Raw genomic sequence first — 72089 nt, 5'->3', positions numbered from 1 at the left:
CTATAGAACATTCAGTTTAGTGCTGGTACACTTGTCAACCTATAGAACATTAGATGTATGTAAGTGTACTTGTCAACGTATAGAATATTAGCTTTGTGTAAGTACACTTGTCAACCTATGGAACATTAGATTTGTGAAAGTACACTTGTCAACCTATGGAACATTAAACTTATGTAAGTACACTTGTCAACGTATGGAACATTCAGGTTTGTGTAAGTGCACTTGTTAACCTATAGAACATTAGATGTATGTAAATACACTTGTCAACCTATAGAATATTAGCTTTGTATAAGAACACTTGTCAACCTATGGAACATTAGATTTGTTAAAGTACACTTGTCAACCTATAGAACATTAGATTTATGTAAGTACACTTGTCAACCTATAGAACATTCAGGTTTTTGTAAGTACACGTGTTAACCTACAGAACATTAGATGTATGTAAGTACACTTGTCAATCTATGGAACATTAGATTTGTGAAAGTACACTTGCTAACCTATAGATCATTAGATTTATGTAAGTACACTTGTCAACGTATAGAACATTCAGGTTTGTGTAAGTACACTTGTTAACCTATAGAGCATTAGATGTATGTAAGTACACTTGTCAACCTATAGAATATTAAATTTGTGTAAGTACACTTGTCAACCTAAAGAACAATTAGGTCACCTAAACCCTTTGACACCTAATTCCATGTCAGTGAGAGTAGAGGTAATCTACAGATCTGAACCCAGACCATATGTGTGCAAGTTATGGAAAGGCAAGTACGTTACGTACTAAGCCCGTTCTCTATTTTCAAGAAACAGCAGCCAGTTGTATTATGAAATTGAAAATGGAGGTAAATATTGTGTACGGAGCTCTTGACATGTCGATGAGGTTGGTCTTATTATTGCAAACAAAAAGCAGTTAATATATTATTTTTGTCTGGTATATGTCAGTATGTATACGGACGGTATAGGCTTTGTACAAAGCTCAAGAATTGCCCTCTAGTATAGAGTGTGCGGTATAGAACCCGCTGGTATAGAATGTGCGGTATAGAGCCCGCTGGAATAGAATGTGTGGTATAGAGCCCGATGGTATAGAGTGTGTGGTATAGAGCCCGCTGGTATAGAGTGTGTGGTATAATAAATTAAAACGCCAACACTCTGTAAGCAACTGGCAATTCGTATTTGCATCAGATGAACATCTAAATTAACCACCAATTGCTTACCAGGCGAAACTGTTTTTGTTACCTCAAAGACGAGGGAGTGTAAATACCATCAACCTGAGGCTATTGATTATGACTACTAGCGATAGAAGAATAAAGGGCCCTTATTTATTCCTTTGCAGTTGTTGTGTGTTAACTGTGACGACATGACAGTATTCTGAGTAATTCTACACCAGGAAAGTGTGACGAATTGCAATCCTAGCCAAGATCTGCTTGAGCCATTGTGCTCGGAGCGTGTAATTTGCTACAATTCAAGCCTTTACCTGAACAGTTGGAATAAAATCCTAACTGAGCTAATCGACAAGATGGCAGACTTCACTGATTATAGGTGTGACCCTTTGCCAGCTATCACACCATTGTCGCTGCCCTGGTTTTATCCGCTGTGCTGTACGCCATTAATCATATTTAAGTGCTCATAAGTTATCAGCTTGTTACTATTTCTTTAGAATTAGTAAGCAAATCTTATCTGGATATGAACTTTAATACAAACTATTGACGATTCTCTTTTTGATACTTAACGATTAATTTATGGATGGCAATATCCCAAAGACCTGGCTAAGGTGAATACAAATCTTGCCTTTTTGAACCTTTTAAGTCAAGGCTTTAATATACAGCGCCTCTACTCAAAGTCTCCAAAGTTGTTAGTTCAAAGACTAGTTTTTGAAGGATACTCCATCAAACGCCTTCATTCTAAGTTTCTCAAATTTTACCATGGGTATAACACGCTCGTTGGCAGGTATGGACAGAGCGTTCAGAATCTCTGGCGATCTGCCTTATGATCAACCACATAGACGGCGCTGTTATCCTTATGTACATATCTAGTGCGTACATGGTATTTACAAAATAGATGGCTCTGGTTCCTCCCTTGGCGTTCAGCATGAAAGGGATAGTGCGTATCAGTATAATGGCTCGGGCAGGGTAACTTACTTGCCTTCGGTAAGTCGTCTCAGTGAAGCAACACTAGATAAAAGAGCGGTGGAAATCCGTCCTGCGACAAGGAGGTACATTACATACACCCTATGGATTCCTTCGTCGTCATATGACTGAAAAATTGTTGAGCACGACGTTAAATCCCAAGCACTCATTCACTCACTCCGTTGCTGCGGGAGTTATCACGCCAGCACGGTGCGATGACCCAGGAGACTCTCACCAATGCGGTTGCTGTGGGTTCAAGCCCACCTCATGCTGGCATTCTGTCCATGGGAAGGTCTGCCAGCAGCCTGCTAATGGTCGTGGGTCTTCCCCGAGCTCTGCCAGGTTTCACCGCACCATATTGCTGGCCGTCGTCGTATAAGTGAAATACAAATTTATTGATCTGTTTATTCCTAATGAAGGACTTCCTTCCCCACTCCTCATTTTAAAGTACAGGTCATATGTAACATGACCGCCTGTCATGTTCGCACCTCATGCAATCTATAGATGGATCTGTATAAAGTATTTTAAAGCTTTAAAATATCCCAAATATTGCTTTAGTAATCCTTGATTAATATTCAAGTTATAGAACATGTAACGTAACACTTCACGGTGATTTTTTCATGTGAAAACAGGAGGCTTTGTTAATGTTCGGGTTACCGCTCACAGGAACGCAGTGGGAACCAGACTATTTTAAGATGCAAAAGGTAGATACACAAAATTATCGTAGTAGATGAAAAGTTATGGTAATTTGGTTATATATCGATACGGCGTTTGCCTGATGCTACATTGCCTTGAATGTATTTTGACAACAGATTGAAGAAGCCATGTTTCATCGGATTCTACTTAATCCAAAGAATCAAATAAGTATTTTGCAGTGTTCTTTTATTAAGAGTATCATGCCCCCTTCTCTTTTGTAAAATAAAGAAAGATTTGTTTTAAGCGATAAAAGAAATGTGATCTATATATATTTAATATGTTATTTTGGCTTAACAATAAATGAAAAACTGTAAAGCCTTTTCTTTGTTAGATGTGTGAATGTGATTTTTCAGGTTAATCTACTATCGTTTTCATCATAATTTCACTGATACCGTGTAGCAAGGTAATTTTTTGTATTGCATTAGTGCACCTGCATAAACCAGGATTACGTAGTTGGTGCCTTTCCTTTGTAATTATGTCGATGTTAAATAAACGTGATGTCAAGACAGTATTAAAGACGTAATCGTCCGTTACTTTTGAATTACAATATGTTCGGTTAAGGTCCGTAACGCTCGTCATTTTCGAACTGTATCTAATACCGCTTAACCTGGGGCTAGGGGCCGTAAAGACAAGCATGCTCATTACATCTGCATGATGCCTTTATAAACAGTTGCAATCAAAACGAGACTGAGATACCTTGATTAATTGTTATTTGACCTGGAACTCATTCATGGACTACGAATTTGAACTTTGATATGGAATTCATGCCTGGAATATCCATTGTCTGCTCGGCATCATTGAAAACTGATGACCGCTTCTCTCTTGTGTGTTACCGGCTTTATTTCCTATTTGTATAATTTCTTTCATACCTTTGTCTTTGGGAGCTAGTGTTAAACGTTGTTTTGGAAATGGATCTTGCAATTATCGACTTGGAATGCCCTTTACGGACCACGAATGGTATACAAATGTCGGATATGACGCATATATCTTAGATTTTGCCAAACGTAGCCGAAATTAATTACAATCATAGCGTAGATGATTTATGACGCTGCGTTTGTAAATATTACCAAATTTCGTTTAACTCTGGGCAAGAGCAGTTTTAGTGTAACCGAGATACTTTTGAAGTTTTTTTTGGTTTAAAGCGAGACATTGTGTAGAATACAAGTATGGACGTTTCAGGTGTTGCGGATTACCTACTGGATTTGACTTATCCCATATTACACACGTATGTCTTCCCGACATCACTGGGAATGGCTGACTACTTCTACTTCTGGATATCTGTCACCAGGTAAAATTTTATATTGGCCAATATATTGAAGACATTGTGGTTTTAATTTTGTTAATGAAGCTAGTTTCTGATAGTTTCACTGTGAAGGCTGGTTTATCGTTTGATGATCTAGTCTGTAATTTGGATACATTACATACAATACACGGTGTTTATGGGCAGCAAGTGACATTCCGTCGGACCAAGTGCAATTTGCTAATTTTAACTTTTCACTTATATGCATTTATCTGTAAAATCATAAGGAATTGCATTTCGTCTGTGATGTGTAACACCACAGGCTCTATACATCGCTATTTTAATTCAAAGAAAACGCAGTTGTTTTTGCTAATTCATATTGATAGGAGGTACACGTGGTTGTGAAATAAACAAGGATTTGACAAGATGGGTGGAAAGACCACTCGTACATGTATGTAATCGTGCGTGCAGTGCCTTCATACTACCAATCGTAGTGGCCGGCGACCGCCCTCAGCCAATCACAACTTGTGTCAGCCAGTCGGGCGATTGATCACCCCATCAAATATAAATCTATGTGTCGAAACAAATAATGCTATACCAGCCGTCAAGTAGAATCGACGTTCCAGGTCAATAATCACAAGGCCAATCCAAAAACCACGGCGAATATAAACCCCAAAGAACTAATAAGGTATAAAATGTACGAAATGAAGATTCTCGAAGAAAAGCAGGCAACAGTTTTCATTGAGTTGCAAACATGCAAGGTATGTTCTACGTGACAGAATAAAATCAGTCTAAATCATGTACCATAGTAGAATAAAAGCTGTTGATAATAAAATATGTATATCAGTTCTGCTTTGATTGCAGCTGTTTATATATCCAACGTGGCGATCTAATTCAATACGAAGTTTATAAAACCACTAACCTCGGGTTAAGCGGTGTTAGACACAATTATGAAGCGGAATGATGGATTCTCTGTCCATATTTACTTACAATAGAAGTATAGTCATTGTAAGAAACTTAACGGTCAGGCCGTTTGAGACAGTAAACCTTGGCACACTAGTTTTTGCAGTGATATCTTGTGGCCTTGACTGAAATCGTCACATCACACAGTATCTGACAAATGCAGCTAGGAGAGATATATACATGCCACAAGCAAGACCCTTCGGTATCTTGGTATTCAAGGAATGCTAATTATGTAACTATTGAAACTGCATGTATCTCTCTTGTGGTAAACTCTGCTAGACAAGAAACTGTTTCTATCTTTGTATAAACACCAACAAGATGTAAAATCTAGAGAGTCTGTGGTCTCCTTTAAACCCAGCGGACATTGATATATGTCGTGCACAGTATTTGGTTTGCAGGTTGTTTAAAGCTAGCATATCGTTTAGTGAATAAGAAACACTCGGGCCTGGTGAAGAGCACTCCAAATAAGTTCTACATGAAGTCGTATTTACACGAGAACAAGTATAGATATGCCAATCGGGGGCACGATTTGTTTATTTATTTATTTGATTGGTGTGTCACTCCGTACTCGAGAACATTTCACTTGTGCGACGGCGGCCAGCTTTATGGTGGGAGGAAACCGGGCAAAGCACCCGACCATCCGCAGGTTGCTGCAGGCCTTCCCATGTACGGCCGGAGTGGAAGCCAGCATGAGCTGGGCTTGAACTCACTGCAACCACATTGGTGTGAGGCTCCGGCGTCATTACGGTGCGCTAGCGCGCTAACCAACTGATCTACGGAGGCCCTCTTTTAAGACATAAAATATGGTTCAAACACGAAATTTTGTTTTTCATATTGATTGCGTTAACTTTTCTCTTTTTTCCTTAAGGAAGTACATTGTTTCTTTTCGTGTGTCTTTAAAATCCCATAGTGCATATATAGCAAGCCATGGTGTCGTTCTACATGTACAAATAACAACTTCACCCCAATACATATACTGGTTAGGTGGAAGTTAAATTTATAAGCTTAAAACTTTGGACTGGTTGTTAAGAAATACTAGTGTCATTTCCTCATTACTAAAATCTCTTGCTGACAAATATTTTTATTTGAAAAAAAGAAAAATAAACAAAATATATTTTCTTCAATTTAACTTTGTCTCATTTTCGGGAGATTTGTTCTGCATAGAAAACGTAGGTGCTAGCTGTGGCGAGAAAAGACGCGCCGATTTTCGAGGCCTTCTTTCACATGAATACGATTTTGTTTTCTTGAAAGGTCCAAGGAGGAGAATGTTCAGACGTCATTAAAACACAAGAAATATCAAAAATAATTTTTGGGCAAAAGGGCGCCTAATGAACGACTGGAGTTAACTCTCTAAAAACTTATCCCCTTTCCTGTTTACGTTGCACGTAAGGACAGAAGAAATAAAAAGTACAGCTAAAAGTTATATGATTAAGCTGTCAACATTGCTCCATGAAGATAATACACCATTTCAGCAGAATGGATCCAGTGAAATGACATTATCCTAGAACGTGCTTTGAAACTATTGTAAAATTGGAAACTGGCAATCGATACAAAACAGTTCAAAGGTAGCTTACTTTTTCAAATGGAACAGTCTGCCAAGGTCAATTATACACCGATATTGTAAAACCAGCAGAGCTCGTTTTTGTACCTACCTGTGTCTAACTGGCCTCGGGAATTGGCCTGAGTTTACCGGAACCTGTGCCTCTTAGTTCTTCATGGTAACTGCTATGATGTAATATAACGAAGCTTAAAGACCAACGGAGTTTTTTTGTTGGAAGAATATCATTCAGATTTTAGGGAAAGCGGTGTATTAAAACGTGAAAAGGAGCCCGCCCAAAATGGAATGGAAGTAAGAAAATGTCAGATCGGTTTGGTAATGTTTACTCACTAATTCAGTCGGCAAAGGAATATAAAAAAGTAACAGGATAAAAGGATAAAGCTTGAGCAGCGAAGACAATGTGATAACAAAGAAATCGTCATATATAACGGGCAATATCTGGTATCTTGTCCATTTGTCACAGATACGTTTTTATTTTTACTGTTCATGTAAATGTTTAAAAGTTGCAACTTATACCCGCGCTAAAACCTGTGTTTCAGAGGAATTGCACTGCTGTTAAAAGCAGTTTATTGGACTACACTAATCTAGAATCACTTATATTGCTGTCTTGACATCACCTTTATTTAACATTGACATAATTACAAAGGCACCAACTACGTAATCCTGGTTTATGCAGGTGCACTAATGCAATACAAAAAATTACCTTGCTACACGGTATCAGTAAAATTATGATGAAAACGACAGTAGATTAACCTGAAAAATCATATTCACACATCTAACATAGACAAGGCTTTACAGTTTTTTCATTTATAGTCAAGCCAAAATAACATATCAAATATATATAGATCACATTTCTTTTATCGCTAAAACAAATCTTTTTTTATTTTACAAAAGAGAAGGGGGCATGATACTCTTAATAAAAGAACACTGCAAAATACTTATTTGATTCTTTGGATTAAGTAGAATCCGATGAAACATGGCTTCTTCAATCTGTTGTCAAAATACATTCAAGGCAATGTAGCATCAGGCAAACGCCGTAGCGATATATAACCAAATTACCATAAACTTTTCATCTACTACGATAATTTTGTGTATCTACCTTTTGCATCTTAAAATAGTCTGGTTCCCACTGCGTTCCTGTGAGCGGTAACCGAACATTAACAAAGCCTCCTGTTTTCACATGAAAAAATCACCGTGAAGTGTTACGTTACATGTTCTATAACTTGAATATTAATCAAGGATTACTAAAGCAATATTTGGGATATTTTAAAGCTTTAAAATACTTTATACAGATCCATCTATAGATTGCAGGAGGTGCGAACATGACAGGCGGTCATGTTACCTATCACCTGTACTATGAAATGAGGAGTGGACAAGGAAGTCCAGTCTTCCTTCATTAAGAATAAACAGATCAATAAATTTGTATTTCACTTATACGACGACGGCCAACAATAGGGTGCGAGAAAACCGGGCAAAAAAAAAACCACGACCATCCGCAGGTTGCTGGGAGACCTTCCATGTTCAGGGTGCCAGCTGGAGTGACGCGGGCATGGAGGCCCCTTGGTTAATGTAAAGAAATATTAATGAAGTAGAGAAAGCTATGGATACATCGCACTGGTTAAACGTACAGTGCACTTCACTATACCTCTATTTAAGTAAGGATAATTAACAATGTCAAAATTCAAATTATCGCTCTTGTAAAGTCGGCACAACAGAAAGCGTTGTGGTCTGTGTATAAATACAATTCCAGGTAGATCTGGAGGGCCAAATAATTAGCATCTAATCATACATGACTAAATGACACAAAAAATTACTATTGCTAGATAAAATTAATTCACTTTTTTGATCCCATTCCGTAGTGAGTTTTAACTCAAATTGTGTATAATTCTGTTCATCTCGCGGCTAAGACCTTCCCTTTATCTTGTTGAATTAGATCGCCACGTTGTATAATATGAACGGTTGCAATCAATGCGCAGCTGCGGTACAGTTTTTTGATTAACAATAATTTATATACAACACTATTTTAGCATGGTACAAGATTTCTATACTGATTTAATTCATTTGGAACATTAATTACGTCTTTTTATCAATCTTTTGGCTTCTTCCCTTTCCATGATTCCATCCTAATTTCGATTTTAATATACCTTCGTTAGTTCTTTTGGTGGTGTGTGTTAAAGGTCGTTTTGGGGAACTTGAGGTAATCGACTAAGAATATCCATTTTGGTTGAAGTCTGTTTCAACGCGTAGTTTCGTATTATTTCTTGTACTTCAGTTTCTTATAAATGTAAACTCCTCCAAGATGACCTGTGTAGGCAATGATCAATAAAGTCAACTAAATTAAACTAATAATATTGTTTTCTTCCCTTGTACACAAGTTTTCAAACGCTGATTACAGGGACTACCTATGGATATATCTGGACAACCCGCAGAACCTCAGATTCAGGTCCGTCGATATTTTAACATCAAAAGAATGTAACATCAAAAATGAACCTTAGCACCAACAGGAAAGCGCGATTTGTTTACTACGGAACGCCCAAATGATACGTGTATAAAAGCCGTGAAGTGGTTCTGACAACTACCACTGACTCACTGATTCACCTTACCGCCTGGGTTTGCCAAAGGCTGTCTTGACGCTATTCAGGTGAGTATAAGATCCAGTTTCACTCAGCTACAACCTTTTAACTGTATACAGAAAGAGCATTCGCTTTATATAGTCAGCTGTACTAGGCTTGTGTAAATAATCGGTTAACAAAAGTTAAAGAAACGTCGGACATGCATCTAAAAACATACGGCGTATGTAACTTTATAGTCTTTTTCCAAGTTCTGGCCACAAATTTATACATTTTGCTATCAAACTCTAACGCACAGGCGTTTTTACTCTATACTGATGGTCTTAAATTTTAATTATTTACAGATTTCTTGTAAAGTCTAAAATGCGTCGTAGTCGGACATTTCAGTGACTATATTTGTATTTTGTAGTAAATATGTAATTCCTTTAACTCGAATGCACAATTTGCCATCTTCATTGTTTACTATAAACACCAAACTACATGTAAATCACTGATAAAGGTACTCTTATACTTAGAAAACGATGTATCTGTGATGCCTCGAAGTCAAATGGAACATATGGAAGATTGATGCGACAATATACTCGCGTTCTCTAGCCGCGTCGTTTGACAAAACCGCTAATCTAGGTTTTTATGGCGGACGCACAAGTCAACAGATCAAGAATTAATGTAAGTGAAATCACGCGATATTATTGTTAATCTGCCCTGTTCGTCGAAAAGCGGACGAGAATAACTAAATTATCACGCGGTTTTTGTAAATCTTCACCGCCCGATTTTATGACGGGACGCGCGAAGTGAGAACGGAGATTAGTCAAACCACGCGATTATTTTGGTATTGTCGCGATTCTCGTCATAAAAACTATCCCGTAGAGATCAACAAATAAATGCACGATTATTTAGTTATTCTATTTTTATTTTTAACAAACAGCGCGAGACAGCGCAGCACGTCAGACTCCGTGCATACAGGTGGCGAAATGTACTGTATACGGACGAATCACGTTTCCACCTTTCTCATTCAGCATGAACGCGTGTATCGCCTGTGATGTAGAAAGAAACCGTTTTGGGGTCGGGTCAGTGATGGCATGGGGAGGTTTCACATTTTGCCACCGTACTCCTATTATTGTTGTTGACTGTAACTTGAACGCTGGTTACCGAGACTAGATCCTTCAGCTCATTGACGTCCCTTTCCTGCAGCGTGAAGGCCCCGCCATCACATTTCTGCAGGACAATACTCGTCCCCATAACGCTCGGATGAGAAGAGCATTCATGGCTGCAAACAACTTTCATGTACCCTTGGCCTTCAAATTCACCTGATTTATAGCAGCTATTGAGCACGTTTTGGACTAAATTGACCAACGCTTGAGACGACAACGATGTCAGCTCTAAAACTTTGACACAAAGGCTACAGACATAACCAGGGCCCAGTTTCACACAGATGTCGTACATGTACGATAATCGCACAGTACAGGAATATAGTACTGTAACAGTTACATACAATATGTCATACGACAAATCTACGATACAAAAGGTTGTCGTAGGCAGCTTTGTCACACTGGGCCCAGCATTACGTGCTTGTCTGGTGACTTCAGTGAGAGGGAGATGCACAGAAAACATCCTCGCTCCTGGTTGACACACCCATTACTAATGTTATCTTTTAAGGTACAGAGAATATGAATACGATCATCACAATAGTCAAGATATATACCGCGCAAAAAAGAAACTTCACATTTGGAGAAATGAATTATACTGAAAATGGGTAGCACAGGTAGTTAATATGGGCGAATAATGTCCAGACGCATCCGCGTAGTGCAGTTGTGCATGTAGCACGCCGTTTTGTGGAAACGAGACCGTGCGCTTGTGCGATTTCACATGACCATTTTACACCACTGCCATTCACACAAGCGTTAACATCAATTTGTATATAGTTTAAAACCATACCTGAAATGTCACAATGGGAAGCAACATAGATTTTCATGGATGAATGTTGAGCCTTTCGATTTTAATCTACCAACACACTCCATCAGATACATTCACCGGGAATTTTGTAGACACATAAAAAGAAAGGAGGCAGGTAGGAGGTCATGAATATCGAGCAAATTCGTGTCAAATTCAGAATCCAAAAGAGATGGTGAGAGGAACCCCTATTTAATCCAGAATGAAGTAAAATGCCTTCCCGCAATCAGTTCCTGCAGCTTTCATAGGCATTTAAGTTCTTTTTGAGTTCAACTATGCAGATCAATCTCCGGTATTTGTAACCTTTGGGTCATGCATTCTCTGTCAAATTGACAGATAATAGTTTTTTGTGTCGAGTGATTGACCGTTTTTCAAAGTCTGAATAATCTGACTAGCATTTCATTTTCTACATTATTGGCCTACAGTTTTTCCTCTGAAACGTATGCTGTGGAAAATTGTAATTGTTCTGAAGTTATCGTGTATTGGAAGAAACAAAGGAGTTCGTAGAACATATTCAAATAGCTGAGGTTCAGCATACTTTATTTAAGGTAAACATAAAACCCTTACAAAACTGTTTGTCTCAAAAACAGGGTTTAGACTAAAGCTGACCACAGTTTAAGTAACAGGTGTCGCTCTCCAATCAAAGCATACGGACTCAAGATCCAGCGCGACACGTGTCTATTTAAAAAAAATATGATGCCACCAGAGGCAAACCGTTCATCTCGAAACTCAAAATTTATGTTGTATAACCTTATGAATAAAAGTATTTTAACTGCATTTCCATTGCAATAATATGGACGTCCAAGGCAATGATATGGGGATTTTGGGGTCTTACGTATGTATTTTTGGTAGTGAATATGGGTGGTTTCACAGAGGGCTGAACATAGGCGACAGGTTTTTAAAAAAGCAGACTATAGTTTCAAAGCTGATAATCAGCGGAACCGCAGTCTTCAACTCGTGGTCCAGTCAAACTGAAGAAACACAAAGTACACAAAATGTCTAGATGCCAAGACAACTTTGAAATAGCCGTTTTTATGTTGTATAATCTTTGTTATATTTTTCAGATGACCACGCAGGAATGCTTGGCATTAAATGCCTCAAAGTCAAACTGTAGTAACGCTACGATCGAACTGAACTTCTTCAGTACGGACGGGCATGAAAATCCGGAGGGAACGAGGAAGTTGTCTTCTTTAGCCGAGGTGTTCCGGAACAATATGGCGACCTTGCCTATTGAAACATTTGCCTTGGTTATTCTGGCGCTGGGCGTCCTAATTAACGGGTTCGTGTTGACGGCAATAGTCAAAGTGCCCTCGAGGGCACTGCAAGCAAAGTTTCTGCTTATAAGCGGTCTAATCGCCAATGTTGCCTATCCTCTCTCCTCGAAGGTTCCGATAATCATAATCTGGATTTGCATGGCCTATGGATTGAAAGATCCGGTAACGTTTGCTTGCATGGAGTTAATAAATTGGATTGTTCCCCCACTTGCTCATATCGCCCAAGGCTTCTTTACGATTTCTTTAGCATGCGATCGAATGTACGCCGTTTGCTTTCCCCTGATCTACAAAACTAAGGGTTACAGCAAGCATATCAAGTGTATGGTTATATTCGCTCACTTGTTTCTCTCTATTGGTTTATTACTACCCGCTATCATTCTACCATTTCGCATGAACAGAAAAAGTGCGGATTTGTGCACCACCCTTATACCCGGATATTATTTGTACACCAGCCAACTGCGGTCGATTTCCTTGATAGTCTTCACCCTCGTAACATTCACCTTATATACTTTCATTTTTGTTTATTTTAAATGTAAAACATTAGTTAAAGAGGCGGAAAGACACGGTAAAATTTCCAAAAAGGCGATTTCCTTGACCCTAGTCTACTTTCTCGTGCATCTGACAACGGTACTCCTCTCAGTGCCATCGTTGCTGTATATGGCTTATATCCACCGTGCTGTTAATGGGCCTTCGACTGGGAATACCCGAGTGGTGTTCCAGCTATTAGTTTTTTTACTATTATTCAATCCTGTCATAGACCCGATGATTTTGACGTGGAAAATTCCAGCCATACGAAAGAAATTGCCCTTCCGTTTAAGTATTTGTGTCCGCCGATCGCGGGACACATCGAGTAATCCGTCCTCTTCAGCAGGGATAAGCACTGATAAACCAAAGGGCTGAGACATCAGGCTCTCATCATTAAATGACTGTTGTTCATTTTCTGACAAACATTTATTTCCATATGATTGTTCAAATATGTGTTGTGCACGTAACATATGTGTAATCTTGTATATGTCTTGAAAAACTACACGTATTGTCCAGGATCGTACAGTTATAATGCGTATGGAAGGTGTATGTATACGTATAAATATAGAAAAAACTTTCGAGACGTTCGCATGTTGTAAATTAAATTACGCACATTTATTATTGTGTGTATTGTTACATCAGTGAAGCATTGTTATATATCCGAAAATTAACCTGTGAGCCTCTCGCCTTACTAAATAGATTAACCCAAAGAGATACTAAACGTCTAGGCTGTATGCTTCCTGGTAAGAATGGTTTTGAACACTAATGTTCTGATTCCTGTTGTGTCTAGTAATTTACATCCATGCATTTTTTCTAATTCTGCTACTTGCTTAACATATAAAAGTTTAAAGAAAGCCACAACTGTTGTACATTGGCAAGAGCCCGGATATATCTGGTGATATATGTGACCATTTTCGACATTGTCGTCACTGCACTGGTGTTACTTTTATGCTCCAGGCTTATACACAGAAAAGTTATCAGTGGGTTACATGGGAGTATAGGCATCGCTGTTTTATACAATTACGAAGCTCATGTGAGCACTTACATTTACGATGACCACCATCACGCTCTCTTTAATGTGATGTATGTTCTTTTAAGTAAAACAATTTAAATCTGAGGGTCTGTCATGATCGTATTGTGTGAGCGTTCACTTGTAGGTACATTGTACATGTAGGTTTTATCCTTGCAATGGTGCTATTTTTTTACGATGTCTCCTGGCATTTAGCCAGCCACTCAAAAGCAATTTTGTGTAAGCCGGCGGCGTCACTTGGAAACTGATCCCGAAATTTTATGAAAAGAGATATACAGTTGAATTTCTTTAAAACTTCCTTACTTGTTGTGCTTACACTGATGCAGGAAAGAAAGTCGATTTTCTAAGCTTGAAATCTAATTCAAAGTTCAAACTCGTTGACCGTGAATAGTTTCCAGATAAAATACAAATACAGCTATCTCAGTCCCGCATATCGATGTAATAAACATCAATGGTTATACATCCCTTAGCCCTGGGTAGGCGGAATTAGATACACTTGTGATAGTATGACGGCAAACAGGTGTCTTACACTCTTTGTAAAATTGTAGAAACTTAGAGCAAAGGCGTTTGATGGAGTGCCATTGACACACTAGTTGTTCTTAATGCATGACTTGTGACATAAATTGAAATCATCACACTGCCATACTTCATGCTACAAAATACAGATAGTGAACTCTGAAGGATGGGATATCAGGAATTGTCAACGCGGGAGGAGCGATATTCAACGAGTGGGAAGCAGGAGTTGTGTATTATTTGTCGAGCGATGACAATTCCTGATACCGGTACACAATTCCCAGCATGGGTTATATGCTTTATTATACAGACAGGGTGCTTACTCAACTGGTGCTTTGAGACCATAGCAAAGTGCACAAATTTTCCAGCCCTCCCATTTTGAGAGGGGTCTAAATCAGAGAAATAAAAGGAACCAGGCCACATTTACCAACAACACTAGTTGCCTTATCCACGATGGTCATGAAATATATTGGGATAAACATTGGGATAAAAATTCATAACGTTTGAATGCAATCACCTACCATATAGATGTAAAATTGGCTAGCCACCACGCAACTTTCTTAATAGTTAGCTATTATAAATCACCTCAGAACTTTCTTTGAATGCTAGTCTCTGTGATAGGTGAGCTACTCTTTTATATAGGCATCTAGAAGTAAAGCATTTTGAAAATATTTATAAATATTTTGAAAACACCATGTGCACATCTGAATGTCATTATGTTACACAAAAGCATGGCAGCTAATTTACCGGAAAGTGGAACCGTGTAATCCCATTGCAACTATTCCAGCAGTCACGAATATAACATTCACGACATTTTCTTTTACTGCCTCATAAAATCAAACTACATTTCGTTGTAGCTCGTATTTTTTGACAGTTAGTGTTAGTTCAGGTTTTTATGTTATCTGGGCCCTCTACTTGGTAGGACCTAGACTCGAGTGAGTGGTGGATGTATTGGAAATAGGAAAACAATGCTGCTAACTGCTTTGAGACTAAAGTTTGATGTTGTAGGTTGTGGACCTTCAGAATAGGCACAGTGTTGTTGTTAGTTTCTTATCTTTTAGTTGTGTGTCTTCTTAATTTGAGTCAAAGTGAATAACTGGTAACAAGATCAGCCTCGAGTGATGAGGCTGTTGTTGTTCCACATGTTGTTATGTGAACAACTGCCGTCAGATTCTAAATTTAGCTTGCCACTGTTTACATATGCTGAGTTCAGGGCCTGCTGTCCGCCTCTGCCTTAGAATGTTCCAGAATACGCTCAGTTCGGGGCCTGTTTGTTTACAACAAGTGTTCAATAATTTTCTCATTTTAGACAATTCCACCAGTCTATATAAGACCTATGAAAGCAGGTGAAAGGAGGAGAAAGGAGAATTATTGAGAGTTTTGGATGCTTTCGCTGTGTGTTACTTTAGTAGGCCTTTTGTGCTGAATTTTGGTGTCTTTATAGCCTCTGGCTTTGTTATATCCTATCTCCACCGAGCACTTGTTCAGTCTGAACTTGTATATTTAATTTGTGCTCTTGTGCACACAGTGCTTATTAGTACACGGACCCTGTCTGTGGAATTTTGTGTATATTTCGTCATACACTCAGTTATACTGTGGATTTTCCCTCTTATTTCTGCATTTATGCCTGTATGGTTTTCCGCATTGTGGAATATATGCGTCCGTTTGGACTTGACACAGTTGTACATGTAAGTACTTAGTGTTTGTATAGATATTGCTATCCTTTCTTGTTAAACTTAAGTACTTTAGTATTTGTATAAGTCTTTTTATCTGTTCTTGTTAAACCTAATAAATTGTTGTAAAATAAAATCTGCTGGTTTTGTTTACTTTTTTGTGCGGCTAAACTGTCGTGTATTTCGAACAAGCCATCTCTTTATAATACAGGCAGTTTTGGTCGTAACAATGTAAACAAACTTTAGATAAAAACGGTCATCTAGATAACTGGTACAAAAACGTCTCCATCTCTTTATAATACAGAGGGTTTGGGTCGTAACAATAGGCTTTCTGTTTTCTAGGATAAAACGGATTTATTTGACTTTGATTGTTGTTTCACATCGTACTCAAGAATATTTCACTTATACGACGGCGGGAAGCGTTAAGGTGGCGGATAAAGTTGAGATCGCGATCTCAGCATAATTTCCTTGGCATTCAACATACGAGTGGAAGAACCAGCTACCCCTGTGTGATAATGAGTGACCAGCAGAACATCCGTGCTGATTAAAACTGATATCGCTTTTAACAACTGACAAAGGTGTATCATGAACGGGTTTCTTTGGAAACTAAGATGAATTATATATTGAAGCTGGTCACCGCAGTTATTGCCAGGCCGAATGCCTTTTCATGATTGATGTTTCACTCTATATAAGTTGAAGATTTACTATCCTGTTATTACAACTAAGGACAGTATGTCCCTTATACAGCCGGTAAAAATCCCCCAGATAAGTCGTTACTGACTGAAAACTAATTTCCGCCTGGGGGCGTATTGGACTCACGCTCGTAATACGTCAAGTGACTTTTGATCGCAGATCCTTAATATATTTTTATGGCATATCCTTGATATTTTGATTTAGCTCATAAGCAGAAACGTTTATTGTCTTTACGAACATCTTGTTCTGTCGTATCCACTTAAACACTTCCAGCAATAAATAAGTATCAAATTGGCGAGGTGGTGAAAAAATCTGTGCAAGGACAACTAAGGTCCCTGCTATTACAAGGTTTCTGTATAACGAAAGGTGTAGTTTCAATTTTCAGGTTGCTGTTTACCCGAATTTGGACAGTAATATATCAAATATGGTCCGGCAAATGGTGAATACATTGCTCGTCTTATTATACCTTATAGAGTCATTCTTGGTTTCCTCTGGTCAATATACTGTCGTGAAATATATATCCACCATGGGGTGAAAAAGTAACATGTAACCTACCACAATGATGTAAAATCGACGGCCACTTTCTCAACAGTTAGCACTTAAAACATACCCTCGACAGTTTCTGTCATTACTAATCTGTGCTAGAGGCTAGTTTTTTTTTTTTAGAATTTAAGCCCCTGGACCGCGTCAGTCAGGCTTTCTAATAGCAGGGTAGATATGGAATTTTGACGCAAATCCGCTATTAAATGCGCTACTTGTTTCCGACAATTCAGGTGTGTTTGAAATTAAAACTTCTCATAAAAACGAATACATGTGGTTGATAAATGACACAGAGGGTGATAAGAAAGTTGGGACAGTCTCAATGAATCCTGAACTACAAAACTATTTCGTACTCCTTTACTGAAGGCTCGATTTCTGTACTCTTAGTAGTAAATGATACATACTTAGGAGATGTCTAACACAAAACTAGCTTTTCAAAATCGCCTAAATAAAATGCCTGCCTTTGTCATCACTCACTTACCCCTTTCAAAGTGTGTTCCCGCGCGATTTGTTTTTTTAGTCCACTTATGCAAAACGTCCGTATATAGGCCCAAATGTTCGGGTCACTAATTTGCATGTACACGGTACAAAGGCGTAGTCAAATTTGCCAATGATGTGGACACATCTGAAAACAGTGCGGAGTGATTTCCACCAGACCGTACTTCCTGAAAATTAAAACAGTGGCTAATGTAGTGGACAAATTCAGAAAACGCGTTTGTCTGTACTCACGAAGCACTTTATTCAGCTTTATGTCTCAAGAATATTAACCAGTGATTTCTTATCCATAACTTCTCTAAAATTAAACCAGAGATCTTGAAAGTTATTCGAGCGTGATCTTACGAGCATTCGTAGTTCAAGCTGTACAAGGAAATACAACCAAAACTCGAATTAGTACCGTATCAAATTGCCATTACCAACTCCAATTATCATGTCTACCTTTTAACCATTGTCAGATAAATTACTTTACATTTACATACTAACGCACAATAATTACTATGTCCTGTTTTTAATGTTTATGCACTGGTTATTTCGATGACCGTTTTTATCTAAAGTTTGTTTACATGTGGAACAACCATCATCACTCCCGGCTGAACGTGTAACCAATTATTCACTTTGACTCAAATTAAGGACGCGACCAAAACTAAAAGACAGCAAACTAACAACAACTCTGTGCTTATTCTAAAGGTCCACAAATTATCTCCTTAGACTTCAGTCCCAAAGTAGTTAGCAGCGTACTCTGCCCATTTCCATTACATCCACTACGCACTCAAGTCTCGGTCCTTCCAAGTAGAGGGCCCGGGTAACATAAAAACCTGAACTAGCACTATCTGTCATAAAATACGAGCTACAGCTAAGCGTACTTTGATTTTATGTGACAGTAACAGAAAGTTACTTGAGGTGATCGTCGTGACAGTTCTGTTGGAATAGTTGCAATGAGTTGCAATGATTGTGCTTTGGCTTCCATGCTATTTTGTAACAAAATGGCGTCCAGGCGAACACATGATGTTCACAAAATATCTAATGCTTTATTTCAAGAGGCCTAAATTTAAAAAAGTAGCGCACCTATCACAACGATTAGCATCCAAAGAAAGTTTTGAGGTGATTTTTTAATAACTAACTCTTGAGAAAGTTTTTGAGTGGTGGCTGGCGATTTTAAATCTACATGGTGGGTAAATGCATTCAAATGTTTCGCTATTTAATCCCCAATGATATATTTCATGACCATCGTGGATAAGGCAACTAGTGTTGTTGGTAAATGTGGCCTGGTTCCTTTTTTTTCTCTGTTTTAGACCCCTCTCAAAATGGGAGGGCTGGAAAATTTGTGCACTTCGCTATGGTCTCAAAGCACCAGTTGAGTAAGCACCCTGTCTGTATAATAAAGCATATAACGCATGCTGGGAATTGTGTACCGGTATCAGGAATTGTCATCGCTCGACAAATAATACACGACTCCTGCTTCCCACTCGTTGAATATCGCTCCTCCCGCGTTGACAATTCCTGATATCCCATCCTTCAGAGTTCACTATCTGTATTTTGTAACACGAAGCATGCCAGTGTGAGGATTTCAGTTTATGTCACAAGTCATTCATTAAAAACAACTAGGTCAGGGACACTCCAACAAACGCCTTTGCTCTAGGTTTTTACAATTTTACAAAGAGTATAGGACTCCTGTTTGCAGTCAAACTATCACAGGTGTATCTAATTCCGCCTACCCGGGGCCTCCGTGACAGTTGGTTAGCGCGCTAGCGCAGCATAATGACCCAGGAGCCTCTCGCCAATGTGCTCGCTGTGAGATCAAGTCCAGCTCATGCTGGCTTCCTCTCCGGGCGAAAAAGGAAGTTGTAACGTCCTCGCTTGGCCTTCGTCAAGAAGGGGATAGTGCAACGACTGGTTGACCCGTATCAGTATAATAGATCGGGCAGGGCAGCTTACTTGCCGTCGGGAAGTCGTCTCAGTGAAGTAGCACTAGATAAAAGAGCGGTGGAAATCCGTCCTGCAACAAGGAGGTACATTACAACATACACCCTAAGGGTTCCGTCATCGTCATATGACTGAAAAATTGTTGATCACGACAAACCCCAAACACTCACTCACTCGGTTTCCGCCCACCACAATGCTGACCACAATATTCTTGAGTACAGCGTAAAACACCAATCAAATAAATAAATAAAATAAATCCGCCTACCCCAGGTCTAGAGGATGTTTAAGCTTAGATGTTTATTACATAGACATGCCGGACTGAGATAACTGTATTTGTATTTTATCTGGAAATTATTCACGGTCAACGAGTTTGAACTTTGACATCGTGAAAAAATAGCACCAATGCAAGGATAAAACCTACATGTACAATGTACCTACAAGTGAACGCTCTCACGACACGATCATGACGGACTCTCAGCTATAAACTGTTTTAATTAAAAGAACATACATCACATTTAAGGGAGGATGAAGGTCATCGTAAATGTAAGTGCTCACATGAGCTTCGTAATTGTATAAAACAGCGATGCCTATACTCCCATGTAACCCATTGATAACTTTTCTGTGTATAACTTGGAGCATAGAAAGTAACAACATTATAGTGAGGACGGTGTGGCAAATGGTCACACATATCACCAGATATATCCGGGGCCTTCTTTTAACATGTGTACGTTAAATAAGTAGCAGAATTAGAAAAAATACACTGATGTAAATTACTAGACACAATAGGAATCAGAATGTTAGTGTTGAAAACCATTCTTACCAGGAAGCATACAGCCTAGACGTTTAGTATCTCTTTGGGTTAATCTATTTAGTAAGGCGAGAGGCTCACAGGTTAATTTTCGGATATATAACAATGCTTCACTGATGTAACAAGACACACAATAAATGTGCGTAATTTTATTTACAATATGCGAACGTCTCGAAAGTTTTTCTATACTTATACGTATACTTACAACTTCCATACGCATTATAACTGTACGATCCTGGACAATACGTGTAGTTTTTCAAGACATATACAAGATTACACATATGTTACGTGCACAACACATTTTTGAACAATCATATGGAAATAAAAGTTTGTCAGAAAATGAACAACAGTCATTTAATGATGAGAGCCTGATATCTCAGCCCTTTGGTTTATCAGTGCTTATCCCTGCTAAAGAGGACGGATTACTCGATGTGTGGTTGAAATTTTCCACGTTAAAATCATCGGGTCTATGACAGGATTGAATAATAGTAAAATAACTAATAGCTGGAACACCACTCGGGTATTTCCAATGGGGATTCCTTTAACAGCACTGCTGACATAAACTGCATACAGTGACGATGGCACTGAGAGGAGTACCGTTGTCAGATGCATGAGAAAGTAGACTATGGTCAAGGAAATCGATTTTCTGGAAATTTCTCCGTGTCTTTCCGCCTCTTTAACTAATGTTTTACATTTAAAATAAACAAAAATGAAAGAATATAAGGTGAATGTTACGAGGGTGAAGACTATCAAGGAAATCGACCGCAGTTGGCTGGTGTACAAATAATATCCGGGTATAAGGGTGGTGCACAAATTCGCACGTTTTCTGTTCATGCGAAATGGTAGAATGATAGCGGGGAGTAATAAACCAATAGAGAGAAACAAGTGAGCGAATATAACCATACACTTGATATGCTTGCTGTAACCCTTAGTTTTGTAGATCAGGGGAAAGCAAACGGCGTACATTCGATCGCATGCTAAAGAAATCGTAAAGAAGCCTTGGGCGGCAATCCAATTTATTAACTCCAGACAAGTAAACGTCAGCGGATCGTTCAATCCATACACCATGCAAATCAAGATTACCATTGGCAGAACTTTTGAAGAGAGGGGATAGGTTACATTGACGATTAGACCGCTTATAAGCAGAAACTTTGCTTGCAGTGCCCTCGAGGACTATTGCCGTCAACATGAACCCGTTAATCAGGACGCCCAGCGCCAGAATAACCAAGGCAAATGTTTCGCCATATGATCGCCATATTGATCCGGAACACCTCGGCCAAAGAAGACGACTTCCTTGTTCCCTTCGGAATTTCATGCCCGTCCGTACTGGAGAAGTTCAGTTCGATCTTAGCATTACTACAGTTTGACTTTGAGGCATTTAATGCCAAGCATTCCTGCGTGGTCATCTGAAAAATATAACAAAGATTATACAACATAAAAACGGCTATTTCAAAATTGTCTTGACATCTAGACATTTTGTGTACTTTGTGTTTCTTCAGTTTGACTGGACCACGAGTTGAAGATTGAGGTGCCGCAGATTATCAGCTTTGAAACTATAGTCTGCTTTTTTTAAAAACCTGTCGCCTATATTCAGCCCTCTGTGAAACCACCCATATTCAATATCAAAAATACATACGTAAGACCCCAAAAATCCCCATATCATTGCCTTGGACGTCCATATTATTGCAATGAAAATGCAGTTAAAATACTTTTTTTCATAACGTTATACAACATAAATTTGTGTTTCGAGATGAACTTAAATAGACACGTGTCGCGCTGGATCTTGAGTCCGTATGCTTTGATTGGAGAGCGACACCTGTTACTTAAACTGTGGTCAGCTTTAGTCTAAACCCTGTTTTTGAGACAAACAGTTTTGTAAGGGGTTTTATGTTTACCTTAAATTAAGTATGCTGAACCTCAGCCATTTGAATATGTTCTACGAACTCCTTTATTTCTTCCAATACACGATAACTTCAGAACAATTACAACTTTCGACAGCATACGTTTCAAAGGAAAAACTGTACGCCAATAATGTAGAAAATGAAATGCTAGTCAGACTATTCAGACTTCGAAAAACGGTCAATCACTCGACACAAAAAACTATTATCTGTCAATTTGACGGAGAATGCATGACCCAAAGGTTACAAATACCGGAGATTCATCTGCATAGTTGAACTCAAAAAGAACTCAAATGCCTATGAAAGCTGCAGGAACTGATTGCGGGAAGGCATTTTACTTCATTCTGGATTAAATAGGGGTTCCCTCTCACCATCTCTTTTGGATTCTGAATTTGACACGAATTTGCTCGATATTCACGACGTGATATCTGACCCTTTCTTTATGTGTCTACAAAATTCCCGGTGAATTTATCTGATGGAGTGTGTTGGTAGATGAAAATCGAAAGGCTCAACATTCATCCATGAAAATCTATGTTGCTTCCCATTGTGACATATCAGGTATGGTTTTAAACTATACACAAATTGATGTTAAGGCTTGTGTGAATGGCAGTGGTGTAAAATCGCATGAATTTTATTGTCAAAACCGTCTTCGTTTGGGTTGCGCCCTCAGTCTTTTATTTTTAACATAAAGCAACTTACAAAGCAATGAAATTGCAAATGGAGCTGTAGACAGTACATACATATACTGAGCAAACAAGAAACTGTTAACATGTGTTATTTTATCTTCAAAAATACCCATACAGAGCAGTCTGTTGCTAGTAGATAAATCTGGTTTATGAAAGTAATGGGCGTACACTAAAACAGAACAAGGCATTAGGTTGCGCTTAGCGCACCCTTCGCAGTCAACAATAGCAAGATGAGGTTACTTTTTGATTTCACAGGGACCAGCCATCTGTATTCCAGTTTGTTCAGTACCGCATGTGCCCCTCTCTTTATTTGTCGTCAAATGTGGCCGTTCTAGCCTGTGGTGATTAGATATCGTACCGGCTTGATACACGCCTGTCCTCAGACTGAGAACTGTTGTCCGTCTACTACAATGGCGTAGGAAAGTGTGGGTGTGGGGGTGGGTGGGGGTGGGGGTGCGGGGTGGGGGGGGGGTGTATGGTGCACTATCAAAAGTATGGGGACCACTCATATGTTCTACCCCGACCCCCCACCAATTTTCGACCCAACCATATAAAAAATACACCACAGTGAATGTTCATTGCTTTCTTCACTGTTTTGAATTGGCTGATAAAACATTTCTTTTCATTTGTTCAAACAGATTAACGCACTGTGATTGTATTGGGTAGACATTTTAAACCTCGGCGAAACCTCATGTCGTTATGTCGTCATGTCGTCAACTATTTGCAATTTTGTAATTTCCAAATGTGGACAATTTTACTCAGCATTCAAGTGCACTGAGAACTTACGTCTATTAATTCCTCTGGGAGACCTCTTATCCTCCAGCACCCGGCAAAATCCAGCGCAATATTTGCTCTATTTTAAGTCATATTTTCAGCAAAGCGATAATTCTTACAAACGATGCTGTTTTATGAAACTTTGCCTGCATGTTTTCTATCACAAATAACGTAAGAATATAAATATCGAATTTACCCAGGTTTATATTCTAATGCTGGATAGGAATTCCGTTTTTGCGATTTTGTGGATGCTTCTAGATTCCCGTTCAGATGATTTCCATCTTAGACACACATTTCCAATATCTTGAAATTCAAGTTAAAGGATCTGTACATCTGTTTGTATTTATTTATTTATAACTGGTCGAAAAGGCAATTAGAACATGTCTCCGAACGTCTGGAAGATCGAAGCTTCCGGAGCTTCCGGAGCTTGGTCGGCCCCTAGCACCTCACCTACAATTGACTGAGATAGTCGTTCCGCTTGCCTATGTGCGACCCCACCAAACTCTCCACCTCGCTGCCTACAGGTCAAATTACACTGCTCAGTGTATAATAAACATTGTTCAGTTTGCGTGCGCTGTTAAAGTAAATATTTCACAACTCACATAGCGCATATCGGTATTTTAACGGAAAGTAAGTATATACATCTAAAGTATGGAAGCTATCCGAAAAGTAGATTTGTCCCAAAACGTGCAGTGTAGGCCTTTTCCATTACAGCCTTGAGGATGGACATTTTCTCTTAAAACATGTTCAAACGCGCGTTCGGCTTTCATTTGCTTTCTTTGCCCCTGTACTGCATCTCATGACACGTGCAACAGCCACAGTAGATTGGCCAACCTGGAACATACCAACTGCACGTGAACGTTTAAAATTTGTAAGCCTTGATATGAGAATTGTTTATCTCCCAGATCGTAAGCGTATTTTTTTCTAATCACCAGCAAATTGTGCACATGTCTTGGTGCTCAGTCAGATAAAACTGTTGTCGTTTTCACAAAACAGTAACTGCACTGGGAGGATGCCTCAGGTTAGACCTAGCCATTATTCGCCCATATTAACTACCTGTGCTACCCATTTTCAGTATAATTCACTTCTCCAAATGTGAAGTTTCTTTTTGTTTAGTATATATCTTGACTACTATAAGCAGTAGCTATTCGAAAACAAATTGGTCGTATTCCTATTCTCTGGTCAATGTACATTAATGTGGAGAACATCAAATTAGTTTTATTTAAAAAAGATAGCATCAGTAATGGGTGTGTCAACCAGGAGTGACGATGGTTTCTGTGCATCTCTCTTTCATTGAAGTCACAAGACATGCAAGTACTGCTGGGCCCAGTGTCACAAAGCTGCCTACGACAACCTTTTGTATCGTAGATTTGTCGTATGACATATTGTATGTAACTGTTACAGTACTATATTCCTGTACTGTGCGATTATCGTACATGTACGACATCTGTGTGAAACTGGGCCCTGGTTATGTCTTTAGCTATTGTGTCAAAGTTTTAGAGCTGACATCGTTGTCGTCTCAAGCGTTGGTCAATTTAGTCCAAAACGTGCTCAATAGCTGCTATAAATCAGGTGAATTTGAAGGCCAAGGGTACATGAAAGTTGTTTGCAGCCATGAATGCTCTTCTCATCCAAGCGTTATGGGGATGAGTATTGTCCTGCAGAAATGTGATTACGGGGCCTTCACGCTGCAGGAAAGGGACGACAATGAGCTGAAGGATCTAGTCTCGGTAACCTGCAGCGTTCAAGGTCAACTACAACAAGAGGAGCACGGTGGCAAAATGTGAAACCTCCCCACACCATCACTGGCCCGACCCCAAAACGGTCTCTCTCTACATCACGGTCGATACACTATCTCCCGCGGACGATTTCTTACGGTTTGTAAGTTTATTCGGCGATGGTCTGGAATTATTCAAGCCGTTTCATTGGTGTCTGCTTTTGAGGTGTGTCAAACGAATCGACTTATCTATCTCATTAACCGAGGCCGTCCAGAGAGCGGACAATTCCTTACCTTATGTAAAATTCTCGGGCGTCTGGCCAGCGCTGCTGTGACAATGCATCCACTTCGCGGCCTCCTGCTGTCTTTCGGCATTCGCTAAGCATATCAACCGCCTAATTACGTTTGTTTAACGCCCGTCTTGGTATGACGTCGTAATGCCTTTAAGACTGAATGGGTGAACGATTGCACTAGCTTAAGTGTGAATATCCAATGATACTCAAAGTTGGCACGCGTGTCGTTAAATACTCACCGCGTGGTCCGTGTGCTTCATGTAACGCGTAATTCATTCTGTGAATACATATTCTAGGTCGCCTGTAACGGACAATAATGTAAGATGTACTCATGTAATCTTATTTGTTCAACAGTTTTTTTAAATTCTGCGAACTTTAATGCAGAGTAACTTTTTTCACTGATAAGATATACTTAACAAAAGAGGAACTCCTAATTTGGAAAAATGAATTATATTGAAAATGGGCAGCATGCAGCACGCTCTCTTATGGAAACGCAATCCCGCACTTGTGCGACGTCAGGTGACCACAATTTCATTTAGCTAAGCACCAAGACGTGTGGAAAATATGCTGGTGATTAGGAAAAACACGCTAACAATCCTTGAGAGATAAATGTTAGAAAATGTTGAACGTGAACATGCAGCTGGCATGCTCCAGGCTGGCCAGTCTAAAGTGGCTGTTACACGTGCCATCAGATACAGCAGACGAACAATTCACAACAGAAGGACACGGTTACGACATTGGATCGACCAAGTTCAGGACGGTCACGATTGCGACCAACGTCACGACGGCCACGACTGCGACTAACGCCAGAACGGCCTCGATTGCGACCAAGGCCAGGGCGGCCACGATAGTGACCAAGGTCAGGACGGCCATGATTGCGACCAAGGTCAGGACGGCTAAGATTGTGACCAAGGTCAGGACGGCCATGATTGCGACCAAGGGTCAGGACGACCAAGATTGTGACTAAGGTCAGGACGGCCACATGCCGAGAACACTCAACATCGGCTAAGTCATTTGCATAATCATTTCGCGACCAAAACGTCAACCAGTGACGCACTGTTTACGGATCGCGTAACGGCCTAGACCGTGCGCTGCTCACCTTTGTATCCGATGTCCTTATGTTGGCCCTATTCTCTCACCGGTAAACAGGACTCAACGTCTACGGTGGATACAATATCACCTGCGCTGGAACGAGAGACAATGGAATAGGGGGCTGTGTTTAGCAAAGTATGACATTTGAAGCTGAAATTTACCGATGAAAAAGTGCAAACGTGGCGTCGGAGCGGCAAACATCATTCCCAGTTAGTGATGCGTACAGGAAGTTTATTGGCTTCGTGGCGGTAGTGTAATGGTTTGGGGAACTTTCTGTGGGAACGTGCGCCCAATCCCATCGAACACGTATGCGATACTCGTGGAAGAGGTGTTCGTGCCTAGAAACGGCAATCATAGACTGTTCATGAGCTGGGCGTCATGTTGGTACAGCAATGGCGCAGGTTGCCTAAAGTACTTTAAACAAACACCTCAGAAAACCGCACATTAAAAAGGTTGAACATACTGATGCAAAGAAAGGGAGAGTTTTTGAAAAGTGTAAAACTATATTGATTTAAGCTCTAAAGAAACAACTAATTTGCTGTCATTTTTGTACGCCCTGGAAAATAAAAACCCCAGAACATGCCTGTCAAATATAGGTGTAAAATTGCAGAATATTTTGCAATTTTTCAGTCATTTATGCAACAAAAGCGTCAATATATAATAATCAAAATATTTATGCAAATAACTGGCACTTACGCACATCCGCGTAATTAGACGGAAGCATTTGAAGGACACCATTCGATCGCGTTGCTTAGGCTAAAAACCCTTCCCATATTTTAGACATGTCTCTATCGTAACTCCTTAAAAATATGCTATGCTGTGACTGACAAATCACTATATGGTATCATTTTTATCCGAGAGCAATATTCTACAAAACACGTGTAGATCAGTTATAGGCGCGCCATCATTTATTCTGCACCTAGGAACACGTTAGCCACATCTATCACTGGGCCACGAAAGTGCACCACTCACCTTATGTCAACATTGCCTACATAAACTGTACAGGACGTTGAAAAAGTAAAGCGTTTTCCAAACAACTTCGACGTAGAATGTATGCGGGTACTAAGCAATTGAAAAAGATTGACAGAAAAATTAGATTTAAAATACCTGATGCAATCCACGTGGGACTTCTCCACTCTCTACAGCAAAAAGACTCTTTTACAAAAGACCATGGAGATTAAAACTCGCGCCATTCAACCATGGTGACCTTACATAACTTTGGAGCTTTCCTGTACTATTGCTGCTAAAAAACCGCCATGTGGTTACAAATCATTTACAGCACATGATAGAACTTTTTCAGTCATAAGACGACGAGGACCCGACCCGGGTTTAATGTCTCACGACTTCGAGGCGCACGCTTTAACCATTGTGCCAGTTTCTTTACATTTTTAAAATATGTCGGCACCGAAATAATCATGCTAGAATGAGACATTGTCGTCAGATGACCTAATTTCTGTTGCACACAAGTCAAGTAAAGAATTTCGACGGATAGTCAGGATGCACTTTGCACAACAGACATGCACTGAACATATGTTCTCTTTTTCTGCCGCAAACTGTTTTCTAGAAAAAAAAATTATTTTTAATAATGATCGACACGCTGAAGTTATAATGAAACTCTAACGACGAAATGCTCACTTTAGTTGTTGGGCTTAGTGGAATCTGATAGAATCTACCTCTGTGTTCTTCAGTCTGTGAAAGTACATGCAACTTCACGTAATGTGCATATGTACTATAGTACAGTGAAACAAATATCCCTTAAAGTAATTGCAAGTGATGTCACTTCAGCTAACTGCCAAAAATGTACCTTCTGGTCATTGCTAGTAATGTGACGTTGGATATATACAAGTGGTCTTACTTCTGATGAATACCAGTAAACAACATAAAAATCATTTAATTAATTCATAAAGTATAGTGCAAAACTATTGGTAAAACGATCTGACCCCCGACCTATAGGCACGCTGGTCAAAGGTGTCGGCATTATAAAGACGGACGCGGCAATGGCATGGTGTTCTTGAGCTGTGTCTTTTCATAAAAGAGTCGAGATTAACAAAACCATGCATTTTTTCGCACAGAAGCGAACGGTTTTGCTAATCTCTTCTGGCTAGTTTTATAACTGGATGTTTCAGTCGAGATTTTGTGAATGCGAAATTTGTTAAATCAAAACACACAGCTTGTCGTGTTAAACTGTCCGTATTTTATAGAAATTTTTGTGTGTAAATTAAACTCTGCACTTTTGTGATCTGCCTTAGTCATTTGAAATGTCAAACAGGATTACGAAGATGTGACATACGTGTAGTAAATAGTACGTTTCCTAGAGGATTACATAGTTGATATCGTTTGGCTTCCAGTCTTATTCCATGTGTATAAGGGTACATCGTTTATTCGACTATCATCAAGTGGTTATAGGACAGTGAAGAGCCGTGTAAACATTTTAGAGTTGCTTTGTATAGGGGATGGGTTTGTGAAATGTTTGTTTTTTATTGTGCATATTATGCCAAATATGGCTCCATGTTTACAGTATATATAGGTAGTAATTTTATCATAGAATGACGATGTGGCATTGTTTTATAGCTTACACTTGTCAAATGGAGCACACCGATTTCTAGAGCTGGTTATTGCTCATTTTTTATTGCATCATTTCAAACAAAATCGCCTGTGCCGGACTGTCATACACCTTTATTTCTAATCTCGCGCTGTTCGTCAAAATCCGCGCGAGAATAACTAAATAATCGTGCATTTATTTGTTGATTTCTACCGGATAGTTTTTATGAGGAGAATCGCGACAATACTAAAATAATCGTGCGGTTTGACTAATCTCCCGTTCTCAACTCGCGCGTCCCGTCATAAAATCGGGCGGTGAAGATTTACAAAAACCGCGTAATAATTTAGTTATTCTCGTGCGGTTTTCGACAAACAGGGCAGATTAACAATAACATCGCGTGATTTCAGTAATCTTACATTAATTTTTGAGTTGTCGACTTCCGCCATAAAGCCCGCCGGTCTAGATTAACGGTTTTGTCAAAAGATTCGGCTCCAGAATGCGAGTATATTGTCGCATCAGTCTTCCATATGCTGAAGTACCTTTTTAAACAATACGTAAACGGCGACACCTGGCGAGATTTGACATTAAGGCATCACCAAAATATTATTTTCTAACTATACCTGTACGTTTATCAATGATTTCCATGTAGTTTGGTGTTTATGGTAAACAATGAAGACGAAAAATTGTGCATTCGAGATAAATGACTGACATATTTACTACAAATACAGTCATTCAAATGTCCGACTACGAACACATTTTAGACTTTACAAGAAATCTGTAATTAGATAAAATCTAAATATATCAGTATAGAGTAAAAGCGTCTGTGCGTTAGAATTTGACTGCAAAATGTATATATTTGTGGCAAAAAACTTGCAAGAAAGGCTACAAAGTTCCATACGCTGTATGTTTTCAGACGTAGTTTTCTTTGGCATGTCTTACGTTTCTTTAACCTTTTTTTAACCTTTTATTTACATAAGTCTAGTACAGCTGACTATATAAATCAAACGCTCTTTCGGTATACGGTTAAAAAGGCTATACTTCAAGTGAGTGAAACTGGATTTTATACTTCCCTGAATAACGTCGAGACAGCCTTTGGCAAACCCAAGTCAATTTAGATGTTACATTCTTTTGATGTTAAAATATCGACGGACCTGAAGCTTAGGTTCTGCCTGTTGTCCAGATAAATCCGTAGGTAGTCCCTGTAATCACCGTTTGAAAACTTGTGTACAAGGGGGTCGCAATCGTTGAATTCAACAACACAAAAACTTTGAGTAACAGGCTCTTTGATCCTAGATTTAATGATGTGGCTCACAAATATTGATCTACTGATCCTAAGCGCCGAGATGGCTGGAAGAAAACAATATTATTAGTTTAATTTAGTTGACTTTATTGATCATTGCTCATACAGGTCACCTTGGAGGAGCTTAAATTTATAAGAAACTGGAGAACAAGAAATAATACTAAACTACGCGCTGAAACAGACGTCAACAGCCATCAAACAAAATGGATATTCTGGGTCGAATACCAAATCCTATCCCCTCAAAACACCGTTTAACACAATCCACCAAAACAACTAAGAAAGTCTATTAAAATCGAAATTAGGATGGAATCATGAAAAAAGAAGAAGTCAGCAGTCTTAAATTATGTTTTAAAGACTCAACTAATGTTCCAGGCAAATGAATTAAATCAGTACCCAAATCTTGTACTATGCTAAAATAGTGTTGTATATAAATTATCGATAAACTGTTGATCCGACGTGGCGATCTAATTCAATGCGATAAAGGCAAGGCCTTAATCCCGAGATAAACAGAAATATACACCGTTAGAGTGAAGACTCACTAAGGAATGGGATCAAAAAAGTGAATTTATGTTTTGTAGCAAGAGTAATTTTTTGTGTCATTTAGTCATGTATGACCAGGTGCCAATCATCAAACAGTCATCATAGTTTTTTGCCGGATTTCACTGGTTACGTGAGAGCGTTTGTTAACTATCACACTGTCGTCGCTGCCCCTTCTTTTGCTCTCTATTGTGTCGGCTTATATTTGCCAGTTTTCATTGTATGTAATCTGTAAGTTTGAAGTGTGTCAACAGAGACCATAAGTTAAAAGTTACAAGCTGTAACTTCTGATTTGTAGTTTCAGACTTTTTCTCATTCAGTAGACAGAATATTGACGATCTGTCAGCTTTAAGAGTGACCTCTGGGCAAGCTGATTAAATAGGGGAGGAACGAGTTCGAACTCTCTTACAGTGAAGCAGTGACTATATCCACCTTTCAATGGGCTTACAAGAAATTAGGCCCTCAGGTCCTGTCTGGTATTCATTTGTACACAGACCACAGCGTTTTCCGGTCGCACTGACTTTACAAGACGGATAATTTCAATTTTGATACTTAATTATCCTTACTTAAATAGAAGCATAGTGCAGGGCAATGCACGAGGCGTTTAGGCCAACATAGCTCGCATTTGTTAGATTCTGCATTGTGTGAAAATTTGTATCAATTTGGATAGACTGTCAAGAATCTCTGGCGCTCTAGTTCCTAACTGATTTGGCTTTAAGGTTACTCTTAAGTGAAAAAAAACCCCTGTATCTCGGGGCTAGGAGCGGTATATATATGGCACTGAATAAGATCGCCTCGTTGGATAAATCAACAGTTGCTTGAAAACTGAAATGATATGCACATTCTGACCAACTACAATTTATCAACTACACAATTGTATAGTTAAAATCAAATAAAGTTACGACCACCTTCTGGAACAATGTCCATGACTGACACCATTGTTCAAAAAAACATCACCGATCTAATGTCTTCCCCAAGAGCTGTTTTTGCTTTTCAGTTGCTAGAACACAAGAGGTGTGAGTTCAAAACCCGTCTTTGAAAGGCACTTTGCAGATTCCCTCACTTCTCACTGCTTGAGAGGTTTTGGTGACAACGAGCGGCGTATCAGTCATGTAAGGCGAAATCACGCTTTAGAACGAGATTCGCAGGTTATCGGATAGACTCGTACTCACGTGTTAGTCCTATCATTTTGAATTAAATTCCCCTTGAGAAGAGAGATTTCGCATTACATGAGCTATACCCCCAATAAGAGGTCGACGACGATTGCGTGCGTGGCTTTTTGACCAGCCTAACGTTCGTTGAAGATCAGCTGTCTAGCACAACTATGGCGTGGATACAAACGTCATGTGGGAAAGTTCCCCATTGACTCGCAGAATGCCGGTGGTATTTCCCGGGCACTCCGGATTCCTCCACTTATAATGCTAACTGCCATGGCATACAAGTGAAAAATTCTTGAGTGGGCATGATCTAATCTGGAGAGAACTGACTGTAAACAAGCTCTAAACAATTAAGATGTTGTCTCTCTGTCACCTCTTTTTGGTTTTAAACCATCACGTATGTTGTACCCTTAATTAAAAAAGACCATAACCATGTAGACTTTTCTGCTGAAAAGTAAATTTATTGCATCCTACATATAAGTGATATTTTATTACAGCTTTGTTACAATAATTGTAGGCCTACCTCTAGAACATGCACAACCATGGCAATGAACATGACGACGAGATACTCAGATCTAGAAACTGCTGCAAATGCAAGGACGTAGGCACAACTTATGAACGGCAACACCTGTGATATATCTGCAAGCGTGACACCATTATCATCGGAATCGCTCGGGAATTGTTTTCAGTCTGCAGCCAGCGCATGCGCCATGATCTAGAATGCGAGAGAGTCTGGATAAAACCTGGGACGAAGACAGCATTTACCGCTTCTTCAGCCTGTACATACATGTGTATGTCTTTTCAGTGTATAAATTTTTATGTAGGCCTTCTGCACTATACAATACACATTTATTTTATGGCACAATTGTAAAGTCTATAATTTAGATCGAAAGTAAAAAAAAGTGTAGAAAACCCAGTGAGGTTCATAGCTGTATTCAGTCCAATTACTGCATTTATCAAGAATAGCTCAAATTATTGCTTTTCAGTAAATATCAGACTCGTACCTGTAGTATTTATAGTCCTATAATGATTCTAATTTGAAGAAATTATAATGCAACCTGCTTTACGCGTTTTAGGAGCTTTATTACGAATTCTGAACGGCAACGCGTGCACAGACGAGGCACATATCTTCTATAAGGTAGTTACTCGGGCTAATTTAAACTGTAGTCAAACATCGACTGGATTTGAATTGATCGACTTTCATTTTTTGCCAAAAATTTCCTGTATTGTCTTTTTAATGTAGCTGCCCTGCAGTTTTACCATTTAAACAATAATAACATCAATAAATACTGACGACATGGTTGTGTACAATGCGGACGACTTTGACTCCATATATTATGATATTACACACATATTATGCTATTCATACATCACAACCAAGCCTCCCGTTATAGGTATACGTTCCTGTTCATTTTGAGACTGTTATCTCCCAGTTCTGGATCTTAAATAAATGTTCACGTTGTACGTCCAGACACCACATGGACATTTCTATAAAATACACATCAATTTAATAAATAACAGGTTATCACCAGTCATTCAGAATCTAATATCTGTGAGCAAACTTGTGGACAGCACAATGACAATTTTTCTTTCAGCATTATGTTAACTGTAAGTATGTAATATATACATTAAGACTTTATTTATCTGATTGGTGTTTTATGCCATACTCATGCATATTTCTGGCAGACCTTCCCACGTAGGACGGGAGAGGAAGCCAGCATTAGCGCATGGGCTTGAACTCACAGCGACGGCGTTGGTGACTGGGCCATAGTGCTGCACTGGCACACTAACCTCTTAGCCACGGATGCCACCACATTAAGCCTTGTGCATGCTGCACAATCAGCTACATGTACCTGTACAACCTCACAACATGAGCTTGATACTGAAGCCGGACTGAGTTGGTAATGATATATGTTAAGTACTAGCTGGAAGATACAAACGTGGCTGGGTAATCTACATGTATTGCTGGTGCTTAGTGTTCCCAATCTGGTCTCCACTGTGGTACTCGTAAGACTCCTTCCGGTAGGCTATGAAAACATCCTGAAGACATTAGCTGTAGCATATGCTGCCTGCGCAGTGTTAATGTTTAACCACTTGGACGCGAGGCCATGGCCAAATGGGAGTAGATTTTGCTAAGGTTAAAGGACCGTGCTGAATGGGTGTCGTCCGGTTCCATTATAGCCTCCCCACAATACAAAAACGTCTTGTTCCAGTGGTGAGACATCTCGTACCAAATGGTTAAATTGAGCAGTCTTTGGTCTTCAGGTGACATCTTTAGAAAGCTCTCCCGATGGTGTATCTGGAAGGACAACCAGGTTTCGTTGACCTCAGAACCGCTAACTAAGATGCAGTTGGAAGTCCGAGAATGGGATGGACTGACGGAGAGGTTGACAATGACCCCTGCTCCTAGTACCAGCATGCAGACAGCTAGGGCACAAGATCGTCTGAGCACAAGGTTGTTTGACCGTCATCTGACCGGTTGACAACACAAACATGAGACAGCTTCTCTTCGGAGAAATCTCCACCCAGACTGGCAAGATGACTGTTTATTGCTGTTCAAAGATACCTTCCTGATCAAATGACCTATTCAGCGTTCTTCCGAACAGTCTACTGCTTCCTCACTAAGACGTTTGTCTGTTGATTTTTCTGTGACTTTCTCTCTCTCCTGTTCAATCAAAAATAAGACTACTTGTGCTTTACAATATTAATGACATTTAAAACAATATAGGCCCAACAGCTTTTGTGGTGTGATGGTAAGAGCGTTAACCATATATAATACATAAGAAACTGTCAGCAGCTTTTCGCAAGTTACTCAGAAACTTTGCAGGGAAAAGCTGTGGAATTTACACATTTCCAGCTAGGGAGACCTGGGGAATTTACACATTGCCCTCTGGGGCGACCTGGGGAATTTACACATTCCCAGCTGGGGAGACCTGGGGAATTTACACATTGCCAGCTAGGGAGACCTGGGGAATTTACATTTTCCCAGCTGGGAGACCTGGGGAATTTACACATTGCCCAGCTGGGAGACCTGGGGAATTTACACATTCCCAGCTGGGGAGACCTGGGAAATTTACACATTGCCAGCTAGGAAGACCTAGGGAATTTACACATTCCCAGCTGGGAAGACCTGGGGAATTTACACATTCCCAGCTGGCAAGAGCTGGGGAATTTACACATTCCCAGCTGGGGAGATCTGGGAATTTACACATTCCCAGCTGGGGAGACCTGGGGATTTACACATTCCATTCCCAGCTGGGAAGACCTGGGGAATTTACACATTCCCAGCTGGGGAGACCTGGGGAATTTACACATTCCCAGCTGGGGAGACCTGGGAAATTTTACACCTTGCCCAGCTAGGAAGATTCCCAGCTGGCGAGAGCTGGGGAATTTACACATTCCCAGCTGGCGAGAGCTGGGGAATTTACACATTCCCAGCTGGGGAGAGCTGGGGAATTTACACATTCCCAGCTGGGAAGACCTGGGGAATTTACACATTCCCAGTTCAAGACCGGGTCTGAAGCCTAAACTTGTGTGTCCTAGTGATTCAAATGCATGCACCTAGAGCAAGATAATTTATGGCCAATGATTAGTTTGATTAATGTTTAACGCCGTACTCAAGAATACATACATTTCACTTATACAATGGCTGCCAGCATTATGGTGGGAGGAATCGAGCAGGGCCAGAGGGGAACCCACGACCCACTGTAATAGTGAGCCCAGGGTCAACTGATTCAATCATAGGATAAAATATCACACTACCTGGATCATCATGGTTTGTGAGACACATGTTCTTGACACCAGTATGTATCTGAACCTGAAAAAACAAAATGAAATTTATCTGTTAGTTTCTGGGGTTCAAGTTGTTCCCCCGGTAGCAATAACCTCATTTCTAGATGAATCTACTTTTGTTTTCATCCATGTTTTCATGTTACATCCACATCTCAGGGATTTTCTTGCAGAGGAAATTCAATCTATTTCATTGTCGTTAAAACCATTAAAACATAATAAAAAGATAACGGATATCATGGCACCAGAAAGATTCAAACTCTTTTGAATCCGTTTCTATACGTGGAGCAGCCAAACTGATAAGTGCATGGGCTGAATGTTAATAGCCTATCATGTGGATTGTGCCATTCTTATAGCCCTAATACAATAAGCGCTTCTGCCCAGATTGCCACAGACAAGTAAACACAAAGAATACATTGTTATCAGATAGTAGCTTCTTGCATTGGTATACATGACAAAAAGAGGTATGAATGCAACCCCAAGTTACTTGTACACTTTACATGTACCTGTATGGTTGTCTTCTGCCAATCTGTCTTGAGCAGGACTAGGCTGAAGGCTATAGCCTGACAAGTTGTACACAAGGCCAGGCCCCACCATGCCCCTGCAAAACATCACCACTATCACCATTATACATATACAGACACATACTGCTACCTCACGCCTACATGTACATCCTCAGCACAATACATATCAAATGACAATTGAAGGTCTGCCAGTCACAGGCCTGCAGCGTGCCATGGGTTTCTCCCAATGTAGTGCTGGAGACTTTGGTATTTAGGAGAAATATTACAGCATAAAACACTAAGCAAATAAACAGATAAATATATCAAACAATTAAAATCATGGTCAGGTGCATTATTTGTATCTCAATCCACAAGATGATGTTACTCGCAGTATTCCAAAGGAAAGGACACTTGCAACTCTTCTTGGTTATAGCCAGTAATGGTGCTTGATTTTGGTGTCTTTTTCTTTGTTTTTTACGCATAACCACTAAAAACATCATATTTTCCTACAACAGCTCTAAATGTTTCCGGTTTATTTAATACATGTATCAATAATACATGCACACGAAGATAAAAGCCATCCATATTTTAAGAAAGAATCTCTTTCTTATCAATATCAGCTAAAATTGCTTCTAGTAGCCAACTTTCATTAATAAAATGATTAGTTTTGGTCATTTCGATCTTAGATCAGGTATTCTGAAAATCCTGAATCCCATTAAAAATCAGCTGAAGTTCTCATCCCTGTATATCCCAGACCACACCATTTTAGGTTTTTATACTTGCTTAGAGAATGAGATGAACTGTACTTCATGGCAACAGAACACTAAAACAATGCTTTGTTGACATTCACAATATTATCAGGCACAGTTCTCACAATATCTTCCACTGCTCTTCATTTCCCTGTAATTTCCCACATGTTATCTTACATGTCATTGTCTACTATTGTAGCTACTGTTGCAGACGAGTCTGACAGAGATACTGGAATCTGAACATAGAGGATATTGCACAGTGAAAGTTGAATACCATAAATATTGTTTGAGTGAGAGGTTATCATTTCTACCTTTCACAAGAACAATATCTATGGTATTCAACCTTCACTGTGCAATATTCTACTTATTATTTATATAATGACATTTTCTCTGCATGTGTATAAATGCATATCAGGTTATCTGTTGCATCCATGAAAAAACTAAGCAATGTGCCATCTTCGTCATATTTCTGATTGCATTCATACACGCTGCAATTTCATTCACGTTCGTGCTCTCAAAACCTTTTTACAGTTTTAAATGCTGCCTGTAAGTAATAATACATTCTACACAGGTGATTAATTCTAATGCAATATATTTACGTAAATTAAGCGAATGAAGAATTTCTATCTCTTTTTTTGGCAAACTATATATTGTGCGGAAGTGCACAGCCTTGTGAGGCGGTCCACGAAGGGTCAAGGTCTCCAGCAGAAGATAATATAAAAAATAATAAAAAGATTTGTCACATTTGGTAACAAATTTCATCCCATTACCGCAAAGTTCTTTTGATTAATTATTTGAAAAGATATACTCTTTGTATGCTTTTTCTATGGTGGGTTCAACCTGGGCGTATGAATAGTCCACAGAAATACATGTAGATGCATTTAGCCATTTTGCCAGAATTTTAGCCAATCAAAATTTTTGTTGGGCTCCGTTGCAATACCACTACAAATGGCAGCATCATCATTGTCACCGGATGAAAGTCAATCTTTGTGAACAACAGTGAAGTTTGTGCCGGTGTAAACATCTCAATTGTGTACACAATTATTAAACAGATGTACTTTATATCTATATGTATTGAGTCAGTGCCCAAAACAAAACCAGTTACATTCGCAGTTACAGAAATGAGCACTAGCACTACATCAATATATGTATACGTTTGTGTGGCATACCTACAATCCTGAGAGAGGTTTTAAACATGAGAATGGAGGCCAGAGGAGTAGCGAGACAGTAGTAGGAAACAAGGTTGATGGCTGCGCCCAGACGCTGATTCCCACAACCCAACACCACACCAGCACCCACACACTGTTAGTAACAAAGTCGGTAATGGGGGTAACTAATATAAATGGGGAATATATATGAAAACAGAAATGTAACTAACAGAAATGTGAACAACAGCATTAATCAGTATTAATGAGGGAAATTCATATGAAATGAAGTCAATGTCAGGCAAATGAAATCCCACAACTCCACACCAGCATCAACACACTGTCAGTAACAGAACCTGCAGCAGTGTAATTAATAGAGACAGCAGCAGTGAGCCAGTAGGACAGTAAGTAATAGAGCCAGCAGCTTTGTATGTAACAAAGCCAGTAACAGTGTAAGTAACAGTGTAAGTTATAGAGACACCAGCGGTCTAAGTAATAGAGCAAGTAGCAATGTAAGTAACAGAGCCAGTAGCAGTGTAAGTAATAGAGCCAATAGCAGTGTAAGTAATACAGCCAGTAGCAGTATAAGGAATAGTGCCCGTAACAGTATAGGTAACAGAGCCATCAACAGTGTAAGTAATACAGCCTGTAGCAGTGTAAGTAATAGAGACATTAGCCATGTAAGTAATAGAGCCAGTAGCAGTGTAAGTAAAAGAGACAGTAGCCATGTAAGTAATAGTGCCAGTAGCAGTGTAAGTAACAAAGCCAGTAACAGTGTAATAGAGCCAGTAGCAGAGTAAGGAATAGTACCAGTAGCAGTGTAAGTAATAGAGCCAGTAGCCATGTAAGTAACAGACCAGTATCCATGTAAATAATAGAGCCAGTAGCCATGCAAACTAATAGAGCCAGTAGTTTTGTAAGTAATAGAGCCAGTAGTTTGGTAAGTAATAGAGCCAGTAGTTTTGTAAGTAACAGAGCCAGTAGTTTTGCAAGTAATAGAGCCAGTAGCTGTGTAAGTAATAGAGCCTGTAGCCGTGTAAGTAACAGAGCCCGTAGCCACAAGTGATAGTGCCAAAAGCAGTGTAAGTAACAGAGCCAGTAATAGTGTAATAGAGCCAGAGGCAGAGTAAGGAATAGTATCAGTAGTAGTGTAAGTAATAGAGTCAGTAGCCGTGTAAGTAATTGAGCCGGTAGCAGAGTAAGGAATAGTACCAGTAGCAGTGTAAATAATAGAGCCAGTAGCCATGTAAGTAATAGTGCCAGTAGCGGAAACATCAGCAAATTTTGTGACTGTATGTCAGCTTATGAAGATGACGTGTTCCTACCTGAACTATCAACATGGCCATACCGTTTTTCCACAAAGAAAACCATTTCTGACTTACGTCAAAATTTGAAATACCATTTTAGAGTTTATTTTTGGATCCTTGAAATATTAAATTTTGACCACCTCATGAGTTTTATCCTAAGACAAGTGTATCAAAACCTCCACTTCTAGCACTAAAAACTACTGTAAAGTACTTATTATTTGCGGGAATTTATTTTCCTGGATTTTCTCCAAAAATATGTTCACCAGAATTAATTTTCGCGTATTTAAGAGAATACTGAAAAACAAATCTTAAAATTTTCCAAGATATAAAATTATTCAAGCAAGTCAAACAGGTATCATCATGGGTGTCTTTATTCCTCCATTGTTTCATGGGGTGTTGCTAATCCTCGTGATCTAGATCAGAGATTAAAACAATGGGGGATGGATTATCACAACGTAAGAAGATTACTTTCGCACCTACCATGAGCAGTACTCAAACATGTGTCACTTCTTTTCGAATCATTGATGAGCACTTTTAAACACCTGGCAAAGTGACCTGTCAACTTTTGCGCAATTCAATGCAAAAACAAATAAATTTGCCATTCATATGTGCCAGTCATTTATTCTTTATCAAGAAACACGGTTTTGCATTGTTTTCAGTCTTAATCTTCTTCTGTAACAGGTCAGAAACCGCAAACATTGCCTTAGCTGTCAAACAGCCATTGTGTTGTTGTACACACTTCACAGTTTGTTAGAAGCTCACTCATTGGACCACAGGAGAGACACAGCCAATGAGATAGCGTGTATCAGAGAGACATTCATCAGAAGCCTGCACGTGCTGGTGTCTACTTTTTTTTCAATTTATGGGCATAGCGAAGATTGATCAAACTACAGATGAATAAACTCCCACTATGTTTTATACCCACCAAACCTTAGCATCAGAGTTTGTATATATTTAAACTATAATTTCCCTTCCCTCCTGTTAAAAATTGTAGCTGGCCAATCAGGCTTTCTTAGCGCAACTCCGGTTACCCTGGCAAAGATTTCGCTTCATTATTACTACTACCTGTATATGATTCAATATTGGATATTATTTTTCACAGTAAATTATTGGCCGCGAAATCCACGAAAACTAGTTCCACGCGTAAATTAAGTACATCACAGTATTTGATGTACTTAATTTACTGTAATGAGTATTTTAATGAGTTTTTATTTTTTCACTTAAGTGAGAAATGGCTTTGTGGAATCGATGCCTGACCCTGAACATTAATGGGGACATTGTGATGCTGCATAAAGAAACTTTTTTCTCTAGTCATATTTCTGTGCCAGCAGGAATGGTCTTCGATTTAGTTTATATGAAACAGCCACTTTCTCATCGAATGACTTTCTGGATTATTCATTTCACCTGTATATATTAAAATACCATAAAATGAGCCCCATCTCACCTGTATGGCATCCCCTATCTGCAGCAAGCACATGATTGGCACCAGACTGGAGGCCACTTCCCCCACCCACCTGGAGACAGGGAGCAGAGGTTTACTCTTTTTACATGTACGTTGCACTTACGAATATTTCACTGGAATATACAACAGTGGCCAGCATTATGGTGGGAGGAAATCCTTGACCATCCGCAAATTGCTGGAACACATTCCCACTGTCTGACCAAAGAGGAAGCCAGCATGAACTGGACTTGAACTCATAGTGATTGCATTGGTGAGAAGCTTTTAATAATATACTCTGTTGACATATTCAGTGATGAGTGTTTATGAATGAACGAGCTGAGCAATTCAAGCACTGTTTATCAAATGATGCTCAACCAAAGCGTACATAAATTAAAAAGAAATATGCGCCTCAAATGAAAGTCAATAAAGAACTGAGTTCAGAAATTCTTTCAATTATTGTTCTTCACATTTTTTTTTCTAACCAGAAAATACTTTCTCAGATGAACTTTTCAGACCATACTTTCCAAAAAGTTTTGAGCCATTATTTTGAGCCATGTAAACCTATTTGAATTATTCTATAAAGAAATCAGATGTTCCATAGACAGATATGGGTAATTCTTTTAATGATGTGACATCACATGACCAATAAAGGTTGTCTGGAATGGACACCATGCTGTATAAAAATCCAAAATATCCGTCAAATGGTCACAAATGTCGCAAAATCAACATCAAAGGAAAGCTTAGAAATAGCATGCTTGGGCATAATATGCAGAAACATGTAGTTCTTACCTGTCATTGGTGAAGGCATATGAGCAGTAATCCTTTATCACCAAGAAAAGAGCAGCCATAACAATGCTCCAGGCCACTGAAACAGAGAGAAATGCACATCAACTTTGAACAGGACCAGTAACCCAAAAATGACTGGTGAGAAAGGAGTTTCTACAACAAATGCTCCACCCAACTGGAATATGGAGAACTGGATTAAAATGAAAATTAAAATGATCTAACACTGAAGTTGTACTACAATCATTTTCTGACCTAACAGTGGCTCAAGGTTCTGCTTGACATTAATGTCACCTCAGTGGATTAAAAAATATGCCACCTCTCCAGTAAAATTAAACATGTTAATTTTGATGCCCCAAAATGATATCCATTCTTTTTTTTGCTTTTACTGATTTATATAAAGAATCCAGAGATCATCAATAAAGTACACGTATGAAACAACAAAACAAAACAAAAAGAATACCAATGACGGTTTTCCTTGAAACAAGGACAAATCACACTAGTAATGAAGTAAATAATTAAAAGGTTTTCCATTTTGTGAACTGTTATGAAACACAAAAGTCTGCAAGAGTGATCAATGATGGACACACGGACACAGTGGAAAGGTACAGTCTACCCTGCCATACTCACCCACTAATCCCATGGCCGCCTTGGCAGTATTGATGGCTGCTGTGGGGTTTCCAGCCCCTAGACAGTTCCCCACACGGATACACACAGATACACTCACCCCTAGGGGAACCTGCAAGGTAACACTTGTACATGTACATGTGGCAATGTTACAGTATACCACGCTGTCCGACTACATGTATACATTGTAACAGTTACGTAATACTGTCTGACTACATGTACATGTGGTAACAGTTATATCATGCTGTCTGACTACATGTACATGTGGTAACAGTTACATCATGCGGTCTGACTATACGTACATGTGCTAACAAATATATCATCCTGTCTGGCCACACCTACATGTGGTAACAGATATATCATACCATCTGACCACATGTACAAATGGTAACAGTTACATCATGCTGCCTGACTACATGTACATGTGGTAACAGATACATCATACTGTCTGACTACATGTACATGTGGTAACAGTTATATCATGCTGTCTGACTACATCTACATGTGGTAACAGATATATCATACCATCTGACCACACGTACATGTAGTACCAGTTATATCATGCTGACTACACGTGCATGTGGTAACACATAAATCATACTGTCTGACCACACATACAAATGGTAACAGTTACATCATGCTGCCTGACTACATGTACATGTGGTAACAGATATATCATACTGTCTGACTACATGTACATGTGGTAACAGTTATATCATGCTGTCTGACTACATGTACATGTGGTAACAGACATATCATACTGTATGACTACATCTACATGTGCTAACAGTTACATCATGCTGCCTGACTACATGTACATGTGGTAACAAATATATCATACTGTCTGACTACATGTGGTAACAGATATATCGTACCGTCAGATATATCATACAGTCTGACCACACATACATGTGGTAACAGTTACATCATGCTGTCTGACTACATGTATATGTGGTAACAGTTACATAATACTGTCTGACTACACGTGCATGTGGTAACAATTAAATCATACTGTCTGACTACATGTACATGTGGTAACAGTTACATCATGCTGCCTGAATACATGTACATGTGGTAACAGTTATACCATACTGTCTGACTACATGTACATGTGGTAACAGTTATATCATGCTGTCTGACTACATATACATGTAGTAACAGATATATCATACTGTCTGACTACAAGTACGTGTGGTAACAGATATATCATGCTGTCTGACTACATGTACATGTGGTAACAGATATATCATACTGTCTGCCTATACGTACATGTGGTAGATATATCATGCTGCCTGACTACATGTACATGTGGTAACAGTTATATCATGCTGTCTGACTACATATACATGTAGTAACAGATATATACTGTCTGACTACAAGTACATGTGGTAACAGTTATATCATGCTGTCTGACTACATGTATAAGTGGTAACAGATATATCATACTGTCTGACCACACGTACATATGGTAAGTTACATCATAATGTTTGCCTACATGTACACATGGTAACAGATATTTCATGATGTCTGACTACACGTACATGTACTTCACATTTAAAAAGTACACGGGTGGAATTTTATTCAGCTTTTACATACCTACATCAATGTGTAATGTGTGTTAAATGGACAGTACATAACACTAAGAAGAGCTACCAAAGTGGAGGTATGATAAAAACCAAAACAAACCATCTACTTTGAATAATATTATTCATGGCGTTTTTGCAATATTCAAGACTGCTTCATTACATACACTGTACAATATTTCAGCCAAATTGTGGCCATGTCACATTTAGGGAAGGCAAGCTTTGTGCACCTCCTAAAGCCACAAACTTCTCAAGAGCTGCCCATGGTAGAGGTTTAGCGCACACGAAATCTCTCCAGACCAAGTTATCCTCTCTAATCCATGGACTGTGGTCACTCGCTTCATACACATAAGAATGAAAGGGAGCCAATAGCCAATATCCTATTTCTTCTAAAATTCGTGACACCTGGTCTGTTCATTTTAGCCAATATACATGTAATTCTAGCAGAAACACTGAGTTTCTTTTTTCTCACATGGTTAAACCATCCATAATGAACAACATACTCATATCTTTACTTTTCCCAAAGGCTGGTAAAGAAAGGTAATATCCCACTTTCATCATTACTAATATCGATCTCAAATTTTACAGGAATCAAAGTATGTTAATCTAAATAACATTTAAAGTTGCTGGATTAATGAAACTCGTTAAACTCTGGCCACACTGCTCACCATGTACTAGTTTGATATATATGCTGACCACGTGTATGATGATGTACATGCAGATATACAGTACCATGTAAAGGAAGGCCCCCAACTGATAGACTATGGAATGGGCAGCTAGCTCTTCTGGACCCAACAAACCTGGAGACAAGAATGTCAAATGCACTTAGGGTATTTGTAAGGGCATTTGGTATACTTTGATATATATTATACTTTGGTATATATTGAGTCTTGACATGAATAAAGTAAAAAATCTCAAAGCAGTAAAATATCCATAACTGTAGTATAGGAGAAAAAGACATCTACAAAATATCCCCTAGGTGCCAATCAAATACAACATTATTTTTTGTCCATTACTTGTCGAAACTGAAGTATTACACACGTATAACAAATATAATTATTGCATGTGCAAATTGAAACATCGCGACAGTTGTTGTATAACTGTTGTCACAAGCAAAAATACAAGTAATGCACCATGGTATGTTTGACATCATAAATTCCTCAGCCCCACGTGACATGGTTTATTTTAAGGAGGAGAAGAGAAATGTACATAGGTATAATAAGGGTTGTAATCACCGTTTCTTTTTACAAAATCGTCAGAAATTTTATTTCTAGTCTGCCAAATATAACCCAAGCTGACTGCTTCATTCTGTCTGGTACTGGATTAAAATGTTTCCAGTTCAACAGTGATTGCTTACTTACCCAAGGGCTGTTTTAACAGTTGAAAAGCCAGCAAGAGCTCTGAATTATGATTAAAAATCAATATTCCCAAGGAATATGCTCTATTTCATATTGGTTTTCAATCAAAATTCAGCCCTTGGGTAAGTAAGCAATCACTGTTGACCTGGAAACATTTTAAAACAGGTCAAATGTGATATGAATTCCTCGTATATCTTCTTATCACATTTGCTCGATTATTCACCGGTGGGGAGGTTGCTCTGTTGCCAAGGGATTAAAGTGCTTGAGCAGCACAATGGCTCTGAACACTCTTAATGTCATATAAGTCAAATAATCTTGAGTATGAGGCAAAACATTAAAGGGATAAATCAACTCCAATATTCATGCCTGCTGTGATTCCTACACCCACCTGCTAGCACTGTAAAGATCTCAAAGCACCACCACTGTAGGCAGACCATGAAGAGGCCAGGGAGAGCTAGCTTGAGGAAATCCCACCAGTTGTGGAAGCACCCAACCTTCCAGCCTGTAAACATTCACGCAGTACCAGCATCTCATACTTCTGTGATTCATTCTCAAAGTGAAAGGAAGTTAAACAAAGAAAGCTTCATCACACCGACACCAGAAAGTTTTGTGTAAAAACACTTTCCCTTTGCCACATCTTAGGGGATTTTTTTTTTTAATTCTGAAGATCAAACAATGCATTTCAATGTTCAAATTCAATTATGAGGATTACAGCTCGTGTTAAGGTACTCTGACAAGAAGATTTTTCCACTGTAAACACAGCTGTGAATGTTGGTATAGCTTTTATTACCCATGAATAAAGGATTAAATAAATAAATGTTCACAAAAAGTTAAACTCTAGGTGAATATAAAGAAATAAATAAAAAAAAACGTGATGTGATTAAGAGTATATAGCACTGGCACTTTAACAGTGCCAACTGTTCATTTTTGCTTCGATACAGACAAACCCTTGATTTTGTCAAATACTACAAACATTTTGACCAAGTTACAGTTTACTATTAGCTGGATCATCCAATAAAATCTGTCAGAACACATTTTCAATAGTGCACATATAAGACAGATAATCTGATCGGTCACAATGTGTCCTTCGCAATGGCGTGTGATTGGTTGAAACATGTTACATATAATTTAACTGAACTCAAATTACCCAACAAAATCTCATAGTTCATGATGAAAGGATATATCAAGAATCGCCACTGGCATTGTGGTCCATAAAAGCCACATGTACATGTATCTTTAACACTGAATGCATTTGATTCCTTTTTAAAAAGTCTAAGAATATGAGTTAAAATGCAGTATTAGATATAGCCGTTCAAATACAGGATGGTTAGCGCGCTAGCGCAGCGTAATGACCCAGGAGCCTCTCACCAATGCGGTCGCTATGAGTTCAAGCCCAGTTCATGCTGGCTTCCTCTCTGGCCGTAAGTGGGAAGGTCTTCCAGCAATCTGCGGATGGTTGTGGGTTTCCCCCGGGCTGTGCCAGGTTTCTTCCCACGATAATGCTGGCTGTGGTCGTATAAGTGAAATATTCTTGAGCACGACGTAAAACACCAATCAAATAAATAAATAAATAAATAAATCAAATCCAGGATGTCCCGTCCCTACTTTCAACCAGGATGCCCCGTCCCTACTGTCAACCAGGATGCCCCGTCCCTACTGTCAACTGGGATGTCCCGTCCCTACTGTCAACCGGGATGCCCCGTCCCTACTGTCAACCGAGATGTCCCGTCCCTACTGTCAACCGGGATGCTTCGTCCCTACTGTCAACCGAGATGCCCCGTCCCTACTGTCAACCGGGATGCCACGTCCCTACTGTCAACCGGGGTGCCCCGTCTCTACTGTCAACCGGGATGCCACGTCCCTACTGTCAACCGGGATGCTTCGTCCCTACTGTCAACCGGGATGCCCCGTCCCTACTGTCAACCGGGATGTCCCGTCCCTACTGTCAACCGGGATGCCCCGTCCCTACTGTCAACCGGGATGCCCCGTCCCTACTGTCAACCGGGATGCCCCGTCCCTACTGTCAATCGGGATGCCCCGTCCCTACTGTCAACCGGGATGCCCCGTCCCTACTGTCAACCGGGATGCCTCGTCCCTACTGTTAACCAGGATGTCCCGTCCCTACTGTCAACCAGGATGCCCCGTCCCTACTGTCAACCAGGATGCCCCGTCCCTACTGTCAACCAGGATGCCCCGTCCCTACTGTCAACCAGGATGTCCCGTCCCTACTGGCAACCAGGATGCCCAGTCCCTACTGTCAACCAGGATGCCCCATCCCTACTGTCAACCAATCAGTGTTAATTCTGTCTTCAGCTGTAAACCATTTATAAACACACAACCATCCACAGGTTGCTGGCATATAAACCATTTATTTCTGGATCCTATTAAAGGGTTCTTGATGAGAAACCTAATATGTTTTACTCTAAAATAAAAACCTGATAGAGCAGAAACTTCAAGTCCAAACGAAGTAGAACCACAGATCAGTTTTCAGATCATGGAACAAAATCAGTGTAACTCTGAATGTTGAAGTCATATTCCTATTTTGATACTGTACTTCAGCAAGCTATCCTGTCATTGTCAGGAATGTCAAAATAAAGTAAAATAATATTAAAAAAAAAATACAATATCAAAAAATTACATCATTATTCAGAGTTACTAAAGTACAAAAACTGGACACTATCACTATCACATTTTTGCAAAACTACATTGTATATATATGTATGTAAATCTATCAAAAAATAAACAGCTTCATATAAAAATTCTCTGGCCACATCACAGATGACTTGTGTCAGTTATTAGGACATGCTCGAGACTTGCTACAGGTAGATACAGCTGTGAGGATTGCTTACCGTCCCAGGTTGATTTATAGACTCGACTCAGTTTGATAAATATGACATGCAGAATGCAGACAAGCCAGTGGGAGAGAGAGACAGAGATGGCAGCCCCTCTGAAACACAAACACTAAAGAGCATGAGCCTGTTATTAGACAAGTTCACAGTTAACACCATTGTCTGTCTATTCATTATGTAAAGAAAGAGACAAAAAAGGAAATAGGGTTTTAGGTTAAGATCAGGGTGCGATGTTCGAGATTAGGGCACTGCATGGGGGCCCATTCAACACCCTGGGTACAAATTGTACATGTACATGTACATATGTAAACTACCATCGCGAGATGAACCATGTCGCAGAGACTGCCACAGTAGTTACATATGGATATGGTCGTCAAACAGGCCCTTTTCCATACATATATGTACATGTTCTATTTAATGTTATACTCACACAACACCAAGACCAAGTCCAAAAATAAGGACAGCATGAAGCCCAAAATTGGCCAAGTTCACCACAAAGAAAATCACCATACTTGGCACAACAATACTCTGAAAACAGATAAAAAGCAGTGTGCGTTTTTATACAAGCTCAGTAACTTCTTTGCTGGCACTTTCTAAGCAGAAATCCAAAAACTACACATATATATTTTTGATATAATTTATTGAGCTGTTTTTTTGACGTTATGCTCCAGAAGTTTCACTTATACATTGGCGATCAGTATACAGATGGGGGAAACCTTGGTGCCAAGAGTAAACCACCAAAAACTGACAAGTTTCTGATGAACATTCCCACATGTGACATGCAGATTTGCACACCATATTGGTGAAAGACAAGTGGTCTTCAATGAATGTTTAATACGCCATGCAAACGGCAAAATGAGGGCTGGTGATGGCTTACTATTATCAAGACACCACAAACAGTAAGAGCAGTAGTACGTGTAATCTCCACATACCCTGTTCAAGACCAGATTTGAACCTGCACCTGGTAAAATGTATGTCTTAAAATTTGTGATCATGATGTAATTTTTTAAACCTCATTGAATACCTTCCATGCATTTGCATAGCTGCAAATCTACAGTAAATGTATATGAAGGCTTGGAACAAACTAGGTGGTATACTTTACCTCAGAATGTACAGTAAATGTACATGTAGGCTTGGAACAGACCTGGTGGTATACTTTACCTCAGAATGTACAGTAAATGTACATGAAGGCTTGGAATAGACCCGGTGGTATACTTTACCTCAGAATGTACAGTAAATGTACATAAAGGCTTGGAACAGACCTGGTGGTATACTTTACCTCAGAATGTACAGTAAATGTACATAAAGGCCTGGAACAGACCCGGTGGTATACTTTACCTCAGAATGTACAGTAAATGTACATAAAGGCTTGGAACAGACCTGGTGGTATACTTTACCTGAAAATGTACAGTAAATGTACATAAAGGCCTGGAACAGACCCAGTGGTATACTTTACCTCAGAATGTACAGTAAATGTACATGTAGGCTTGGAACAGACCCGGTGGTATACTTTACCTCAGAATGTACAGTAAATGTACATAAAGGCTTGGAACAGACCTGGTGGTATACTTTACCTGAAAATGTACAGTAAATGTACATAAAGGCCTGGAACAGACCCGGAGGTATACTTTACCTCAGAATGTACAGTAAATGTACATGTAGGATTGGAACAGACCCGGTGGTATACTTTACCTCAGAATGTACAGTAAATGTACATGAAGGCTTGGAACATACCCGGTGGTATACTTTACCTCAAAATATACAGTAAACGTACATAAAGGCCTGGAACAGACCCTGTGGTATACTTTACCTCAGAATGTACAGTAAATGTACATGAAGGCTTGGAACAGACCTGGTGGTATATTTTACCTCAGAATGTACAGTAAATGTACATGAAGGCTTAGAACAGACCCGGTGGTATACTTTACCTCAGAATGTACAGTAAATGTACATGAAGGTCTGACCCAGTGGTATACTCTACCTGAGAATGTACATAAAGGCTTGGAACAGACCCGGTGATATACTGTACAGTAAATGTACATGAAAGCCTGGAACAGAGCCGGTATACTTTACCTGAGAATGCAGGTACTTGGTAAGGACAAGATGGATGGCTTCTCCCTGGAAATTATAAACCAGAAAATTTAACTGCTATAGAGTATGTCACATACGGATAAAAGTATAAAATGGCCATTGTCTTATTATTTCGTGTGTATTTTATTCCCACCCTGGCTTCAAGCCTAAATGCCTAAAAATCTGTTGGCTGATTTAAGGTTTTCATAAAGCCCTTGTTGATTAATGTTTTAGAGCAAAAAGTTTGGAAATATATTTGTACATTTAGTTGTATCTTAATATTTAATTTGACATGCATGCAAGATGTCAATGCAGTTCTGAAGACAAATAATATATTCTACTAAGCCTGAAACTGGTGACTATTACATCTGTATAGGATGCTTCATCTTAGCTCAGACTAATAAATGCTGTGTATGTCCTCTAATATTTTTAACTGAATTTGAAATTCTTCCTATGGACGTATCTATTTAAAACATAAGCAACTTTAATGACAAATGCGTGCATCCTCTTAAACCCAGTGGAAATACCCCATATTCTAAATTACCTCAAGTACCAAATCAGTAAGTGCACATCATGCATGAAAATATTACGTTAAACAAACAAGGAAATGTTATTACAAAAAGTTGACTGTGTTCATGACTTTAGTGTCATTGTACATAGAGTATACATTCTGTAAATATGTATCAGTGTTGTAAACATGTTTATGATCAAACTATCCAGAATTTTTCTTTACGTTGCCTCTATAAATATGAGGGACAGGATTGTAAAGCTCGCAGATCACTTGAGAGCAGTCATATTTACTGTCATCCATTGTGAAGGATTTTGCTGGGTTTGGAGATATCAGCTTTTTACACTTATACGACAACAGCCAGCATTATGGTGGAAGGGAACTAGATGAGGAGTCTGTGGATCCGGTATCATACAGACCTTGTATCAAAACAATCCCACTATTGAGGTTTGGATTTTTCTGACTGTTGAAAAATGTATATTTGTACTCACAGGTAATACTGGGATGGAGACCATAGCAAACTGACCCGCTAACCTAAAAACAAAAACAATACCCATCGGCTCTGGCACAATGTGAACAGTGTCACTGTTTTTGTCATCATACCCATCAAATAACTCACTGGTTCATTATTCATTCAGTGTTTAATAAAAGTTCTCTGTCTTATCTTTACCTTGATATTTATATTTTTAAAGTGAATATTTATTGGGAATTGTGGCAACCCACAATGTACCCATATGTGTAATGTTACCTGGCTATGTGTTTATCCTGACCAGTCCTTGACAGTAGGTTCTCAGTGTTAATGAGGAGAGCCCAGCAGGGGAGGCAACTCAGCAGTAAGATCAGTAAACCTGCAAATAGAGTGAACAATGAAAACTTACAGACGTGGAAAAGCAAGGTGATTCATTCAGGTACAATGTATGTATTAACCAGTCAGTCACAAACATTTGTGCCTATTTATGAACTTTAACTGATTAGCGTTTTTCTGTATCCTCAGGAATATTTCACTCCAATATATTATGACAATTAAGTTTTACATGAATGATTATTGCTTAACGCCACGTCTCCACTTCATTGAAGCTTTAATATCTGTATAAAAAGCATGGCAAAAAAGTGGGAGAAGCCATACACTTCAGAGTACAGATGATTCATGGAACACTTCATTACAACCATGCGGCGGATGCAGGAGACGTCTACATTGAGTATGTGGCATCATTTACAAACAGCTGGTGGGCTGGAGAATAGCACTGTAGACCAGAAAGCAAGAGCAAATTCAAACTATATACAGTGATAGCTTACAACTATTATGGTATGTAAATACTGAAAAGTTATAAAAATAAAACTTTTATACCTCTCTGCAGGACTAGGCCCATTTTCTTCTTGTTAGCACTACCAAAAGTCTGCAATAAACACAGTAAGGCATGAGACGCTTAACATTGTACAGGCAAGAGAAGCTATTCCATCAAAATCAGCTGAAATTTCTTCTTCTAGCTGACCCCATCATCAAATCGATGACTTTCGCCCATGTTGGTCAAAGACTAAAATGGATACTTTGGCAATTCTGATTTAACTCAACAGCAGCTGAAAATTCTCATCTCTCTTTATGCTAGTCAACACAATTATTACACCTCCTGGGAAAATGGCAACTAGAATGCTCAAACATTGTTTTTTCTTTTTTACAATGACGTCATAATTTTCTTGGTATTTATCAAACTTGGCATTTAATAGCTTACTTGCATGCATATAAATGAGTAAATATTACACAAAAAGACGAAGATTTTAATAGTAACTTTAAGTATAAATGCTTTCTGTTGTCCATATGATGATGTCCAGTGCATCTCCAGAATTTATTCGTACCTGAGCAAACAGCGTATCACATGCACAGCCTAATCCAATCAGCACAGATGTACCACAGGTGTTCACAACCTGAAACACATGTACATGTTATGTGTAAATCAAAAATCCATTATTAATCCTGAAAGAAGAAACATTGACAATACACTCCAATCTACCTTGGTTGTTGTGGAATGCTGGTCTATGAATGGCAAAGTATTAATATCTTGAATGGTCTGAATGTTAGTCAAGTTGCAAGGTGTTGTCTATTCATAGGTGCGATCTGACTACTGCTGAACATGCCACCAGTGTAATGGTTGAATTATTTCACTATGTGGGTCACACCACGATTCAAACTCGGGTCTCAGCAGTCAAAGTCCAGTGCTCTACCAACTGAGCTAGAGGGAAATTCCAGCTAGCTTATGCTAGTATAAGCACTGGAAAGCTGCTCCCGTTACACATGTAGGGTTAAAATAACTTTTTTAATTTACATGCATGCCTTATATTTATTCAATTCCTTGTGTTTCACGCCTTACTCTAGAACATTTCACTTATACCACGGCGGCAAGCATTACGATGGGAGGAAACTGCCCTCTACCCGCGCCCATACACAGCTGGGGGCCAGCATGAGCTTGAACTCATAGCTACTGCATTAGTGAGAGGTTCCTGGGTAATTGGGACGAGCTGGCGTACTAGACACCTTGACCACGGAGGCCGATGTATGTCTTACAATGCCTTACACATGAAAGTGCCCAACTGTGTACTGAATGTACAGTGTGGATAGGGCAACATTGTGTGTGATATGCAGAACCTCAAACTCACTCACCAAGTTTCCCAAAGCAATAGCATCTAGGTAAATTTCACCCAGATGTCCACAAAATACAGCACTTGTCAACTGAAGAGTGAATTGCAAAAACTGCGTAACAACCTGAAACAGTAGGACCAAACATAGGAGAATGTAGGAAATTTTCCACAGAAGTTCAGGCTTTTTTGATGCCTGACATATGCTTAAAGGTACAGTTAACAACAGTAACCACTATGCCTGAATCTAAAATATTCATTCCAAAAATAATTATGGATGTTATCTCCTCACTATAAAGCCGGTGGTTGTCGTATAATTGAAATTTTCTTGAGTGTCTAAAACTACGATCAAAAAAATCAATAAACTAAAGCAGAAAACATGAAATGAAAGAGATAGGAATTTTGAAAAGATTAACATCAACAGAGTTAAAAAAAAGCAAATTTCATTAATAAAAACCATGGAGTTATGCGTTTTTTTGGAGGGTCAGTCAGTTTACTCCAAAGAAACATATTTTTAAACAAATGATGGCTTCATTGTGACTTTATTACTAGTACATGTTTATTTTAAGAATCATTCATTATACTAGCAGCACAAGGGTTAATATAAGTGTAAAGGGTTAATATAAGTGTAAATGCTTAAAATATAGCTTACAACAGGCCATGCTATGTCAACAACCAGTTTACACTCCTTCTTAAAGCTGGACGGGATGTGCTGCCTCCAGGTCGACAAATGCCTCACAAACCACGGCCTTGTGTCTCTGTGGGCTGACAGAATCAAACATTTATTAGTATAACACTGTACATGTGTGATAAAGCCATAACACATGTACATAAAGTCTAACATGTCAATTAGGTGAAACCAACTTACTTCATTTAATAATTTACAGACAAGCCAAACAAATCCAAGAGTGAAATGAAAATAAAACTGAAAATCCACCTCTTTAATTTGACTGATCTCCATGTTTTTGTTTTAATAATATTCCTGTTTCAAGACACAAGCAGTACTCATTTATTCCTCAAATCATATTATGGTTACCTTTTCTTTTATGCACACCTTTGCCCCCATACCCACTGGCTTTGTCAGGCGGGAGAGTGTTTGGCTGGGGACACACTGGTAATGGAGAGCAGGCGGCAGCAGTAATGAGAGGCACAGTAGCGCTGTTACTGTGTGATGAGAACTCAGACATAGACAGACTGGGTGTGTCCTCTTGGGATGGAGATAGTCCATCCTCACATGAGCTGGAGTAATTTGACACAGTGAACTCTCCTCCCAGAGCTTTCATGGAGTCCTGGGACTCACTGCCCGACACAGGTTGACTCTCAGTCCACACCTGACTCTCCACTTGTCTGGTTCCCATTGCTCTCTATGGTGTCTTCATTGAGTGAGAACTGGAACTATGACCAGCCCCATGTCTGGATAACCTGCCATGTCCGATACTTGTATTGTATTTAAGAGCCACATGTTTTCTAACAATTACAAAATGATCATAAGAGATATTCACGTTTCACAGAAACCTCTGAACAGTTACAGACATAAAATTACAAAATTTAAATAATGGCTTAACAGCCACGAAAGGTAACTTTTTGGGACTGCTCCTTAATTTTGAATTCTGGATTGTACCCTTCTACCAATGATGAGCAACAAAATTTGACAAAAACACACACACATACACACACACACACATATGCATGCAAATGGAGCCCATCACTTGGTACGTATGGCCTGGCTCTTCACCATATCTCACCCAAAGAAAATTTCACAAACCTTTATAACTAAAGTCCATCCTAATGTTTGGTATCCAGTGATTCCACAATCCACTTTTAAAAGACGTCAAAACACGCACCAGTAAACCCTTTTTTCACAACAATCCAGCTGTTGAGAAGTTTGAATCGAGAAGTGCAACTGATGTCTGCCTTGTTTCATGTTCGAACCTCAGGCAAGACACATGCTGGCTCATTGAAAGATAAATTGTTGACAACAAGATCCAATGACTACAGTTTCCTTATTCTTAAATAACAAAAACAAAAAAAGAGTCAAAAACGAAAAAAAAAAATGAATTCCCAACGAAAAAATACCTTAGGGAATCTGTAAACACCAACTGTAAGAAGAGGTGCCTGAGGTAAAGGTTGTGAAATTTCCTGCGTGAGGCAGATAGGCAGCCACCCAACTGGGCTAGTGCAAGAGAAGAAACAATATAATTTTTTTTCCTCACCCTATTGCACACAGCATATCAAAATAAGCCGCATTTCACACTTTCAGGGTAGTCAGGTTTAGTACTAACCATCCCAGTGGCATAAATATGTAGCTACGGTTGTATACTTCTCACTGGTCGAAAGCAATGCCAATTTGTTAGATAGGATAAGACTGACATCTGTCATACGTTATTCCAACGTAAAGCAGGACCCGGCTTTACAAATTAACATCAACAACAACATCATGATGCGCTTCTAAATTTAACTTGAGCATGGTTATTTCAGAGTTAATTTGTGAACAGTCAATCATGCTGACTGCTAATCCGTGTGGATTCACTGAAATTAAAACCAATCATTTCCATCATTAGCCTGAAATATTAGACTCAGACCATTTAACTCATTCTGCATGCGGCTTCTGCTGAGGCTGTCATTTCATATTATGATGAACATCTGCACTATGACGCCTCCACACACAGAAGAGTTACCACCGGTGGGATAGACTTATCTATACACATGAACGTCGGCTAGTGCTGTAAGATTTTGACACAAACAGTTTAAAATGTTCTGACATACGAAGCAGCAAATTTCTTATGTGTGTATGTTTGCATTATAAGAAGACTTAAAATCGAAGAGTTTGAGCTCTATATTGATTTAATGAAGATCAAGGAAAAGCTGACTCGGGTGTAGATCCAACAGGCCAACTCTGATGCAGGCACATGGACACATATTGAACGATGCAAATGCATATACAAAGATCTGTCAACGGACTAGGGGTCTAGACCAACGGACTATATCCATCGACCCTTACAAACTGTTGCCCTGTATTGTGCAAGTTCGAATCCACAAAGTGAAATCCACATAATGAAACACATATGTGTATATACCAATATACCTTGGAAACGTATTCAGCACAAAAAAAAAGCATTAAGACAAATAAAACATTGTGAGTGATGAGCTAATGTATTCTGGTCAGGGCAATTTTCTTCTGTGGCTTATCGACTGCATGATTTCTGTCCTGTTTTCCTGTTAAGGCTTAACATTGTTCTGGAGAATATTTCTGCAAGTGATCTCCTACAAACCTATTACGATCACAGCACTACGGGATCAATCGATTGATTATTGCCACCTAGGACCAGAAAGCAAAAGAGCGGGTGTCGGCAAGGAAGATTCTCTGTCCGAGACTTGATTTGACCCAGAACCTCGATCGTGCCTCCTAACGAGCAAACTGTGTGTTTGTATATCTCTCTTCTGATTTGTCTTTTAAACTGGATATTCATAAAATTATATTTAAATATTACAAGCTTCTTTCCTGGAATGAACGTGCAAAAGGTATATTAGCCGGCATCAGTGGGTTTGGGGAACTATATGTACAGCTCATTTACGCACAGTCATTTGATTTCATGCTTTAAGACGAAAGATCTTTGCAATCATTTGAACGTACTGCATATAGACATTTGTTGAAAATTCTGTTATTAAAATTTACATTAATACATAAATGTGTTCATGCCAAAATCGATTCATCTGACTGAGTTGAACAGCTTAATTTTATTTACCTTCCAAGTCGCCTGGGGCGTCATAACGTGTGATGTAGCCTACATGTAATTTCCCGCACTGTTGATTTAAAGGCAAAGACCACTCTAAAATGAAGTATGTATCAGATGAAAGACCATTAAAAACTGTGCAGGAAAAAGTTCCCTTTTTTACAGTTTGTTTAACCTGTTAAAATGCATTTGAATATTTTATTCTATGGTGGCCTTTTCTGACCACAGTGGGACCAGTGACGTCACATAAGGTTTTTGCTAGTTAACACATGTTAGACTTGCTACATTTCATCATTCAAAGTGCACATACATATGGATCTATGAATGCATTCGCTGATTTGACCTTTTCAGGCAAAAAAAACTATAGATATGACGTAACTGATACCTTCTGGGTCACAACAGACAATCGTAGAATATGATCATTTAAAACAGTTTTACTCCGTTAGAATAATTCTAAATAAAAATAAATCCGACTATTTTTCTGGGCAGTTTTTAATGGTCTTTCATCTGATATACATGTATAATTCATTTTACAGTGGTCTTTGCCTTTAACGTAATGCGGAGCAGTAATCCAACCATTGATACTTTTTATTCGTGTAGGTTTTTTTTATGTGAATAGCTCATACACCATGATTTCACAACCGTCTGCTTTTGTGTATATATATATATAGCTTCTTTGTTAAGTTAAACACACACACAAGCACCCCCCCCCCCCCCCACACACACACACACATATATATGATATCCGTGAATTGTGCAATGGTCCTCTCCGGCCGTAAGTGGGAAGGTGTGGCACCAACCTGCGGATGGCCGTGGGTTTCCACACGGCTCTCCCCGGTTTCTTCCCACCATAATGCTGTCGCCGTCATATAAGTGAAATATTCTTGAGTGCGGCCGAAATCACCAGTCAAACAAATTATTTTTTTTAATTTAAAATAAGTTTTGAATTATTTATCCAGCATATTCATGGACTTTGGTGTCAAGCTCCCACAACAATGAAAAATTCTTGGATTCAATACTGAATAAATACCTATATATATAAATTTGAATTAAATTTTTTGTTTTAATTTTTATAAAAGTCATTTAAAAGTGTTTCTAAATAGCTTTTATAAGTACACTCAAAACGTATATACGCTCAGTATAAGTTTATTTTGAGCGCTGGTATATAGTTAAGACACTGGTAGCTTATGTACCAGACGTTCAAAACAATCCTCCGTTGAACTGGGCAGATGGCCCTATAACTGCCCAGTGGTCTTGTAGTGAATTACTGAATCAGTTCTCTCGTATACCAGCAGAATATATTCATATAGCGAGGTGAAATTCTGGCGTACATGGCGTGCGTGTAATTGGCGCTCTGCAGGTTGCCTGGAAACAGCTACTATCATCTCAGAAAAAAAAAAGATTCACAAAACCACCGTTATAGTGGTGCTAAAAATACCGCGTACTTGGTTTCTAAAGTAGTTTTACCTTCACTAGAGTACACACGCACATGTGTATATATATCTTTGAGTGATTGCCGTACGTAGAGCAGACACGGCTCCTGTATGACAGGTACCTAGCCAGCATCCTACCGTTACGCGCGGTACACATTGCTGTCTGCTGTAAACCCATCCCACCCCCAATGACCCCTGCTGAACTTGCACATGTAGGTTTCCGTGTCCTGTTCAGTATACAGCCTGGCTCCACGAAGGTGCTGGAGTTCGCTTAGGACGGTTGAGGAAAACACGCGGAAAATACCAATGCCAAAACTGGCATACAAGCACATGTTTTATGGAGAGATTGGAACGCCGAGCGAGTTGAATGAACAAATAGTATTTGAAGGAAGGTTTTATATAGGAGAGAATGTCCAGGGTAAGTTTGGTTATATCTATATTTCCGCTTAAATTAGCTTTTGTTGACAGCAGTTATGCCTGTACATACCGTGGGGATACGCCCAAATCTGTGCCCGGGAGCAAGGATGTTTGGACCCCAAAGAAATTTGGCCAAGTTTTTTGTATTTACGTTTTGATGCTTCACTTTCTTACCTTTTGTCTCGCTTATAGACGAAACGCGAATTCGAACTGTAAATACCTAAAAGGTAATAAAGTAACTTGTGGACTAACAGTCGTAACGTCAATACAGGGCTTTAAAGTGTGGGGCTTTATCTGCTTCATATCAGATGACAGGACCATGATCTGACACGCACATTTACGTCTGTGCGTATTGTGATCGGGGACTCGACATATGCACATCCATGCAGGCCAACAGGGAAAATCTTTCTTAATAGATCTTCACTGTGTAATACTTAACCATCAGCATGACCACTGGCAAAAGCTCCTGTACAAGTATGCACATGCGTAGAAGATAAAACTGCTTGATAATTTTTTCATATAAACGTAAGTTTGAAATGTTTGATCTCCGTTATACATCTGGTAAGCGATTACATAATATACACTGTACTTTGGGCTTCCGCGATGTGGGCTTCTGTTATTATGTAACAGGATGGGCCAGGTAGATAATTGAGATGTAAAGCAGATTCGAGGTCTGTTATGTAACCGCGTACCAAGTGTATAATCGAGATCAAACGCCTCAAGCGTATCGCGATAACCTATTTTCTTTCAATGAAACCATTGTTCGCCCTCTAGTATTTCATTTTGTGTATTGTTCAAGTTCGAAAGACTATCGTATGCATGCAGTTCTTTGCACATAATGGCATGAGATATAGTATCAATTTTTGGAATAGATTTTTTTGTTGTTAAGTTGAAGGCAGTTTGACCCAGTGATTATTCACACTAATTATTCATGTAACACGACACTCAGTTTGGCCTAGTGATTATTCATGTAACACGACACGAGTGTGGCCTAGTGATTATTCATGTAACGAGACACCAATTTCACCAATGGCATTCCTCAATAATGTGGCAAGGGGCAAGGGGCTGTGTCTAAAAAAGGCAGTTGTTGAATCTTGGAAAGAAAAAAAAACATAAAAAGCAAAGACAACATATGATAAAAAGAAATTTTACGCGGGCTACATAGTTAAACCGATGTTTACTCCATATCATATCATATAATATAAGCAGTCTACGAAAAAGTACGAGATCTGAAGCCATAAATTTAGATCGCACCCGATACCAAAATGCGATTAGATACACTGTACGTTGACGGAACGCCACGGGCTATATCGCGATATTCAAGCAACCAAGCACAGATCAGATTTCAGGCTCAAAGTTCTTAAAATGCCTTGTGGGTGAATAGAAAACAGATGTGTCTTAGTCAGTATTTCATTATGTGTGAAACAGAAATAAAGAGTTGATTGCCATCTTGGTTGTAGGCGATCCGAGGTTTGACGGAGAAATCCATTCGTCATGGCTTACCGGAGGAGAAGATTAGCGGTAAGGAGAAGTAGTGTAGTAATTCTCTAGTTTTTGTTATTGAACCTTCTTATGGGTGATTGTAATGAATAATTCAATGTACTTCGTCTGCTCTTTCGAAACAGGAGCTAGCTATTTAAAAAAAAGTGTAACTACAAGTACTTATACAGCTTATTATTCGTTGACTGTTTGGGCAAAATTGAGCAGTATGTGGTGTCGTGAATCATTGAAATTACCTTCTATCTGTTAACCCATGTGGGCAGTGTAGAGTTTTAGAGGTCCCGACGGGATTTCACAAGCACATGGGATTTTCACATGCAAGCACACGGGTAATAACTGGCACTGTGCAATAATGTTGATGAAGTGTATACATGTAGTTCGATTGTAAGTTAAACCTGTAAACTAGGAACTGCATGTTCTTGTATTGTATACACTCAAAACATTCCAAATCGCGGTTCTTGTGCACGGCGATAAGCAGCAGTCAGTCAATCAATCAATCAATCACTTGACGTTAATTTATTCTGCTTTGTTTAGAGCTCCACGACACATTTAAGATATTTGACCGTAATGGGGACGGGATGATCACCACCGATGAGCTGGGTACCGTCATGGCGTCTTTAGGGCTTCGACCAACTCTTCAGGAACTCAAAGCCTTGATCAGATCTGTGGATGTCGACAGTAAGGACAACTCTGATTTCCATCTGCTATATGATCTGTACAGACTAAAGTAAACGCCTGACACTAACCGAATCTACACGAACCACCACTGTCTTTCTACAAACGTACCAGATACCAACACGAATCTTCGCGAAGTCCTTCACTGCTTGGGGGACGTTGGTGGTGTCAATAAGCGTGTACATACTAACGGTACCAACATCATGTACATACTGTGCACAAGCACATCACGTGAGGGAAAGTTAGTCAGTAACTGGCCAAAGGTCGGTGGTTTACACCAGTTTCCTCGACCCATAACACTGACCGTCATATATGTGAAAAGTATAATATAATCAAATATAAAAGTTATTCCATCAATAAATCCTGTTCTGAATTGTATCAAGTAAAGTACATGGCGGGATGCCGTAGGTTTAAACCCAAGTCAGTCTAATCAGTTAGTAGTTTTACCTGAATTAAAAAGACATCATTTATTTGACATTCCTATTATACTATCGTTTAACACCAAACTGGTACATTTTTCCCTGAATTCTCCAGGATTCCTCTGCATTACACACTGTACAGCTGTCCATATCATAAGATATACATAAAACCTGTATTTTTGTTCTTTTTGTTACACGTTACATATTCATGGGGCTAATAAACTCTCTATACTTTTCATCAGTGCTAAGAAAACGCCATTTATCCACCACACTGGTTCTGTATAACAGAACAAATATTGCTTTTTATCCTTTGACATCCAGGGAGTGGAACGATTGACTTTGACGAGTTTTCTGGAAAATCTTTGTGAAAAAGATGTCCGTAGATCCAGAGAAAGAACTGTACGAAGTTTTCTGCCATTTTTGACAAAAATCACGACGGATTCATTTCCCCGGCGGAACTGTTTGCTGTCCTGGCTCAGCTCGGGGAACGCGTGACAAAGGTAGGGCTAATATGGTTGCAAAAATTACTTACACGTACAGTATTATATCGTTATTCAGGGGTTACGTTGTCAGGATTTTGCGCAGATTTTAGTACTAATACTAAAAATTGGCTAAGATCATTCCAGGTTTCGAGCCAAAGACATGCAGTTAGAGAAAGGCACTTAATCGCACCTAATTGCAGCCAAAAGTCTTCCACACACTACAACAGAAAGTGCGAATCACAGACAACGATAATACTGTTACTTGGAACACTTTATAGATGACAATCTCTTAACCGTTGTGTCAATACGATTAACTTTGAATATGACATGTGATGAAATTCGCAAGGTATAGGCCCCGGATACAGTAAAAATATTGTCTTTTGTAGTGAACAGTTCTCTGTTATAAACGTTGACATTGTAACCGTGCTTGGCAGCATTGATCTATCTGGCAGGTTTGTTGGTGTTCATGAACCATATTGCATGGCTCTAGTTGCAGGTCTAATTGAAAGAAGTTACACCTATAGAAGTAACAGTTTAAATAAACATCGTTACCATTTATAAAGTTTATTCAAATGATAATTTTATTAGGAGCTTATTTATATATTTATTTGTTTGATGGGGGCCTCCGTGGCTCAGTTGGTTACCGCGCTAGCGCAGCATAATAACCCACGAGCCTCTTCCCAATGCGGTCACTGTGAGTTCAAGTATTAGAGTGATGTTGAAGGTCATGGACAAGATATCTTACTTATGTGTCATATATTTAAGTCTTATATATGACTGGCTACTGCTCTGTCATGTGGCTGTGACGGTGATGATGTCATGTGCAACCCGTCACTAGCCGGTGAAGTAGTGACGGCCAGTCACCTATAAAGAAATGTATATTGTGCTAACTCATCACGATAATGTTTAAATGATAGGCGTGATCATGTCCTATAACACGATGAATTTCACGGAATTAAGGAAGTACGGAACAAAGGCAATGCCTATGTGAAAATATGACAATGGAAGCCATGTTTTGTATTTATTTATTTATTTCATTGGTGTTTTACGCCGTACTCAAGAATATTTCACTTATACGACGGCGACCAGCACTATTGTGGGTGAAACCGGGCAAGCCCGGGGAAACCCCACGACCATTCCGCAGGTGGATGGCAGACCTTCCCACGTACGGCCGGGGAAGCCAGCATGAGCTGGACTTGATCTCACAGCGACCGCATTGGCGAGAGGCTTCTGGGTCACTACGCTGCGCTAGCGTTTTGTAGGATGACTGATTGCGTGGCTTGAAACCAAACGGAACATAATATGCAAACACACGTCATTCATGCCTGGAAGCTACAACCCCCCCCCCCCCCCCCCCCCGCGCTCAAACCCACCGTAAGTGGATGGTTTGGGAAGGCTTACTAGATAAGTCACTATGCAGTTTAAGAACAAAAATCTGAACAATTTCCACAGGACGCCAAACCCCCGTGACTCACAGTACGCGATCGTCTGTTTTACTCAGTTTTGCACATAATATTTTTATCCTAGTTAACCAGTGAAATAACTGAATTTATTTCCTATGCAAATATTCATATATGATAAAATCCAACGTGTGATTTAGGATTTACGATAAATGTGAGTTAAGGAAAAACACCGTTTCCTTCATTACCTGTATCACTGTACAGTACTTTCTAAAACTAAAAATGGATACGAGTGGTGCACAGCGCGTATATTGTGATAAAAATGCACATTCTCGTAATTTTGTGTACCAGCAGTACATAAATTGTGGAGTGTGTTTAGCACATCGAATGTAACATGTGTATCTGTGGGGTGCACCATTGATTCATATGCTATCGTTCATGAAGAAGTGTAAATATTTAGACAGTCATTTTTAGACTAAAACTGTACATATTTCTTTCCTTTTTGCGAGGTAACGCAATACAAATTACTTTTATTTATACTTTAGGTATTGCCAAAATATAAAAAGACTTGTACTGAATCGTCTTTCAGGTAACTGCTAGTGATGATAGTAGCCTACCACAGTCATGACACTAAGTGTATCTCTCAAGCCTGTCTAGTTTTGTGCTGTCAGTGACGTTTTTTAATACAGCTTGTATAGCTTAATAGTTGTTCGTGATCCTTGTAATACAATGCTGCTAGCGGCTAAGTAACCTTCATTACACGTTATACCCAGGCTCGTTAAATTCGCGGGATGTCCCCGATCTTTGAAGCAGGAAGTGCCCTCAGTACCCGTGATGTAATGATTGGTCGTTCTCTTTTTTATAGATACATGTAGGTGTTGGTAAACTTCCTATGTTAAACTTCCCGATTATGCACACAGGTCAGCACTTTCTCGCTTAATAGCTTCGGTCTTGCTTTGACTTTCACTGCAGTCTAAATGCTTACCGGTTAACCAGATGTAAACTTGTGAAAAACGTGAAGCAAATAAAAGAATGGTTTAGTATAAAAAACTGATCGCACACGTGCTTTTGAATATAAATGTTTTATAATATAGGGGCACATCCACCATTGTTGTGGGTTCGAACACAATTCTGACTAAAACATCGTGAAATAAACTTTATCATGTACGGTAAAACACATACATGCAATGATTCCATATCAGTGAATACGTGTTATGTGCTAAGGTAAAATATTTATGTGGGGTGTCATGTCTGGTATCTTCGGTGTGATACTTTAGTGGCGGCAGCATTTGGCGTCATGGACTCGTCCTGCCACAAGAAGACACAGTATATTTACATACACTGACTTCTTGTCGTCATAGTGTAAATATTAACGACGCATGATTAGGTATTCTTAAAAACGCACGCATTAATGTGTAAACGCCGTGTTGCTTTTATTTCAGCGCAGATGTCATATCGTATACGGCGGGACTATACACACTTAAGTTTTTATTAATACATAGGCTGGAGTCCTGTTTATAACATTGACGTTTTCAGTAAATCATTTCATCGTCTTCTTCAAAACATTTGTGTTTTATAGAAAATATGTGACATGTCTACTAGTGTGGTCAAATATCCGTTTTTAGTTTAGCACGTATATGCCTAGCAGTTTTTGCTGTTGGTCTACTAAGTTAAACCCTAAGCATGCGTGCATACATACTATTGTGTACAGGTGTTATAAAAAGAGGAAAACATGTGACATGAATCTGTAGGTCGACATTCTTTGAAGCTATATTTCTTTTCTGAGTACATGTACATGTTTATTGTTCATAACAAAGCTGCTTGTGTCTGTTATAAATACATAAGTCAAACATGAGCAATGTGAATTTTTGGTTAAATGGTCGTTAACATTGTTAGTGAAATTCTTGGAATGTCTTTTACATATTTGCGTGAAGAGCGTGAAATGTCATCTTTACACATTATCAGACGAAAACAGGTGAGTCTGAGAAAAACGCTAGCCCCTTTACAGATTGAAGCGTTTTCCGAGAACGGTCTTGCTGCTGGTTGGGCGGCCTCCGTGGCTCAGTTGGTTAGCGTGCTAGCGCAGCGTAATGACCCAGAAGCCTCTTACCAATGCGGTCGCTGTGAGTTCAAGTCCAGTTCATGCTGGCTTCCTCTCCGGCCGTAAGTGGGAAAGTCTGCGAGCAGCCTGCGGATGGTCGTGGGTTTCCGCCGGCTCTGCCCGGTTTCCACCCACAATAATGCTGTCGCCGTCATATAACTGAAATATTCTTGAGAACGGTGTAAAACACCAGTCAAATAAATAAATAAATACTGCTGGTTGTTATCAGTCTTGATACAGCGTCAGCGGGTCATTCCGGGTCATTTTGAAAGGCCCTTTTCTTCTAAACATGCCTGTAATATTAGCGGGAAGCAGGCAGTCACGATTATGACTGACAATATATTACCAGGATGCGGCAGCTTGGCTGGAAAGTTTAGAAGATTCTATGCCTCTGTATGCATGTTACGCAAGTCTCGTCTACACACCGACACTTCCTGCTGCTCATTACACTGTCAGGCATGGTCGTTCTCCTTTTCCGATTCTAACTTCTCGAGATTATATATATATATATATATATATATATATATATGGCCACGGTGATATGAAAAATTCTTGATCATGGAGTTCAACACCAATGCAATAAATATATCCTCCCTCTATATCCTTTCCAATAAAGGAGTTTCGAAAGATAAATGATGAATCTCTCTAACTTTTGTTTAGGCAGAGGCACGTGAAATGATCAGAGAAGCTGACACAAATAAAGACGGCAAGGTGGACTACGAAGGTAGGTCTACTTGTATACATCAAGCACTATGATCACTTGTTTGTTTTTTATTTTGCCTAGTTCGGCGATACGGCGAAATGCAACAATACTCTAAAAAGAGTATATATCTCAGATAAGAGGCCTGTAAACACTAAAACTTTTTTATTTTAAATTATTTTTCAATTTTTTCAAGTTTCACCCCGGAGTAAAATGCCTTTGAAACATAGAACATACGAAGGCCTGTTGGGATCCAGAAGGCACCAAGGACGTCACATCCGCATGTTTACCCGAAATGTATTTCGTCTCAAGGTTCATTCGACGAATCCATTCATATATCAACACGTACATGCGTATGCAGTTTGAATGCTGAAGTGTGTGTGTTAAGTGATTGGTCCTTAATGTGCAGAGAAATTGACCGTGGAACCCAGTGTTTTAAATGCATGATATGTACTCGTTTACAAAATCTAAAGAACAATCTGACTATATGTGCACCAGTATAAAAACCTGTACGCCTTGAAAGACACAGATTTTAAATTAAACTAGCTGTTAATTTTATGTATGTCTATTTTCTAATATCTACTTGTACATTTGTGGTAGCGGGTTTAACAGTCTTGTAAACTGTAACAGTCATTTTCTTCACTTTCAGAATTCCAAGCCATTCTTTCGGGAAATTGATATTCGGATTGAGCTTCATCTGATGCTGATCGACTTCAAGAAAAACGAGAGTTGGCCTATCGGCCTATCGTACACAATAGACAAAAAAGGAAGAAGACGATTCAGGCGTACCACACAACACGGAGAAATACTGAAACTGAATGCCATGGATACATCCGGTGAACAATGTCTGGTCTACATACATTTATTCGTCATGATATGGCCAGTTTAGTGTGGAACAAACGCCGGATAACTTTTGAATTATGTTGCTATTTCTGTCGACGTTTAAACATGAACAGTGTCATTCGAAATGTTTCTTTGAGGATAAAGAATGTAAAAATTGCACGGTTAACTTTTCATGTACATTCTTGACATTTAATGCATATGTTTGCACTGTAGGCCTACTGTTCATTTTTGTATTATGTGCCTGGTTTCTAATGTTACATACTTGTATATTACAGTTTCGGTCTAAATTGTGTAGGGTAAGGTAAGTGAAAACTATTCTCATACCCGGTACCCAGGTCTTTGTTATATGCATATAGACACATAATTCTAAACGTAATTTGCGTGGTCTGATTTTTACTCATATAATAACATTTTCCGTCATAGCCGGAGTATATGGCGTTTTATTTCTTTATATATACAGAATATGCAACATTTTAGGCGTAGTCACGTAGATATATACTGGAGTCTAATATGACCAGTGAAGTCAGAGTCAATGATATCACCTGAAGAGATACATACATATTAATAAATCTTTCGTGCCCAAATTATATAACACAGTCGCGTAAATGCGTATCCTTTCAAACTTGTCACGCGTTGCCCATTTCTGGTACGGTACTTTTTGTCTGTTACTCTAAGTGCTGAAAGGTGTGTTTTAACGTGCTGCCATAAAATGTCAAGCGAGTGTAGAATACCTTCTCTACAGGGCTATGCATGTGCTCACGTCCCAATTATTACACTGCCTTGACCGTTTTCGTTCGCTAAGTCACGTTCACACGATGTGGTTTATGTTGGAAAGCTTAAATTGTCCCAAACAATGGTCCCTTCGCCAACCGAGTTGTCGTTTAAAGGCAATGAAAACATGCACTGAAATTATTTATTTATTTATTTATTTGATTTGTGTTTTACGCTATACTCAAGAATATTTGAATTATACGACGGCGACAGCATTATGGTAAGAAGAAATCGGGCTGAGCCCGGGGGAATCCCACGGCCATGCCCAGGTTGCTGAAAGATCTCCCCACGTACGACCGGACAGGAAGCCAGCATGAGTGGGACTTGAATTCATATCGACCGTTACTAAAACGGATATATACAGAACAACGGTTCAATTGACTTTTTCAGAATTTTTCCAACTGAATGAAATACTTTATAACATGGGATTCTGCTGTAATCTTCTTCAATGATGTCACATCCATATTATCTTGCGTATAAAAGTTCGTTTCAAGGTCCATTCGGTGATATGTATATGCGTTTTAAATGAAGAAATTTACCAGTCTGTGTGTGTCAAGTGCTAAAAACCTGATGTGAGGTCGTTGATTCAAATACACTATATTAAAAAAGAGACCACTGTAGTTTCTAGGACATTTTAGAAGGCTGAAACAAGATCGACAAAAATAAATCGAACCGTCGAAAGTGTTTAATTGTCTTACATCTGACGTATACTTCATGTTAGTGGTTTTTCTTTGCGTTTAATATTTTCTGACAGATAATTTTTGTCCACCCGTAAACCTGGCTGTAGCCATATCCTTATACTTTTCTTTCACAGGACATAAATGTCAAACAACACTACAATCATAATTCACAATTTATTTGATAAAGTCAAATAGAAGAACAGTTACAAGCTTAAAGCACTTCTCAAGTAATTGTTGTCATACCAAGTAAGTTGCCATGGAAATGGTAATGGAACAAGGCCAATTTCGAGCAGTTTATCCAGTGGGTCCATCCAACTTGTGGATGGACCCATATATATATATATTTTTTTTTTTTTACTGATATACTAATGCTCAAGGTGTTTGCTTCATTTTAACATATACATGCAAATTGTATGCTATTTTTTACGAGCTTGCATTTCCATTTAGGCCTGTAACAGTTTCTGCTTTTTGCACCAGAATTTATTGACCTGTCTGATATATCTTATTCTAGCCACATGTTAAGCATCAAAATGTTACACATAAAATATATGCTTATCTATGAGTACTCTCGTCATAAATCAACAATATTTTATTATAATGTTCTGTGCGGTATGAGTTTCTAAGCAAGTGTATGGATTGGCGTGCCATTTAATTGCGGGTTAAAAATCAGCCTTGGACGTGGAATTGGTAGATTACCCAAGTCTCACTGTTTCTTCAGTAGCGCATTGAGGACAATAAGGGGTTAACAATTCTCACATGACCATACGCGACTGAACGTTCATTCAGTGCAGGCAATAGGGTGTGCCTGCATATCTCTATGTACGACACACGTGGGAAAGTTCATCAGCAAGTTATCATGCAATATTCAGTTGCATGCTCTAGTTTCCCCCACGTATATTAAACTGACCGTGTATATAAGTGAAACGTTCTCGAGTGTGGCGGTAAAAACAGTGTGAATTATGAGTTAATTATATCAATCGTCACACATACAGCGTATTTTCGTGAGAACGTGTGAAAGGTTGACTTATCGGCTTACATATGGCGATTTATTTGGTTCTTCATATTGGGAGTTAACGTCGCTTTGAAGATCGTGTCGGAATACCGCATCTAATGCTGACATATATGTGTTTGCATGTATTCATAGTGCTGCCTCATTATTGGAACGACATGTCGAAGACACCAGATTTAAACACGGCGCCCTACCTACATGTATATGTATATCACATTATACTGACACATTATACAGTTCCTTTGATGTTACATATATGTGCCAAGTGATGTAGTACATGTATATCGTAAGAGCCGAGATTACGATGCTAAAATCTTACGTATATGACCCAATTGAAAATTAATCAACAAAAGGTTGTATTTTACATATAGTTGATACAATTACATACTCCCTGCAGTGTATTTTAAACCAGAAAATAAAATTCACCATGTAATCGCAAAATACATGTACCGGTATACGGTAAATAACAGTTTATCTAAGTTATATGATTCATCGGTATATATAGGTGCATATATTCATACGAAGCTATTCATTGTTAACAAGCTATTCTGACTTAACTATACGGACTTAAAGTCCCGCGCTTTCGCATAAATTTTAGTGAATAACTCAGCATTTGATTGCATCATAAGTAGCAATAAAAAATGTACGTCTTTTGGTCAATATTCATTTAATGAAGCATTTTTATCTATAATTTATAGAGTTTAGATATCGTTAAAATTTGACCGATTCTTGACTGTGACATAGTTGTTTCCTCGTGCTCAAAGCGCATCTTCCATGCATGTATTCGCCATGTTCACGCCCGTGCATGAACTTCAAATCACCGCGAACGCATGCATGAAAGACGTATATACAGAAAACTGTTCCAATATAAGGTATCAGGTTATGCAGCGATTTACACATATGCCATCTCAACACCTTTTTATGAATACTTATAAAGGATAAAAGACGCTTGGAAATATAAAGTTTCTGAAAAGTAAACATAGAATGTATCTTCTGGTTTCTGGTACACAGTCTGGGGTTTATACAGAGAACTACAAAGTAACCCATATATTCATGTATAAAGGTAAGTGGACTTAGGGATGAGAAAAGAAGATGCGGGTTTGGGAAGAAAGACGTACAAAGTAAAGAACGGTGAGGAAGGAATGTAAAGATAAACGAAGAAAGAGATAAAAGTACTGCTCAGTGAACGTCACATAGTTGTCATAACCAACTGCAGTGTAGTAAAGACCATAAATCCCTTTATGTGCACATTTCTTATATTTTTCTTATAATTCTCTTGAAAGTAAATACTCCTATGTGAATTGTAAATCTCTGGATCTCTACTCCATAACTGTCTTATATTCCGTTTAATTTTGGGGCTGTATATACATAGGGGCCCATCTAGTAATTCCCTATCTTTCACCGGTTTACCGGCCCGGATAGCACAGTTGGTAGAGCGTCCGCTTCGGCAGCGGTAGATTCAGGATCAATCATGGATCGAGTCACACCTAAGACTTTAAAAGAGGAAGTTGTAACTTCCTCGCTTGGCGTTCAGCATGAAGGGGATAGTGTAACGAATGGTTGACCCGTATCAGTATATTGGTTCGCGCGGGGCGGCTTACTTGCCTTCGGTGAGTCCTCTCAGTGAAGCAGCACCAGATAAAAGAGCGGTGGAAATCCGTCCTGCGACAAGGAGGCACATTACCTACACCCTAAGGATTCTTTCATCGTCATATGACTGAAAAATTGTTGAGTACGACCTTGAACCCCAAGCACTCACTCACTCTTAGACTGTTTTTTTTTTTATGGTGTTTTATGCCGTACTCAAGAATATTTCACTTATACGACGGCGGCCAGCATTATGGTGGGTGGAAACCGGGCTGAGCCCGGGGGGAAACCCACGACCATCCGCAGGTTGCTGGCAGACCTTCCCACATACGGCCGGAGAGGAAGCCAGCATGAACTGGACTTGAACTCACAGCGACCGCATTGGTGAGAGGCTCCTGGGTCATTACGCTGCGCTAGCGCGC

General features: G+C 39.2%; 2 protein-coding genes across 3 annotated transcripts; one reads left to right on the top strand and one right to left on the bottom strand.

The window, feature by feature from the left end:
- Nucleotides 1-36223: 36223 nt before the first annotated feature.
- Nucleotides 36224-56461, bottom strand: LOC135475115 (multidrug and toxin extrusion protein 2-like). 2 transcript variants are annotated; one of them, XM_064754863.1, is made up of 19 exons: nt 55682-56461; nt 54953-55383; nt 54569-54681; nt 53942-54043; nt 53140-53208; nt 52634-52682; nt 52034-52133; nt 51777-51819; nt 50781-50825; nt 49138-49235; nt 48708-48805; nt 46247-46360; nt 45233-45300; nt 42921-43029; nt 42297-42372; nt 41511-41580; nt 38784-38916; nt 36869-36963; nt 36224-36390 (listed from the first exon to the last, which is right to left on the bottom strand). In XM_064754863.1, exons 2-19 carry the CDS (start codon nt 55272-55274, stop codon nt 36232-36234), a joined length of 1863 nt encoding a protein of 620 aa, XP_064610933.1. In that variant the 5' UTR covers nt 55275-55383; nt 55682-56461; the 3' UTR covers nt 36224-36231. The 2 variants fall into 2 exon arrangements, 1 of the variants encoding a protein (XP_064610933.1); XR_010445029.1 differs by lacking the exon at nt 38784-38916 and having other exon boundaries at nt 36335-36390; nt 54953-55338.
- A 2927-nt stretch (nt 56462-59388) lies between these two features.
- On the top strand, nt 59389-67523 carry LOC135475975 (neo-calmodulin-like). Its single transcript, XM_064755952.1, is given in 8 exon segments — nt 59389-59501; nt 60961-61021; nt 61535-61678; nt 62416-62441; nt 62444-62506; nt 62508-62594; nt 66738-66801; nt 67427-67523. Coding segments are annotated over 8 exon segments (483 nt in total). The 5' UTR covers nt 59389-59492; the 3' UTR covers nt 67456-67523.
- The last annotated feature ends 4566 nt before the right edge of the window (nt 67524-72089 follow it).

The sequence above is a fragment of the Liolophura sinensis genome, chromosome 9 (assembly GCF_032854445.1).
Source record: "Liolophura sinensis isolate JHLJ2023 chromosome 9, CUHK_Ljap_v2, whole genome shotgun sequence".
Classification (NCBI taxonomy): domain Eukaryota; kingdom Metazoa; phylum Mollusca; class Polyplacophora; order Chitonida; family Chitonidae; genus Liolophura; species Liolophura sinensis.
Note: the sequence above shows the minus strand (reverse complement) of the source record. Positions and strands in the feature narration are given on the sequence as shown.

Coding starts and splice junctions, on each gene's coding strand:
- LOC135475115 (XM_064754863.1), bottom strand. CDS start 55,274: ATGGGAACCAGACAAGTGGAGAGTCAGGTGTGGACTGAGAGTCAACCT. Junction 51,820..52,033: donor CAGGATAAACACATAGCCAG/GTAACATTACAC, acceptor TTTTGTTTTTAG/GTTAGCGGGTCAGTTTGCTA. Junction 43,030..45,232: donor TGGGGGCCTTCCTTTACATG/GTACTGTATATC, acceptor GTTACCTTGCAG/GTTCCCCTAGGGGTGAGTGT.